The sequence below is a fragment of the Akebia trifoliata genome, chromosome 16 (genome assembly GCF_017979445.1).
Source record: "Akebia trifoliata isolate Shusen 1 chromosome 16, ASM1797944v1, whole genome shotgun sequence".
NCBI lineage: Eukaryota > Viridiplantae > Streptophyta > Magnoliopsida > Ranunculales > Lardizabalaceae > Akebia > Akebia trifoliata.
In genome coordinates, this window is record NC_141390.1 from 27,194,586 (window position 1) to 27,266,674 (window position 72,089).

At 35.0% G+C, this 72,089-nt stretch overlaps 5 protein-coding genes, 1 long non-coding RNA gene and 1 other non-coding gene across 8 annotated transcripts; 5 read left to right on the forward strand and 2 right to left on the reverse strand.

The window, feature by feature from the left end:
- Positions 1–2,556: 2,556 nt before the first annotated feature.
- LOC147383164 (U2 spliceosomal RNA) lies at positions 2,557–2,753 on the forward strand. The gene has a single exon (XR_015174101.1). It is a non-coding gene; the product is annotated as a U2 spliceosomal RNA (small nuclear RNA).
- A 3,570-nt stretch (positions 2,754–6,323) lies between these two features.
- LOC147383165 (glyoxal oxidase-related protein) lies at positions 6,324–7,967 on the forward strand. Its single transcript, XM_086427284.1, has one exon. It carries the CDS (start codon positions 6,324–6,326, stop codon positions 7,965–7,967), a length of 1,644 nt encoding a protein of 547 aa, XP_086283410.1.
- Positions 7,968–16,645: 8,678 nt separating this feature from the next.
- LOC147383166 (serine/threonine-protein kinase EDR1-like) lies at positions 16,646–32,009 on the forward strand. 2 transcript variants are annotated; one of them, XM_086427544.1, is made up of 14 exons: positions 16,648–17,229; positions 18,982–19,404; positions 21,097–21,200; positions 22,644–22,822; positions 23,015–23,866; positions 25,958–25,998; positions 28,880–28,948; positions 29,065–29,165; positions 29,693–29,771; positions 29,861–29,959; positions 30,762–30,830; positions 31,045–31,094; positions 31,320–31,496; positions 31,600–32,009. In XM_086427544.1, exons 1-14 carry the CDS (start codon positions 16,786–16,788, stop codon positions 31,733–31,735), a joined length of 2,823 nt encoding a protein of 940 aa, XP_086283670.1. In that variant the 5' UTR covers positions 16,648–16,785; the 3' UTR covers positions 31,736–32,009. The 2 variants fall into 2 exon arrangements, with proteins under 2 accessions (XP_086283669.1, XP_086283670.1); XM_086427543.1 differs by having other exon boundaries at positions 16,646–17,229; positions 22,644–23,866.
- A 4,543-nt stretch (positions 32,010–36,552) lies between these two features.
- On the forward strand, positions 36,553–39,858 carry LOC147383167 (Pentatricopeptide repeat (PPR) superfamily protein). Its single transcript, XM_086428878.1, has 2 exons — positions 36,553–37,230; positions 38,222–39,858. The coding sequence occupies exons 1-2, from the start codon at positions 36,632–36,634 to the stop codon at positions 39,813–39,815; spliced, it is 2,193 nt and encodes a 730-aa protein (XP_086285004.1). The 5' UTR covers positions 36,553–36,631; the 3' UTR covers positions 39,816–39,858.
- A 5,411-nt stretch (positions 39,859–45,269) lies between these two features.
- LOC147383168 (uncharacterized) lies at positions 45,270–48,253 on the forward strand. Its single transcript, XR_015173521.1, has 2 exons — positions 45,270–47,903; positions 48,005–48,253. It is a non-coding gene; the product is annotated as an uncharacterized LOC147383168 (long non-coding RNA).
- A 1,516-nt stretch (positions 48,254–49,769) lies between these two features.
- Positions 49,770–51,368, reverse strand: LOC147383169 (C-8 sterol isomerase). Its single transcript, XM_086428129.1, has 3 exons — positions 50,680–51,368; positions 50,304–50,453; positions 49,770–50,194 (listed from the first exon to the last, which is right to left on the reverse strand). The coding sequence occupies exons 1-3, from the start codon at positions 51,298–51,300 to the stop codon at positions 49,910–49,912; spliced, it is 1,056 nt and encodes a 351-aa protein (XP_086284255.1). The 5' UTR covers positions 51,301–51,368; the 3' UTR covers positions 49,770–49,909.
- Positions 51,369–59,109: 7,741 nt separating this feature from the next.
- Positions 59,110–59,821, reverse strand: LOC147383170 (uncharacterized). The gene has a single exon (XM_086429441.1). It carries the CDS (start codon positions 59,699–59,701, stop codon positions 59,240–59,242), a length of 462 nt encoding a protein of 153 aa, XP_086285567.1. The 5' UTR covers positions 59,702–59,821; the 3' UTR covers positions 59,110–59,239.
- Between the last annotated feature and the right edge of the window lie 12,268 nt (positions 59,822–72,089).

A 72,089-nucleotide genomic window follows, 5' to 3' on the forward strand; every position in this document is an offset into this window, starting at 1 on the left:
GATTATTTTGATTTCGACTCAATCCTACTAACAAAAATCATATCCAAGCCATTTTACTTTCATTAAATTCATATCTGGATCTAATCCAACCGAATTAATTGATTCGATTGAATTGAATAATGTCATCCCGTTCAAGATTATTATAAATAAAATTAGTAAAGTGTGGTCAAATGGTGAAACCTCTCCATTTTGAAGAGGGACTTTGACTACTACACCCAATCATTATTAGTTGATAAAAGATGACTTAAAAAATATAAAAATACAACTCTCTTTCTCTTTTTCTTTCACGTCTGCTTCATTGTCTCGTTCTACCTTCACAGTCTCACCTTCTCCATTCCACGTTACTCTTTTTCTTTCTGCGTGTGTGGGCTCTTCCTTGAATTCTGGGGTCTCTTCTCTCCACTTTACTCTATTTCCTTAGAAATTTTACTTGGGTTTATTGGATCTTGTTTATTGTGAAAAACCCAGAAACTAGATTACAAAGAAGTTTATATTTCTTCTTTATTTCGTTGTATTTGGGTGATAAACGGAGAAACTAGAGTAATGGAAAATACCCATTTGTTGCTTCTATGTATTTTGTGAAGTAGTGAGCTTGTGTTTGTGTCCTTCAAGCGTTGCCCTTGTGTTGCGCTACTGCACAAGTTTGGCGCACTCCTCCAAAGCTACCTACAAAATTTTGTTAAGTTGGGTTATTGTTCAAAGACTAATGATAATCTAACTCGAAAATTTACACTCGATCGACGTGGCAAGTCCACATAATGAAATATTGTTTATAAAAAAAAAAAAAAAAAAAAGTGCACAGAACTGTAGATCTTTTCTTTTTGTGGAATCTATTGCACAAATTATCGATTAAAAGAGATGCACCATATTAGAAACCAACATGTGTGCCATCATAGTATGTCACATGACCCAATTTTGTATAGTATATTTATCATTGTGCATAGTAACATATACACATCTAATGTCTTAGATCGTCATTCTTGGAAACTTCCATGGTATACCACTAACACTTGGCTCGCATGACATTTTGACGTTCTCACTAATAGCATGAGGCATTTTATGCCAAATGGTGTGGAATGCAAAATGCGTTGACTTAGGCTAGTGCGACTACCAAGTTTCCAAAGTCTTTTTTTTTTTTTTTTTTTAAACTTAATTAGTTGAATATCTCATTGATCAGAAACTGTTCATTGAAGGATATATAACAACATGATTAGTATAAAATTATGGATTTGAAACTACAAAGTCTCCATTATGCATTTAGAATTGTTTTGACATACTAAAATATACATTTTTCTAAAAGCTTGCATGTGTCCCTAATTCATTAAATATTGATTAATCAAACCAATCAGCCAGATCTTAAGTTCTTAATTGTCACTATTATAATTATCGTCGTAGTCCTCACTCCTCATCATCTTCGAGGAGATGAGATGAATAGGTACAAACAATAGCTGTGAAAATGGCTATTTTTAATGTGTTTAGAGACTTTTAAAATATGGAGAAGTTGCATTAAGCTTAGGTTGATGCAGAGAACATGGCTGGTTTCCTCAGGGTGGGTCTCTTGACCGGTCTTTTGTAATGCTTTCTTGTCCGATACTTTTTCTTATTATCAAAAGTAGTCCATCGAGGCGGCTCAGTTTTATAAATGAAATTCTCAAGGGGGCATAATCGATATTTCGAACATAAATTAAGGTCAGTTCTATAACCTTTCTTATATAAAAAGGCCTATTCCTTGGATCACCACTACAAAATCTACCCAAAATGGAGGAGATTTTTTCCAAAGAAGTAGTGGTCGAGGGTTCGCCTGAAATCTCTCTACGACCGTTGGATCTTTCAGATTTGGAAGATTTCATGGTGTGGGCAACTGATGATAAGGTGTCACGTTTCTGCACCTGGGACACTTACACATCAACAGAAGATGCAGTGACTTACATCAAAGACACTGTCATCCCTCACCCATGGTTAAGAGCAATTTGCCTTGAAAACAAGCCAATTGGGGCAATTTCGGTAACAAAAAATTCTGGGAACGATAGATGTCGTGGCGAGCTTGGTTATGTTCTAGCATCTAAGTATTGGGGCCGAGGGATTGCGACTCGAGCTGTGAAGATGGTTGTGGAGACTATCTTCACTGAGTGGCCACATTTAGAGAGACTCGAAGCTTTGGTTGATGTCCAAAATATGGGCTCACAAAGGGTGTTGGAGAAGGTTGGGTTCATTAAAGAGGGTGTTCTTAGGAAATATCTTATTCTAAAGGGTAGTACTAGGGATAGGGTTTTGTATAGTATTCTCTCCACTGATCCCAAACTTCATTGAATATGTTTATTGTTTATTATGATTTGAATTAATGAATAATATTATTGTATTTTAAGTTCCATCTTAATTAATATTTGTTTTTAAAAGCCCAAATGGATACAATATTAGATAATCTTTGGTTCGAGTTCCACTAACCACAAATGTGTTGGACCTCTTGGACTATGTGTCTTCTTCATAGTCCCACATCGGTTAATAAGAAAAAGCGGAGAAAGCCTACAAAATAAAGTTTGAGATGCGAGGAAAAGCATACCTTTCTCGGCCTTTTGGTTAAGATCAAGTGTAGTATCTGTTCTTATCAGTTTAATATTTGATACGTGGGCCATTGGCCCAAATGATATTAAATTAATTTTTCTTTGGGGGAGGGTCCACTACAATGGCTTGCTATTAGGGCCTTCAACTGTCCCCCATGCGTTGCACTATTGCATGGGCCTGGCCGACTCCTACCAAAACAAAGAATAAAGGCTTAATTATTAATTTGTTTCAATGACATCAATTTCCTACTCATGTTCTTTGATCGTCTTCGTTAGCCCTTAATTATTAACTTGTAATCTGTATGGGGATCGAGATCACGACAAATCTGTTCTAGTGGGCCATCGGGTCTAATACACCCCAAGATAAGCTAGATGCTATAATGATACATGGACCTGCAATGACCAACAATATTGTGATGGATCTTTTTTGATGAAATCAATTGTTTGATCAGTTTAATCAAGGTTATACATTTCTTAGTCAAGGGAAAGTGCAATTATGAGAGTTTATAATCGAAGAAGATGTGATTTATCATAATAAAATGTATTATGATGCACCAAATCATTATATTAGATTTAGCAAAGATAACACAATTGCACAAAACACAATGATTTACATAGTTCAGCAGTGTATTTATGTTTACAGAACAAAACAAGAACAATTACTATTTTCGCATAAGTTTTGTAGTTTTAGAGATCTCTATTTATAAAATTGAGAGTTACTAAAACATATAAAACTCTCCAAAATAGAACCCCCCCAAAAATAGAAAACCCGTAAGAAAATATTACATAGTTACCTTTTTCATACCCCTTAAAAAATTCAAGTTAGGAGTGCTGCCCCCTCAACTTTGCGTAGCATAACAGAATACAAGGCATTTACACAACAATAATATTAATTAGTAAACTACTATTATTTCTCTATCTAAACTTAAAGATATAATAATTCTCTCAATTACTTAATTTAATTACATTGACCCTCGACTCCCCTCTCTCTCTCTGTATAAACTATAATAAAACCCCTCCCCTGAGGAGAGCAAAAGCTCAGGAGAGAGTTACTATTGCCACACCAACTAAGTGCAATTCTTTGGTGACTTACATAAGAATTTGTGTGGCAATAGTAACTCTCTTAATTAAAGTTACTTTTTATTAGTTAGATTAATTAAAAATTATGCATTTATGGAAGAGTCATGCTAGGGTGACACAAACGGAGACACAAGGGTGACAAAATGATGTGGTGTCAGGCACATTATCGTAGATGTTTTTCTATGAGATACAAGTAAAAATCATCTACGGTTATGTGCGCCACCATATATATATATATATAGGGGGCGGTTCAAGGGCCATATGAGAAAACATATGAAAAAACTTTCGTTTTTCAAAATAAGAGTTAGAGGTTTTGGATTGAGCTGATTTTTTGCAAGGATGGTCACCATGATGAAAAGATCATCCTCACAAAAAATCAGCTCAATCAAAAACTTCTAAATCCATCAAAAGTGATTTACAAATTAGTGATAAAAATTGATAAAAAATCGACGGTCCACATTCTAAATCACTTTTAATGGGATTAGAAGTTTTAGATTGGGCTGGTTTTTTTTTTTTTTTGGATGATCTTCCCATCATAGAGATCATCCTCACAAAAAATCAGCTCAATTCAAAATTTCTAACCCATATTTTAAAATTTTATTAAAAACGAAAGTTTTTACATATGTTTTCTCATATGGCCCTTGAACCTGACCTATATATATATATGGGTCCCTTTCAGCAACAAACATTTTGACAAACATTTTGGCAAAACATTTTTTAAAACATGGGTTAGAGGTTTTGGAATGGGCTGATTTTTGGTGAGGATGATCTCTATGGTGAGGAGATCATCCTCATCAAAAATCAGCCCATTCCAAAACTTCTAGCCCCATGTTTACAAGTTGGGAAATCGTGGACCGTCCATTTTTTGTAAGCCATTTTTGATGGGTAAGAGGTTTTGGAATGGGCTGATTTTTGGTGACGATGATCTCCTCACCGTAGAGATCATCCTCACCAAAAATCAGCCCATTCCAAAACCTCTAACCCATATTTTGAAAAATGTTTTGCCAAAACGTTTGTCAAAATGTTTGTTGCTGAACATTTCCCTATATAGCCCCATGTTTACAAGTTGGGAAATCGTGGACCGTCCATTTTTTGTAAGCCATTTTTGATGGGTAAGAGGTTTTGGAATGGGCTGATTTTTGGTGACGATGATCTCCTCACCGTAGAGTAGAGATCATCCTCACCAAAAATCAGCCCATTCCAAAACCTCTAACCCATATTTTGAAAAATGTTTTGCCAAAACGTTTGTCAAAATGTTTGTTGCTGAACATTTCCCTATATATATATATATATATATATATATATATATATATATATATATATAGGGAAATGTTCAGCACCCTAAGTTTTACCACACACTTTAACAAACGTTTTTTGTCCTACATGGGTTAGAAGTTTTGGAATGGACTGATTTTTGGTGAGGATGATCTCTATGATTAGAAGATCATCCTCCCCAAAAATCAGCCCATTCCGAAATGTTTAGCCCCATGTTTACACGTTGAAAAATCGTGGACCGTCCATTTTTTGTAAATCAATTTTGATGGGGTTAGAAGTTTTGGAATGAGCTGATTTTTGGTGAGGATGATCTCCTCACCATAGAGATCATCCTCACCAAAAATCAGCTCATTCCGAAACTTCTAACCCATGTAAGACAAAACGCGTTTGTTAAAGTGTGTGGTAAAACTTAGGGTGCCGAACGGGACCCATATATATATAGGGAAATGTTCAGCAACAAACATTTTGACAAACGTTTTGGCAAAACATTTTTCAAAATATGGGTTAGAGGTTTTGGAATGGGCTGATTTTTGGTGAGGATGATCTCTACGGTGAGGAGATCATCATCACCAAAAATCAGCCCATTCCAAAACTTCTAATCCCATCAAAAATGATTTACAAAAAATGGACGGTCCACGATTTTTCAACTTGTAAACTGGGGCTAGAAGTTTTGGAATGGGCTGATTTTTGGTGAGGATGATCTCCTCACCGTAGAGATCATCCTCACAAAAAATCAGCCCATTCCAAGACCTCTAACCCATGTTTTGAAAAATGTTTTGCCAAAATGTTTGTCAAAATGTTTGTTGCTGAATGGGACCCTATATATATATATATATATATATATATATATATATTCCTTTTTTTTTTCATTTTTGTTTCTCCGTTTGTGTCATTCCATCTTTTTTCCTTTATGAGTCATACCTATTTTTTACATTTTTTGTCTGTCTCCCTTATTTTACTCTTCGGCTTGGCTTCTTCGTTGTTGTTCTTGTCCTCTATTTGACTTTTCTTCCATCAAAGACTACTTGAAGGTTTATGGTCTTTCACGAAGAGAGGAAAAAATTAAGAGAGGAGAGAGAGAGAGAGAGATTAAGATGACAGGCATTTTCATCTTGTAATTAAGTCTTGACCAGTTGACAACATATATAAATTGGAAGATCAACGATGCAGAAGCCAACTTAACAACTTAAATTGGTAGCTCAAAATGTACTAGATCAAGTTTACTTCAAACTAACAAACCAAGATTGTGATATTATATCCTGGATGTAATTTCGGTTAAAAAGGTTATTTTAATGCAAATTTATGAATCATATTATCCATCAACCTCGTCCCTTCAACTCTCAGACTAATTATAAATACTTTCTTAATAGAAAAATAAATAAATAAACAACCTAAAACCCTACATCAATGTCGCTCAAGAAAGTGACCCACTTCATCATCATCATCATCTTCTTCTTCTTCTTCATCATCATTGCCTTTACCTTAGTGAGATGTCAAATTCAGCCGGGAGGCAAATGGCGCGTCTTGCACGCGAGCATCGGAATATCTGCCATGCACATGCAGCTCCTCCATAATAACAAGGTTGTCATGTTTGATCGAACTGACTTTGGCCCATCGAACCTATCACTTCCATTGGGCCGATGCCGCATCGACTCCTCTGACACCGCCCTTACAACCGATTGCACCGCACACTCTTTACTATACGATATCGCCACTAACACCATACGACCCTTAATGGTTCAAACGGATACATGGTGCTCCTCCGGCTCGGTGCTCCCCAATGGTACCCTCGTGCAGACCGGTGGGTACAATGATGGTGATCTCACTATACGAATGTTCGCTCCATGTGATAACAATGAATGCGATTGGATCGAATACCCCAAGTATCTATATGTACGTCGATGGTATGCCACTAATCAGATACTACCCGATGGACGTATAATCATCGTTGGTGGCCGAAGACAATTTAGTTACGAATTTTATCCTAGAAGAAATTCGGATACTTATAGACTCAATTTCTTGAGAGAAACTAGAGACACTAATGAGAACAATTTATATCCATTCTTACATCTTCTACCCGATGGGAACTTATTCATCTTCGCGAATACTAGATCGATATCACTTGATTACATACATAATCGTGTGGTTCGAGAGTTCCCATCGATACCTGGCAATGATCCTCGAAACTATCCAAGTTCGGGTTCATCAGTTTTGCTCCCCATTCAGCTTCAATCATCAACCATCGAAGCTGAGATCTTCATCTGTGGTGGTGCACCACAAGGTAGTTTCTCACGTGCCAAGCAAGGTGAATTCGTACGTGCGAGTTCCACATGTGGGAGATTAAAAGTAACGGATCCTGACCCGAAATGGGAAATGGAAGAGATGCCCATGAACCGGGTGATGGGTGACATGCTGACTTTGCCAACCGGTGACATTATTATAATTAATGGTGCAGGGAGTGGTACGGCCGGTTGGGAATTGGGGAGAGAACCGGTAACTAGACCGGTGGTTTACCGAACCAATGAACCCATGAACCGGAGATTCTTGGTGATGAACCCTTCATTAACACCAAGATTGTACCACTCATCAGCGGTATTGATACCTGATGGGCGCATTTTAGTAGGAGGGAGTAACCCTCACATTACTTATAACTTCAGTGGCGTATTGTACCCCACAGACCTTAGCTTAGAAGCCTTTTCTCCACCTTATTTAGCAAAAGAAAACAAAAAGATTCAGCCGAGGATTGTGTCAGCTACCGATATTTTAATGTATCGGAGTGATTTATATGTTACATTCAGTGTGTCAGAATATCGGGAAGAGAGTGAAGTTTCTGTTACGATACTTGCACCATCGTTTACTACCCACTCTCAAGGGATGAATCAGAGAATGGTAGTGTTAAGGGTGATGGAAATTACACGTCTCTCGCAGTGGACGTATCGGGTTAGAGCGATTGGGCCACCAACGGCTGAGATTGCGCCAAGTGGGTACTATCTTTTGTTTGTCGTGCATGCGGGTGTACCAAGTTCTGGTGTGTGGGTGAAGATACAGTGAGGTTAGGGTTTCTGAAACTCAGTCCTAGTTAAGGAGTTGATGTAATTTTTATGGGATTATATACGGAGTATTTAGTCATGAAGCTTGCATGGTTAATTTAGAATAGAATGACCTTCAAAGTTTATATTAGAGTTATATTATGGTAGAAATTGTAATAAAGGATAAGGATGCATGATATGTCCCAATCCCAAGTCAGATAAGAATGTAAATGGGATTATCAATGGATCAGATCAAACTCAAAAATTTGATCCATTCCGATGTGGTAACTAATGATAAAGACCCAATCCTGTAAGGAACCGATCCGATAACTAATTGGACTGGTTTTGGATCAAAACTATATACTAATATTATATGTATATAGTTTATTGTACAACGGACGGAACCAAGATTTTCTTGTAGTGGGTGTTATTTCTGTGATGTAAGATTAGAGAAAAAAATAATAATAATGTGATAAAAAGTAATAAAATAAATTATAAATATCATAAAATATTATCTTAATGATGAAATGAGTGAGACTTGTATTAGACACAATAGTTGACAGATTTCGCTTTTTGGACGTCTGTCTCCCAGAATACAATGCTCTACATGTACACGGCAGCACTGCTAATATACACATAAAATTGAGGTTGTGCTGTGAATTGCACTCTCAAGGACACACAAAAAATCTCTTGAAAATAGAAGGGCACTATGCAAGTAATAATTCGAAAATTGAATGAATGCAAAAGATGGAACACATGCGAATTTATAGACTTAGAAGTGTCTCCCTGGACAGTCACCGAGACTATTGAAAAGAGTTGCGACTTTTTGATCAAACGCACATGTCTGTAGAGTTGAGACACCATTTATGCCTCTTATAATAGTCATGAGTTGACTCTATTTGAGTCTCTTAGAAGAGTCATAAGGTTGTGTAACTCATTGAATTAAAATATGAAGATTTGCATCCCCCCCTTGCGCGCTCATCGCATGAGCACACATGCATTAAGATTTTTCAGGCCAATGGGTCTAAATCCCTTTTAAAACCTATGGGCTCTCACGAGCGTGTGGACTTGACCCATATCTTTTTCACACTTACTACATTATGTGAGAGCTTTTATATAAGAGTTATACTTTTTAGTTGTTTCTATTCGATGTGGAACTAAAATTTTACATCACAACTTACAAACAAATCACTTAATTTTTACTTTTACTTTTTTACTTTAACTTAAACTTTTGCTTTTACTTCTACTTCCATTTCCATTCAAACATTAGGATAAATCCCACATTAACTAATAATTGGGGCAAATTATTTATGGATAAAAACTAAAGAAAAAGGATATTTAGATAATTTCCAATTAGTTTATGAGAGAAAACTCAATCAAGTGGTAATGTGTTCTTCAAAAAATTGAGGGGGTGAGGGATTGGTGACGAATGGAACATGCAATTGCCATCACTGGCTCCTTGCTAGCTCTACCCATGTATGGTATGCTTCACATATATTTCTATTGAATCAAATCGGATTGGATTCGGAACAATGCACATCATATGGGATTGGGTCCAAAGTCTCCACACTTGAAAATGACAAATCTGATTGGTTTAGTTTTGATCAAGGTCTAATAGATTGCTTGTATTATCGGTACCAATTTGGTAGCAATCCAATTTGAACGGGATCCATTGACTACCCTATATGTAGCACATTATTTTTCATGAAAAAAGTAAGAGACATGATAAATCAATGCAGTAAATAGTGCGCGGTCAGTATGTGGCTAATGTGGTAAGGGCATAGAACCAAAGATCTTTTTCTTTGGGGATACACAAGGAAAAAGATCTACGTTCCATGCCTTTACCACGTCAGTCAAGTAATGACTGCGTACTATTTACCATGTCGATTTATCATTAGTAAAAAATAAATAGTTGGAACCTAAAAATGAATTAACAGTGATATTTGATCTGTCCCTGTTAAGATTGATTGAATAATATGTACTATCATATGCGAATCTTGCGCTTATTATGCTCGTTGTGTCCTTCCAATCATTGCAAGGTGTCTCACACAAGTACTTCTTCCTCGTAAAAGGGTACGAAAAGAAAATTAAGGAAAGGAAAGGAAAACAAGTACGGGGTCCGATAAGGAAAAAAGAAGAACAGTCTCCCCACTTTATTTCATAATTTGGGTGTCGGAAATTTTTTTGGTGCGGCAATATCAATTTTTTAAAGTAGAGGCTTATTGACAGATTTGTTTTTGTTTTTCGCTTACAGACCTTTTGCTCATAAAATTTGGGATCCACCAATGACATGAGCCCACATTTATTGACCGGCATTCTGAATTTTCAAAATTACTCCGTTAGACTTGACATGGCACGTGCTAGAGAGTCTGTGAGCACTATGACGAGAAATTCTATGAGCAAAAAATCACTATTTTTATAGGGAGCAGATCCTCTTAGCTCAGTTTTCCTATAGTCGTTTTATAAACAATTGAAGCTATGCCACATCATCAAAGCAGTTGCATCAATCATTTAAATGTGGGGATTTCTTAGGGATCATAGAAGGTTTTTCTAGGATTCGCACCAGAAACAAAAGCAAAAACTGAATGTTTTAGGTTTGAAAAGTTTTACTTAAGGATATCTTAGATGGATGATTCATGATTTAAGTTTTTTGTATTTAGGTCTTTGGGGTTATAGGTTTTGTTATGTAATAAATAGATGTTTAGCCACCTATGGTTTAACATCTTCTATAATTTTTAATTTTTAGTACGTCTCACTCTAGACTTATTTTTTAAGTGAAGATTGTATTTGTGAGTGAAAATAACCTTCTTATTAGTCGTTCTCGTCAAATTTATAAGGAGAGCTCGAAGATGTTTACAGAAGTCAGGACTGTGGATGGCTTGATTGCAAGACTGGAGTTGGCCATCGACAATGAGAAAATGAGTTTTTTTTTCTTCCAAGGAAATTTGTATTTTCTCCGAATCTAATTGTATCTTTGAGTATTAATTCCTAATGGACCACTTGTGAGGGCGCACTCTTACTTACCTAGTTCATGTGATGTGCGGGTGTTGCATGTATCCTGGAACTAGTCCTTAGATAAAACCATGGTCTATGAAGTGGGCAAAACCCAAATACAGGCCCAGTCTGATGTTGGAACAGGGATACTTAATTATTAAAAAGAAAAACATGGTATGAGATTAAAAAAGCTTCAGCTTGACTATGTTATTTAGGTAGAAGTTATACTAACGCTAATGATTTTCTGACTTGAAAATTTTCACTTAAACTGTACTCGATTGAAGTGGCAAGGGCACAGAACCATTGATTGTTTTCCTAGTGTGACCCAAATAAAAAGATCTATAGTTTTATGCCCTTAACACGTCAGTCGCATATAGACCGAGTGAAATTTTTCGAGTAAAAAAATCACGACTCTTATACTAAGCTTCGGGACACATCATGTGAAGGAAAAACTTTAACTAGGTAACTAGTTATTGTCCATTTTCTCTCCATGTGATGACGTGCCCGAAAGCCTTATATTAACGTTAGGAGTCTTACCATATTAGTCAAGACTCAAGATCAGTCCTAATCAACCAAAATCTTATATAAATTGTGTGGTCCTAAATGAAACCAAAATCTAATTTAAATTGTGTGGTCCTAAATGATTAATTTCCTTGAGTGCGAAATATTATTCCACGTGGCATATTTGGTGGAGCGTCATTATATTTCAAAGACAAAGGGTATGATAGTATTGTTTTCCATATATAGCAAAAATTCATTAATATAAAAGATAATTTGCTAATCTCATTTTCATAAAATATTTGATATATATACTTCAAAAGAAAAAATGTATTGTAGGATTGTCGCACATTTAGGTTTAATAATCCTATGATACTCTAAAAGTCTCCTTTTTAGACATATAAACAAACAAACAAAAATATAATTTGATTGTTGAAGATGGATAAGGCATATAAAAAAAAAACGATCAAAATTAATGGTTCATAATCAATCTCATGAAAACATATAAGTTCTACTAATTATAAATCATGATTAAGTTGGGATTTTGTGGATAAATGCACCGAAGAATGATCTCCAAAGGATTATTAAAGAGTCCAAATAAGTGTGTAGAGATTTTGTAGAAAGTAAATCGAACTCTTTGCCTAGAGAATATAGAAAATGTATAATGCAACTCAGGACATATTACTCTCCCCACATTTACAAATATTCATTCAGAGTCCGACTTTGAAACGGGCAAGTCACTTCAAAATTTGAAGGAACCCTCCTTGCTGCAGGACAAGTGGCGTTTTGAATTTTAAAGCGGCCTGCCCGCTTCAAATTTTTTTTTTTTTTCATTCATCCATGAGTTTGAATGATCTCTTAACCAAAAATTATTTAACTATATTCTCCGGCAATTTTCTCTCTACCTAACTAATAAAATAATTTTTTCCGCTCTTTAAGTGGGTCCTCTATAGTGTTTTTTCATGTAGTTCCTCGTAGTAGTTTAGGATAATTGAGATATCACCACGTCAACAAACACTTAATCCACACCGCTTAAGTTTAAGAATCTAGTGACCATTCGTTTTCAAAACCTTTGATATTGGTGGTTTTAGAAAAGGTTTTTTGTGGATTTTTTTTTTTTTTTCTATTTTCAAATCTGATTTTGCACAGAAAATTAGAGGATTTAGATGTTATTTATTTTCAAAGTGACTCAATCAAGACTATAAAAAATCACGAAAGAATTACAGGAAAATAGTACCATAGAGGATTTGCTCCCTTCAACTTAACCATCTTTTCTCGAATTAATTTTTTCTCTACCTAACCTTACCAATAAGGTGATATATATTTTTTTAATATGCATGACATCATGCCATTAATCCATCAAATTAACATTATTTATTATTAAGAACAAATCTCAATTCTTTATCGGTTATGCAGTCGTGATTCATGACATCGATTGCTTATTCCTTAGTGTTAATTTAATGGGGAACGCCAGTTCTATATTTCTTAGGCCTTGCTAGGATCTTGGCCCCCTAATTCACAGTACACGTCACCCATGTACATTTTATTATTTTAATAACTTCATATACTCGAATGAATCTTGATAATCCGACTACCCCACGTGCCATACTCAATCGACTACCTAATGTGACAAGTTTGAGAATCATAGACCTGTAATCCTCGAGATACACTTTTTATGGGGAAGTGCAGCCGTGTATCCTGATGAGTGTAGACCTATGGTTTTGAAACTTGTCACATTAGGGTAGGTGATTGAGTTTGCCACGTGAGGTAGTTACATTATCACGGTTCTACCCATATTTCTCTTGTAGATATCTTTATAGAGTGTTGATATTCTAATTAGAAAATTTTCACTCGGTCAATACTCAATTGATTTCAAATGTATATTTGTGTATCTCGAGGAAACAGATCTATGGTTTCTTGTACGTAACACGTCAACCGAGTATTAACCGAGTGAAGACATTCTAGTTAGAAAATCATTATTCTTGTTTATATAAAGAGTTGATATTTGAACTAGAAAGTCTTCACTCAATCAATACTTGATTGACGTGTTATGGACATAGAACAATAATCTGTTTTCTTGAGATACACAAATGCACATCTTTTATGGGAGTTTGCAGTTATGTACCTCAAGAAAATAAATCTATGGTTCTCTATCCATAACACGTTACCCAAGTGAAGACTTTCTAGTTAGAAAATCATTATTCTTATATAAAATTTGAGATACTTCATTTCATTTATTAATTGATGGCATGGTCCACTTGACCTTGAGTTGACCTAAGAAATAATAAAATATTCATATATCATAAGGAGTCGTGCTGGAGTAACATTGAAATGTCTCACTTGTATCTTGATGAAAAACATCTATGGTTCTGACACACATCCACGTAAGAAATATCCCCTACGATGTACATTTTAATGTTACTTCAGCATTATCCTATTATAAACACAACATACAACTGATGAAATTTTCTGCAATTCTTAATAGGGAAATGTTCAACACCCTAAGCTTTACCTTACACTTTAACAAACATGTTTTGTCCTACATGGGTTAGAAGTTTTGGAATGGGCTGATTTTTTGTGAGGATGATCTCTATGATTAGAAGATCATCATCACCAAAAATCAGTCCATTCTGAAATTTTTAGCCCCATGTTTACAAGTTGAAAAATTGTGGACCGTCCATATTTAGTAAACCATTTTTGATGAGAGATCATCCTCACAAAAAATCAGCCAATTCCAAAACTTCTAACCCATGTAGGATAAAACACGTTTGTTAAAGTGTAGGGTAAAGCTTAGGGTGGGGAACGGGACCCTTCTTTATAATATGAATTCTGATTTGGCTTAACGGCAAGCCCAACCTTGATAAGATCCTCAATGAATTCATTGGGACCACCCTCTAAGGTCAGGTCAATCTTGATAAGATCCTCAAGAAGGGTAGGTTAAGTGTACAATTCCTTGGGACCACCCTTTAGGGTCCGATTGACCTTGACTGAACAAATAATAAATTCCTTATGACTACACTCTGGGGTCTGGTTGACCTTGACTCAACCAATTGCATGTAAGACTTTTCGAGGGGCAGTGTGTCTGTTCATGGGATTAGACTCACACGAAGGGTGGGGATACCCGAGAAAAAAAAAAATTCTAATAATACTTATCTTGATGGTAACCCCCAACCTCTCTATTTTATATTTAAAAATTGAAGATCTTATGTTATTTCTTGAGCCAAGGCATCACAATCCAATTTAAATTATAGAGAGAGAAAATGAACATGTAATATATAATATATTTTTTTTCTTTCAAGCGAGAGGATTTTAGAATAATATAAGTGTTTTGATTAAAAATTATTAAAAGCGAAGCAAACCAATCATAAATATGAAATTGAGTTGACGACCATTTCAATAAATATCATACAAAAAATATAAATATACAAACTTACGTTTGATTAGTGGGATCAACAAAGCCAAGGCCTGGACCAAGGCATCGTCCCTCCCTCGGGCACATGCAATAATTTTAATAAGTATGATTTAGCAAAACATGTGCTAAAAATTGATAGTGTAATTATTTATTTTAATTTCAAAATTGATAATTTTAATATTCGGAATTAAAAAATACATTTATTAAAGTGGAATTTATATTTTAATTCTTAAAATGATAAATTTTTTAGAATTAAAACAAATAGTCTACTATTCTTGAATATTTTCAATTTTTACCAACTTTTTGGGATTTGTGTTAAAAGCTGAGGGATAAAAAGGTAATTCTGAATATTTTTTAAAATTAGAGAGTGCTACCGACATGTTGACATTACTTGGTTTTCAAAACGTAACGTGTTTACGTATCCATTTTACACGTAAGCATAAAACAGTTCGATGCATTAAGTGGAAGAATCTTGTCTACGTAAGTCATCTCTCGTAGAAACATACCTTTCAAAAGAGTCATATCTCGAGAAGATTATTCGACAATCTCAACCATAGGATTTGATTTTTGATATTTAAATCACATGAGACAATCTCAACCCTTGATTTATTGTGGTGATGATAGGGCCCACCACAAAATTGCTTCCACGTCATTTAGACATCTACCTAATTTGGTTTTAAAACTCGACGTAGACCGTGACGACTCGGGCGATTTGGAAATACTCTCTCCATTTTTGTCCAATATTAGAGATAACTCCCTGTATTTTGAAGTTAATGATATGCTCCCACGACCTAGGTTTTGAAATAGAGATTTATGTAAAATGACTTAAATACCCTTATCATCAATATCTATGAAGAACTCCATGATTTTCTTTTGAAAGTCAGTCATATTCTTTGTTTAAATACCCTTAACGTAAAATAAACTCCATGATTTTCTTTTAAATACCCTTGTTGTTGATATTCTCCTTAAGATTAAATCAAAATATCTTCCAATCAACAATTTTATCTCCACTTATTTAAAACTTTGAAAATCACATTTTTATATTATATTTTAATATAAAAATTTGTAATTTTATTTATATTATGTTAAGTAATAATATATATATTTTGCTGATTTTTTCCGACCATTTCGCTCTCACCAAACTTCCTCAAATTCCAACTTTGTCACCATGGAATAAAGGGATTTTTGATAGAAAAATTAATGATTTCTACAAATTAAAACATTAAAGACAATGAATTGAAAATGAGATCGAATAAGTTAAAAATGATTTAATTTATAAATTAATAGTTCGAAGATGACGAATTTTTTGAATTGAAAAATGAAAGGGTAAACACAATATTGAAGGCAAAGTCTAACATTTTAAAAATAGTTGAGCGTATGATAACTTAAAGATAATTGATTTTGGAGAAAAAAAATGTATTTTTCTTTTTGAATATGTGTTTAGTAGCACTTTTGAAGTCTGAATGAAGATGGTCCACCTTTAAAATTCAGAAGCTTTTATTTCTGTTTGTTTAATTTTAGATTTTAGACTTCAGACTTTATAATCGAGATTTGGAAGTTTTGAACCATCGATGAGGGACGTTGGGTGAAACTTATGAAGTCTGATTTCTAGTTTCAAGGTAAGGGTATTTTAATCATTTTACATTAGTCCCGATAACGTAACCTAGGCCGGGGGCATATCAACAGTTTGAAAAAAATATAGGGGTATCTCTAATATTAACTAAAACAATGAGGGGGTATGTCTTAAATCATCCAAATCTATACAAATGTTAGAAATTTCTACAAAAACAGATGTCCATGTTCCCTCTTCTCGGAACCTTCTGACTCACACTCAGTATGTCTGTATGTATCTCTACAACCAACGAAGAAAGAAAACAGAAGAGAACACTCGAACAACTGAAGTAAAGAGAAAGGAAGAAAAACCTTCAACAACACCATGAAACACATTTTCAAGAAACTCCACTTCGGAAGCAGCCATGATCCTAATCGATTCAACCAAGTCCCTCCTTCACCCTCTCAATCTCCATCTCCTTCACCCTCTTGTGGGTCAGATCTCCGTACAGTTTCCGTCCAATCTCCGGTTAGTTCTCTCTCTTCTCCGGCCATCTCACCCTCCTCTGTTTCCTCTACTTCTGGAGTCACCAATACCGCCACCACCACCACGACTAGCTCTGCTGTCAGTGGTGCTGATCGACACGATTACTTCTCCTCTGAGGAGGAATTTCAGGTTCAATTAGCCTTAGCTATCAGTGTTTCGAATTCTGAGTTTCGAGATAAATATCAGAATCGTTCGGAGAGTTTACTGAACTTGGAACCGTATCGGTTTGATTCAAGTAGAGAGAGAGATGAATTGGCGGAGTCGTTGTCGCGGCAGTACTGGGTGAGTTCTGTTGAATTAGGGTTTTGATTGGGCGACATTATTGATCTTTGAGTTTTGCATGTCTTTAATTGTGGTTCTTGTTTGTGAATTTGGGGGTTTTGCTGGTTATTTTTGTTTTTTTTTTTTTTTTTGGGTTATTTGGTTTTGAAATGGGGAATTTAGGGATCTTGGGTAGTGGAGACCAGGGAAAAAGTTCAAAATTTTCATAATTCATTGTTGCAATTTGCAAATATAGTTGCAAACTCATCAAGAATTCGTTTTTATCTTTGAAAATAAGCTGATGTTGGGTAGAAATATCAAGTTCAGGTTGGGATTCAAATTGATTACTGAAATAAAAGTTTGCAATCGAATTCCATCGCACATGGATTTGGAATTTGAATGGTAAAATTGTGGCCAATTCTTCTGCATTCATTGCAGAAGAGATGGGGATTGTAGTGCATGGACTACTAGTCTATTAATTCTTGAAAAGAAATTGTATAAATCACTCTCAAGACCTTCGATTTTGGTGTTTCCTGTTGCCGTTGCAAATGTTCCAGGTGAAATTTAGTTTTTTAGCCGAGGTAGGAAGCCTTCGATACACGACTAACGTGCAACTCTAGGTTATGACCAACAAGAATTGTTGTTCTTTTTCTACTGTTATTTCTGGTCTGTGTGGTTCATTTCAATTTAGAGCTCACTTGGTGCAATGTGGGAACCAAATTCCTGTGCTTTGTGTTCAATGTGGCAACCAATTTCCACCTTGAACTGACTTCTGTTGATCCTATCTTGCACCTGCCCCAAGATATATTGACTTCTGTAGTAAATCCATGCTTACAATAACAGTAACCCCCCCTTTTTTTTAAATATATATCGATTTCCATCCATCACACTCACACTCCCCAAAGTTTACATATATTGCCACTTTCTATGGTTTTTCTATATTTCTGTCACGAGATGCCCCATTGCAGTATTTGTAAATGATGGTAATATTACAAACATTTTATCCCTCGAATGTTTTAGCACCTTTCAGGGTGTTGACTTCTCTCTCAGTTTCCTGTTGATAAGGATTGGAATTAATATTTGCGAGAGTGGTGGCTTCATTTTTTTCCTCATGATTTATGAATAGTGAATGCATCTTATTGGACTTGTGTAGAATTTCTTCCTAGCATTTAAGAAGTTCTTTCTTGATATGTTCGTTTTGTCAATCTCTTCGAAAGTACTGATGCTTTCATTTTAAATTTTTTTGCTTTCTTTGTCTTTGTTCCTAGCATGGTTTAAAACATCGGAATGCATTTGCTGATGTGTATCTGTATCGGCTGAGACTGATACAAATCATTGACCCCGAAACATTCAATGTTTCGGGAATGTATCGGATATTATCAGATGGTATCGGTTTGTATCGAATGTATAACATTCAATCAATACGATATTTTAAACCTTGGCTGCTAGTTCCACTTTATTGGCTTTTAGATTGGGCAGTGGAAAGGAAAATCAGTTTTTTGCCAAACTAACACCACTGTGTTTTGCAAATGGTGCAAAGTATAGGGCACAAAGTGGGTACTGTCCAAGAACATGGGAATCCAAATGCTGTTACTACACATTTTGAACAATCCCCGTTGAATTCAGAGATCTATCAAACAGACCCTTTTCCTATGAATTTATGCTAGTTTGCTACCATTTGCGTTTATTTTCATCAATGGGAAAATTATTGTTACGATTTGTGATAAATTCTCTCATGAATGATTTTTCTTAATGGGATCGCTGATTTTTCAGGATTATAATGTTCTTGATTATGAGGAGAAAGTGGTCGATGGTTTCTATGACATATACGGGCTCTCCATGGATCCTGCAAACCAAGGAAAAATACCATCACGTGCAGATCTCCAAACAAACCTTGGGGATCCTAGCTTTGAAGTTATTGTTGTCAATCGAGCAATTGATCCTGCCCTTGAAGAGTTGGAGCAAGTCGCATACTGTATCAGATTAGACTGCCCTGCATCTGTGCTTGATCTTTTGGTGCAGAGGCTTGCCGACTTGGTTACAGAACATATGGGTGGGCCAGTAAGGGATGCTAACATCATGATGGCGAGGTGGATGGAAAGAACTACAGAGTTACGAACTTCTCTTCATCAAAGTATATTGCCTATTGGGTCTTTAAAGATTGGTCTATCACGTCATCGTGCTCTTCTTTTCAAGGTGAGTATTTTACCTTGTCATCTATGAGTGTAGTCCACCACAACTTCATATCTAGACACTGTTATCATATAGTACCTAGACAGTACACACTCAAGGTTCAATTTCATAGCATATGAGCTACAATGACTCAGAGGATTGAAAACCATATCCTTCTCAATCCACGGGGTTTTAACTGCATTGACATACTCATCAAGCAATGTTTTCTTATTTGTTCCTTATGTCAATGTGCTTCAAACAGAGGATTATGGGATCGATTGTACTGGAATCTGTGGGCTCCAGCTTAATAACATGGTTTATATTTTCCCTTCATTGTTATACGTAGCTCGTACATCATTTTGCGCATATGGATAAAGAGGAATCCTATATGTATATTGATTTAGTATAATTTTATTGAAGAAGGTGGTTGAGAAGACCTGTCTAATTATGAAGCAAAAAATCCTTAAAATAAACAAATAAAAAAAATCCCCTTTTGAACTTGTCGAAAAGCTTACACCAAAAAAATCAGACACGTAATATATGAATGTTCACTTATTGAAAAGATTCACCATTCTTTTCAAAGATTCTTTTGTTCCTTTGCTTCTAGATACCCAACATACAACAAAAGAAGTTAGTGCCCACAGAATTCTCTTCCTTTACGAGAAGGACTTAATCAGTCAGCTTCGGAGTAGTACGAGAGTAGACTTAGGGAGGACCCAATGCGTATGAAACAATGAGAGGAAATTAGACCAATTATCTCTAAGAAAGGAACAATGAATCAGTAGATGGTCTCTACTAATTTGCCCTCGGATTTATAAACAAAACAAAAGTCGAGCATTGTAAATCCCCATTTGGTCAAATGATCAGTGGTTAGGATTCTATCCAAAGTGGCTAACGAAACAGAAAAGCCATATTTGATGGAAATTTAGGACTCCCAAATAGAAACAATGGAAAAACTCAGTGGTGGCTTGCATTAAGGAAGAATAGAACGACTTAATCAAGAAAGACCTCTCTCAGCTACTTGTTTATTCCCTTCAATCATCTTCTGACAACTCAGTTGGAACACTAGAAAATTAGCTGGTAATGTTGGTAATATCCTGAATTTCCCAATCATTCAAATCTCTCCTGATGGCTGCTACATAGAATACCATTTTGGGTGGTGGGATACTTTCTATAGACAAGGTATCTTATATAATGAATTTCTCTCTCTCTTTCTCAGTTTTTCTTTTATATCACCGTCGTCTATGCTATATTCAAAATATTGGGGTCAACAACATGAATTCTTCTTCTCTCCTCTTTACAGCCTTCAGTTTTCACCAAACCACTGATTATCAGTGGTGACATTTTTGTACGTGCCCAAACCATCCTAATTGGTTTTCCCTTATTTTATTTCCTGTTGGTGCCATTCCTAGATTTCTTGAATGTTCTCATTTTGGATTATTGTTTCTAGTCTTACTTATAGAACTTAGTTCCTCATCTCTACTACATGTATTCTATAATGTTCTTTCTTGACTGCCCAACATTGATGTTCTTTTTTCTATCTAAGATTCTTCTTTAACTTGTTGACTAAATATTTCCTCTACTTGTTCTGGAAAGTTTTAGGTTATTATTTATCATCTGGATAAGATTTTTTGATCTTTTGACCATATTCAACTCATTTAAAAATTTGGCTGCAGTAAAAGTACTTATTCTTTATTTTCCTTATCCTAAATGCAGGTATTAGCGGACAAAGTCGGAATACCTTGTAGACTGATTAGAGGAAGTCATTACACTGGAAATGATGATGATGCAGTCAACATAATAAAGTTGGAGAATGGAAGGTTTTGAGTTGCAATTATTTTGGGTTTCTTTCGTTCTTATTTTAAGAAGAGGGGTGGTCTATGTCTACACTGATTATAGATATGTACATGTTTTGTTATCTACAAACTAAATTTCCGCGTTCATGCTGAGTTTAGTTAGTCGTTATTGGCATTCGTAAATCTTCTCAGTGGAAAGCAAAACCATTTTTCCCCCCTCAATTCATTATCAAAAGAAACAAAAGATATCATGAATTAGTATATAGCCTTAGAATTGAATATTTAAATGAAACATATTCTTGGGTCTACTTCCTTTCATGGGGTAAATTGCATGTGTTAGATTACATAATGGAATGCAAACCTTGATTTCTCCATCTCCTTTTGAGTTCCTTGTTGGATTACAACTGTTAGTATTTTTAAGGCAAATGAGTCATATGCCTCAAGGCATAGCTCAGGATGAGGCTCACTAAAAACGCCTTGAGGATAAGGGTGAGGGTGAAATGTAAAAACAACTGAGGTGTATGCCTCTGACCAGGAGGCACTCTAAAGTCGTATGCCTCACATTATTTTTTCTACTTTTATTTATTTTTATTCTTTTCTTTCTTCTATTTTTCTGTCTCTTTATTGGTGCTGGCATGCAATATAATCGGAGCACTTAGAGATGCATTCAAATAAAAATAATAATATATGCAAATTAATTGCTAAATTGCTGTGGTTCATGTATACATTTTTGTTGTATTTAGTGTTATGCAAAGAAAGTTTCTAAAAATATAATCAGTTGTATTTTTGTAAGAAATATAAAAAGGTGTTAATTTCAGAAACTTTCAATTGTTCTAATATAATTTTTTTCTTTTTTGCTGAAATATAAAATAGAATATTTCATATTATTAATTCGGGGGAGTAAAACTTGGAATTTGATAATGTTAATTTGAAACTTGATATTTGGAAAGATGTAGTGGCTACCCAAATATTTTTATTTTCGATATAATTATATATATGCACGTATGCTATATTACTTATTTAAAAATATCATGCATGTGAGGCTTATGCCTTATGCCTCTAGGCGTAGGCGCCTTGCCTCGTGTCTCAGTATCTAAACTGATTGTTGCTAATGATTTTCTTTGAAATTCATTGACTATTAGCTGAGAAAAAAACCCTAAATTAATAGAAAGAAAATGGGTCAAAATAATTTGCAGTGCGAAAGTAATTTATCTTCATTACAACAAGAGTATTATTTCATACCCCAGTATTGTTTCCCATCATTGCATTGAAAAATCCTTCTAAAAATTACGAGTCTTCATTTGAATGGTATTGCTAGTGAGTTTTTTTCCTGTTTAAGCAAAGATTCAAAGAATTATTGCCCCCATTCTCCACACTAAATGTATAATCTTTAGCTCTTATTTCAAATGTTACTGGTAGTAATGCTTCTCTTTCTTTGTGGAGCTGATTTTTGTTTTCTGCCTTCAGGGAGTTTTTGGTTGATCTCATGGCAGCCCCTGGGACGCTTATACCAGCCGATGTTCTGAGTATAAAGGATACTCCCATCCTGTCTTATGACCCAGGATTCAGTGATACTTTTCAAACAGCTAATAATATGGGCGATGAACTCTCGAGACCGGAGCCACCACATGGTGAATATCATGCTGGTAATGGAAAATTTATAGTTGAGAATAATGTACTGTCAGATAGAAATTCAAAATTTGTAAAGACAGAATTGGTGCCTGGTTGCTCAAGTGCAAGTAGTGGATCACTATTTGTGAGCATAGGCAACCGCTCTAATGGGAATACAAAGGGTGTGGTTCTTACTAACAAGTCACATCATATTTCATCTTTGGCAGTTGGAACATCTTCCCAGTACAAAGGGAAGAATGGGGGCCCTGTAGTTGGTGTTGGTGTGACGGAGAATCTTAATGCAATGCCACACTCACAAGATAGCATGGAGGACTCCAAAAATCTTTTTGCTGATCTTAACCCATTTCAGATTATAGGATCTAGCAAAACTTCCATCCAAAACAAACCCACAGACAATAAAGTTTGTGATTTTCAGAGGCAGAGAGAGAACCTTTCTTCGGGTCCTGGAAGATCCCCTTCGCCGCTGATGTGGAAGAATCGTTCAATTTGCAATGAGGTCCCTAAGACAAAGCGATATGAATTTGTGGAGGGACTTCTCCCTAGGAACAACCAAGAAGCTAATCATTATAATGCGTCATCACTTTCTCTCTCTAGCTCGGCCACTTCGGAAAAGGTTTATCCTGTAGTTCCTAATGTCAATGTGACAAGTAACGGTAATAGGCGTGCCTCTGGTGGCGGTGCTTCAGTGTTGACATTGAGCAAAGACCAGTACAATCAGCTGCTTTCTGATGAAAATGGTAATCAAACAGTTAGGCCACGCACATTGATTCAATCTCCAGTCACAAATCATCAGCAAGAATATTGTGGAGATCGGGAGGTTTTAGAAAATGACATAGATGGTGATACAAAGGAACATCGAAATAATGATATGGGTAAGCATGACTGTCAAAAGTTCACTCATGACAGATATGTGGGCACTAAGGTGTCGTCAAAGCATCTAAAAAGTTCAAGCTCACTTCTTGATTCTGGTCCAAGTAGGCTTGATCCAATGTTAGAAGATGTGGCCGAATGGGAAATCCTATGGGAAGACCTTGTTATTGGTGAAAGGATTGGAATAGGTAATACTTTTCAACTTAGGCTAAAATTTAGTATTACTTTGATATTCTCTTCTGGATTCTTTCTTTGACTATTGTGAGCAGTGTACTTCTTGGTTTAAATAAGTTTTATTTATTGGTTTTTTTTTTCAATGAAAGAATGTTTGGTTGCTTTCAATTGATTTTATTATCGATTGGGTGATCTGTTTCATATCCTCATTGTAATTAATTTGTTTTTTTTTTTTTTGATAACCAAATTTTTTATTGAGAAGAGGAGAAGGAGCCCTCCAAGTGATCAAGCAAAAACAAATACAAAGAAAATATAAAAGTGCTAAAAACAACAAAACAACCCCAAACCGGACTCACCCACTACAAATGCTCTCCCTAAACTCATGAAATTGCTTACACTAGTAAAACAACAAACCCACTATGTTAAAAATGATTTCCTAGATAGAATGCTCCTTCCCTTCAAAGATTCGCCTATTCCTTTCTTTCCACAAACCCCAAGAGTGGGTTGTTTACTCTATCTTGAGCAGTGGTTTAAAGGCAAAAAGAATATTTGGGGTGTTTTAGCCTGATGCAGCCATGGCATGAGCATCTAGACTGTAGGAATTCTAACTGTATAAACGTTGAAGACAGATGTAATTAAAATAATCGTTAAAAATATAACGTTTGAAAAATAAGAAAAATTATAACTCAATGGAAAGACAATCTAGAAATTGGAAACAGTTCAAAATAAAATGGATCATGCATGAAAACTACTTGAAACGTTTATAAGCATATGAAATTACCAAGGAACACAATGATCCAAAGTATAATAACCAAATTAAGTGCCAAACAAATAAGTTTGAACCCCCCCAATGTCATACTCTTCCAATTGAACCTTCTTGCTCTTTCATTTGAGGCCCAATAACAATTTTAAATCCATAAGATCACTAACTTTGACTAAGTACTTGGTCCTCATCCCATTATCATCATCCCTGCATTCAATACTTGCATCATTGTCTGCATCTGTTCCCACATCATCGTATCTTATGTTAAGCATTAGCTCGTCAAGTTGCAGATTTGAGTTTGGTAATGTGCCAGTCGACTCATCTTAAGAATCAGGAACAAGGAAATGATAGGCTTGTTCTCCCAGTTTTTTTTTTTTTTGGTGGGGTGGGGTGGGGTGGGGTGGGGGGGGGGGGGGGGGTGGGGGGGGGGGGGGGGGTTGGAGGCGGTGTTAAACAACCCAACACTACATAATACTAGTTTCCTATGCACCAAGGATTTTGATATAATGCCTTTGAGAAGTCCACATGCCATTACATCCATACACATCTATTATAATATAATAAGTTGCCTATATTTAGTTCTTTTTTTTTTTCCAAAATTTAAAATAAGGAAAGAAATATATGAAAAGTAAAAGAAAATATTACTATGCACCATCATAATAGAAATAATAAAGTGCAGATATACAATATGAAACCATGGTACCGATTAAAAATAATATCAAACCATGGTTTTGCATAAAAACTTATTAAATTATTGTGTGGCGGTTGGAGTACATGAACCCCACCCCTTTCTCATTTTTCAATAGAAAATCATTCAACTAAATGGTGACACCATCTTACGCCTTAGGATTGTGTCTTGGGGTGTGCATCTGTGTTGATATGTGTCCATCATGATAAAAATCCTAAAAGTGTCGGGTTGTAATTATGTGTTCTAAAATTAAGAGTTAGAACAGGAGAGAAATTTCATACAGAAACTATGAGCAGCAGTGAGGCTAAAGATGCATGCTTTTCTAAATGTGGCTTAAGTGTCTAGAATATTTATAGGCCTCAAGGCATCTTCTTAGTGTCTCACCTCTTGGGGAAAAAAAGTTTTTAAAAACTCTGCTCGTGAGTATAAATTTCTTATTCCTCCTTTCCCCCCTTACTAGGCATTTTTCATTTTTTTTATTTAAAAAAAGTAATTTTCTCTTCAGTCAAAATTGAAGTACTGGAACTCATTTTGACGACAGTGGTTTAATTTATGTAATTTTGGTTGGGGTTGTGGGTTGTTGCTTTCAGTCTTAATTGAAATATGCCTCTCCTTGGGAAATCGATTGAATCTCGTTCTTGTTTTTGTGAATAGGCTCATATGGAGAGGTGTACCATGCTGATTGGAATGGCACGGTATGTTTTTTCTTCCAATTATTATATTTGGTGCAAGTTCTGAAATGGTTTATTATTTCTTTTGCCATGGAGAAAAAAAACTACATAACAGGAGAGATGAATGGAGAACCTGAAACACGACTTTTTGGGAGAACTTTTCTTGCTGATGTACTTTTTTTGCATTGTATGGGAGTGACCTTTTACGATAAATAGATTTTCCATTTATTTGAGACTTCTTTTGAAGCTTTACATTTGACTAGATATTGCCCTACTCAAATCAGATAATGAAAGAAGATTAAGGTTGCATTTCTTAAGCATCTAACTGTGCAGTGCTTTTTCTTCATTGTTTTTCCTCATTTTTTCTTTTGATGATCAACAAGATTGTATTAGTGAAACAGTGAATCCTGGCAAATAGGAAATAGTGTTTTTAATAGTATAGAATTTTCTATTCACACCATACTTTCTTAAGAAACGTGCAATTACAGTATGAATACTGTTCTTTCTCTTTTTTGCTTAACATTTCTCCCTACTAATATTCCATTTTGCATTTACATGGGGAAGTTGTCAATTCTTTATAATTTTTGTTTTGATTAGCCTTAATAATATAGTGCCAATTTGTAGGTAAGTTTATTGATCTCCTTAAATTCTTAGTAAATTCTCTACTTATCTAAAATAAATAAATAAATAATAATAATAAAAAATAGTGCCAATTCATATAGTGATGGTCCGTTATAAATTAGTTCTTTTTTTTGGTTTTGACGATCTAAACACATTACTATCTTTGCTGTAAATCATGATGATTTGAACCTAGCAAACGTGAATTTGTCTGTTTCCCATGTCCTCCATGAAGGAAATGGCATGGCAGGTGCTTTAGCCAAACATGCTTCCCATTGAAGTTGTTTGCATTTTATCTTGGAAGCTTTTTGTTTGTTTTTTGTTTTTTTATTAAAACTTTGGATGTCAGAAAGGACTTTGTTGGTGTTCTGATTGGTCTTCCATGGATCCAAATGTATCTTGGGGGGTATGCCCCCATTAACTTGTATTCTACATTATTTTATAAAAAAAAATTGTTTCTTGATTAGCCGAAAAAAAAGATTCAAGCTTAAATTTTACCGGGATGTTTCAAAATGCATTTCTTATCTGTTCCAGATACTGCATGTTTATAAATATCTTATTTGTGCTGTGTGGGGGGTATAAGATTTTTTTGATTTTGTATTATGGATGCATGAGAGGTTGGGTACAGTACCGAATTGTTGGAGTTCAGATACAGAAGAGCATGCAGAAAATCTGAAAAATATTTTGGGGCATTAGGTACAATACAAAAATGTGGATCACATCTGATGTCTGGTAGACCTTTTGTATTGTTTTTATCCTAAGCCTTATAAAATTTCAAAGAGGCGTTCATTTGTGACTTTTAGGAAAGGGTTAATATTAGAATTGCTAATAGCTTGGCTTTTTCATTGAGAACTGACGGATCATGACATAGAGGATGTTCATTTGTGCCTTTTCCTTTAATCTTGAGGATGTCCTTTATGTCTTCAACAAGTAGGAAAATGCTTTAATCTTGATAAAAGAGGAAGATTTCCTCATTTTGATTTTGGGGCCTTTTTCTGGTTCACTTTTTTGTTAAGCATTTAGATGGATAGTTACTCTTAATTAGGTACTCCCAGTTGACCACAACTTTGCATCTTAAATAATGTATCATGTTCAGAAAAGCTGAGAAAAGCATCACCTATTTATATGTTCATCACTGTGTGGCCAAGGGTTTGTAATTTGTTGGTGGGGAGCCACCCTGATACAAGAAACCTGAAGCAAACATCCAAAAAGCAAAGAAAAAGAAAAAATGTCTACAAGCAACACCTCACAATTCACCTAACAAGTCCCAAATAAACATGAAATCTTCGAAGTAAGCTCCTTTAAACTCTTCGAAAACCCTACTCCAGTAAAACAACGATGCCAGTCTCTATCCCCACCTCTTGTAACCTAGGGAAGTTACCAAGGCTTGGGAAGAGTAATCAGATTTCCAGTGGGATTAAGTGTATGGATCTTTGGTACATCCTACTTTCACCATCTATTGGGGATTTTGGAAACAGATAAATTCAAGAACATTAGAAGACAACCGAAGGAAGATTACTTACTCCATTGTGAAGACCATAGTGCAATGGGCATGCATTTTCCGTAAATTTGTGCCATTGTTAGTTTGACGTCTTTAATAGCTGTTGGGGACCACCATGAATGGTGTGGAGGAAAAAAGATCCCTTCCTATGAAAGGGGTTTTGAGATTATGTTACATTTCTTATCCTAGCATATCAGAAGTAATCTTGACATGGGTTTTTTGTCACAAAGAAGGAATACCAAATGGCTTTACCGTCCACTTCACAATATTAGAAATGTAGAATGGAATGTACAATAGGGTACGGACTCCGGTTATATGATACATCAACAATAGGAGTTTTAGCTACCTTAGTTGCATGTATTGGGAAGTTGTCACTATGTGAGATTGACACTTATTTTTTTTGCTTATGGCATTTCAATTTCCTTTAATTTCTGTTGCACACTAGCTCTGTTTCTATTGGCATTATTTTAGTCCCTTTGCCATTTCAAAGCTTAAAGTAATGATGCTTTAAAAAAATTTGGGCATGGAAATTGAATCTGGTTTCTTCCATTTAAGTTTTACATGGAATAAAGGTCAGCAAAATATGTCTTTCAGTCCTTCTACTCCCAATAAAATCATGAATTGTTCTAGCAATTCTCTCTCTCTCTCTCTTTTGTTTCTTCTTTCTTTTAATTTGTTTTGCATGAAATTATCCTATAAGGCGCACCTACCAAAAATTTTCTTTCTGAACCAATTGAAAAAGTAAATTATTCTGATTGCTGTTTGGTGGTTTTTGTTGAGCTATAGGAGGTAGCGGTGAAGAAATTCCTAGACCAGGATTTCTCAGGGGATGCATTGGATGAGTTCAGAAGTGAAGTAAGTGACAAGTAATCCTTGCACATATAATTTTTAATGGATGACTACCTTTTATTGTTGATGAATGTAATTTTTTCCCCTGATAAACAATAATTCACAAAGTTGTGAAATGTCAGGTTCGAATAATGCGCAGGTTGCGTCATCCGAATGTTGTTCTTTTCATGGGTGCAGTAACACGCCCTCCTAACCTCTCTATTGTCACAGAGTTTCTTCCAAGGTATAATGATTGCTAATTTGCATCCCCTAATTAGTGTCTTGTCTCCTGTAAAAAAGTATTGTTACGTCTCTCTAAAACTTAACGGCATTCATATTAGAAAAGTTCTTTCATTTTTCCATACATTTTTACAACCTGAGGAAGATCATATTGAAAATGATTTCTACTTATCAAAAAAAAAATATATTGAAAATGATTTCTGAATGTTTAGATGTCATTATTGATTTAGTCGGTAAAATTTCTTAGGATATGAAACCTTGAAGCAAATATAGTCTCCTAATCAACACATTCTAAGTTTTAGTTGAAATTTAAGGGAAGTTCTATATCCTTTTGGGTTTTTTGGCTATAATAGTAGAAGAAGTTTGACATCGCTTGTATTTTTTCAGTTCATCTACTTTCTCTTTTGGATGTGAGAGGGCAAAGTACATTTGGATATTCTAGGGACAATTTCAAAACCAGTTGGCCTTGGATTCTTGAGCAATATGATATAACTTGGGTAAACGTCATTTACATTTGATTTTGGTTTCCAGGGGAAGTTTATATCGGATTCTCCATCGTCCTAATTGTCAAATTGATGAAAGGCAAAGGATAAAAATGGCTCTTGACGTGGTATGGAATAATCAATCATTTACTTATTTCCTTCACCCAGTAATTTACATTTATATCAATATTCTAAGATATTTGTTGTTTTCATGCAGGCAAAGGGTATGAATTGTTTGCATACCAGCATTCCGACTGTTGTTCACCGTGATCTGAAATCACCAAATTTGTTGGTTGATAAGAATTGGAATGTCAAGGTTTATAAATCTTATATTTCTCTGAATTCTTTAGTTTATGAATTTCTTGTAGGATCTTTCACTAGCTTAGGGAAGGGAATTTTCTTCTATTCCCTGGTCTGGAAAAATCTAAAATACAAGATATGGTTACACATATTTGCTGAAAATGAATTTGTGGATGTGCGTCCTCCAGCACAAAAAATAAGTAACTGTGACTTGGTAATTTTCTTGAAATTTAAACACTCCTATCTATTTTGGATTCAGAGGATAGTTGGCCTGAAAAATTACTCTTGGAGTACTGTATGAAGTTTGACTTTCAAATTCATTGACTTGGTTGATGGAGATTTTTAAATCATTTTCTTCTAGTTGTCAATACTGTATAGAAATTAAAAATATCTTGGTACTCATCCTTGATCGATTACTCATCTTCTAAACTATGTTAGGAGATGTGTAATGTTGTAAATTGCTAGATTTCCGTGCCTTAATATTATTACTAGATATCCGATAGAAATACTGATTTTTCCATTAATACTTATTCTATCATAAACAGTTCATACATTTGCTAATTTGCAGATGAGTTTGTAGTTACAGTTTCTATTTCTTTTTCTGCCTTTTATTGTTGATTTGAGTTATTCTTTGAAAAAGTAAAATTACTGGTTGCCTGCAGATTTGATAAGTTGAGATGATATTGCCATCTATTGAGATGATATTCATCTTGTAGCTTTTGACTGTACACGACTTAATGGTTTTTTGGCTATCTGGTCTGCTATTCCTATACTGTATTTTGTGCAGCGTGTACTAATTCTAAATCTAAACTATTCAGGTCTGTGATTTTGGGTTGTCACGCTTGAAGCATAATACATTTTTGTCATCCAAATCTACTGCTGGAACGGTAAGAACTGCCAAACTCACAAAGATCCTTTTTTTTTTTTGGGTGGGTTTACGCCGTGTGGTATTATCAGAGACCTGGGTAAACCCTGCCTCACCCTATAATCCTATAAAAAAATTCTTTATAAAAAATGAACAGAGTAGAGGATTTTAGACAATCTTAGTTCTCAACTCCAAGTACATTTCTTTTCCTGATTAATTTTCCTTTAATGTTTCAGCCGGAATGGATGGCACCAGAAGTTTTGCGAAATGAACAATCCAATGAGAAGTGAGTTATATGATCTTAACCCTTATCCCTCTCTCTTGTGCCACTGGCTTTGCTACATTCTCTTTTCTTCAACAATTGTTATATGTAGAATCTCTGCTTGATTGCTTTCATGCCTCCTAGTTATTTCAACTAGGTTTTTTTTTTTGGTTTCTCTTTGACAGAGTTATGGATTTTGAGTCACAACTAGATCTGGGATTTTGAACTTTTATCTTGATTCATGAACAGGTGTGATGTTTATAGCTTTGGAGTCATTCTTTGGGAGCTTGCAACATTGAGAATGCCTTGGACTGGAATGAACCCAATGCAAGTGGTGGGTGCAGTAGGATTTCAGAATCGCCGGCTCGACATCCCAAAAGAAGTTGATCCCTTGGTCGCCAGAATAATTTGGGAATGTTGGCAGACGTAAGTTGAAAATCCAAAATGCACTTCCACACTGCTTTAACTAAATTGACCTTTTCAATTGTAATTTCCATTGTAACGTTCTTTGGGTCCAATTCTTTTCCAGAGATCCAAACCTGCGGCCATCTTTTGCGCAACTCACAACTGCTCTCAAGCCCTTGCAGCAACTCATCCTCCCTTCTCATCCAGAGCAGCAAAGCTTGCATCCGCCGCAACAGATCTCAGTAAACTATACACCTTGAAAAGAGTCAGCTTCCCAACTGTGAATAAAGGAGATGTGCTGCTGCTTTTTGTAGGGGTGTGAGGGTTTATGGAATTTCTCGGCTGGCCAGGTAAATTAATTGTTAAGTGTTGCGTAAGTGGTGATTTTATCAAGGGGTTGGCCTTCCATTCTAGTCCTCAGAAATAAAACTGTGGGCTATATGTATGCTTTGTAAAGTCAAGGTCCAATGTTGTAACATGTCGGTACATAATTCTGATTGCAATACAGAAGAAAGCGGATAATGCTTTTGTTCAGTTTGATCGCTTTCCATTTATATGTTTCTTCATCGCTCATTCTTGTTTTACTTGTGCTTTTGAACGTTTGGAACTTGTATACCATTAAAGATACTTCGGTGTGGTGTATTCGTCTTCGATAACACCCACAAAAAACCTTGTTAGTGGAAATTCTGGTGGTATCTGGGAGTTGGATTCCTTGTCTATTCCTAAATACCTGAAAACACAATAAGGAAGGTGTGAGATTATTCCAATACTATGGCTCTTTTGTAATAAGAAGAAAGCTCAGAAAAATATAAGGAAACAATTGAATTGTTATTTTTAACAAAAGAAAAAGTAAATTTTCAAATATTAGAAAAATCAATTTAAAACGTTGGACTCAGTTCACCTTTGTTGTATCCTTCTTTAAGGTTAAGGGAGGTAAAAGCAGAAAATAATAAAGTTAAGGGTTATTATTAAAATATTTTGAGATTAAGGGAGGGTAAAAGAGAAAAAATAATAAAATTAGAGAAATATAATTAAGAAAATGTTAGATGAGAAAAGGCAATTAAATGGGTTAAAGGAGTAAAAGATGAAAAATATTAAAGATAGAGGGATGTTAAAAAGAGGGTAAAAGAGAAAAGATAAGAAAATTAGAGAGATTATTTTAAAAATAGAGAGGGAGGAGAGGAAAGAAAATAGATTTGAAGGGGTAAAAAGGACAGTCAATAAAATATGTATGATGGACCCACAAAATTGTAATTTGATAAGAAATTTATCCTTGACAATTCTATTTTATATAAATATTTAAAATACCCTAAGGGTATGTTTGATTGCATGGAAAATCACTTTCCATGGAATTTGAAATTCATGAAAAATTAGTTGTGGAAAATAGGTACCATTGTTTGATTTCACTTGGATAAAATCATGGAAATATATGAGAAAAAAGAAGAAGAGGAGAAGGAGGAAGAAGATGAGAGGAGGGGAAGAGGAAGAAGAAGATGACAAGGAATAGGGAGGGGGGAGGATGTTGTGACGGTGGCGACGAAGGTGGTGGCGGCGACGGTGGTGGCGACGACGACGGAGGTAAGTGAGGAAGATGGGGGGAGAACGTGGTGGTAGTGGTGGCGGAGGAGGTGAGGGATGGAGAAGAAGGAGAAGAAGAAAAAGAAGAAGAGAGAGAGAGAGAGAAGGTGGTCGGAGACGGAGTCGGCGACGACGGCGATGACGACTACGGCAATGTTAGTGTAATGGTGGTGGTGGTGGTAGTGGTGGTGATAGGGAAGAATTGATGATGGAAAATATGGGTGGATTTCATTTTCCCACCCATATGGGTGGGAAAGTGAAATCCATGATTTAATGGACTTTTTGAATGAGGTGGAAAATGAATTTCCATTTCCATGTGCACTCAAACACTTGAAAAATGTTATTTTCCATGGAAATTGATTTTCCACCCTATTTTCCATGTGCAATCAAACATACCCTAAGATTTATACTGCAATACTTAAACACCCTTAGATATCTTATTGATGGAAGAATCATTTAAGGTAGACCAAACTTTAAAAGTAAGGAAAATGTTGATCAATGGGTTTTTTGGACACTACGAGTCAAAACAATGTCAAAGGAATTCAGTTTAGAGCGATTCTGAAAATAAAGTTAATAAATAATTTTTTAAGGACACCTCCATCGACTACACCTCCTTCTTTAATGGTGAATCAAGGGTCATAAACTAGTCACTGGAAACTTAAATCTCATTAGAAAAAGTTCCATTTCATCAAAAATATGAAAAATCTCAATCCACATACCAACTTATCAGCAGTAAACTATTGAAATCTCTTAAATATATATATTTTTTTAAATTTATTTTTTATTTAGATTATAATTCTCATCCCTAATTCTAATGGATATAATGCAATGTTAGAATCCTTTATGGTTAAATACAATTAATGCAATGTTAGAGTGTTTGATGATTACAAATACAATGCATTGAATTGTGATGGATGCAATCTAATTTTTTATTTTTATTTTTATTTTAAAGAAATAGGTGCAAACACTAATCGAATGCAATGTAATGGTGCATATTTGCTCCATTTGTTTAATATGAGTTTAAGCAATCAAATATTATACAATACAATGCTGACATCGCGTTATCTAAATGGCTTTATGCGTGTTGATAGGGCACATCCAACATAATGAGCCTTTTCAAGGCTAAACCTATGTTGATAGGAACTTGTCGACATGCATAGAGCCTTGTTGATAGATGCCATCTAATATGGATAGTTTTTGTAGATGCACGAAATTGCTCTACACTTTCCTTCTCTCTAAGCTCGGGCGGACCTGCAAATCAGCCCACTCCGACGATCAAGTTAGACAAATTGATCAGAGTAGTTTTTTAAGAGAAGAAGAGTTCGAACCTCTTTTACCCATAGTTTTCTTCCTTATATAGGCGTTTATCTGGTTCGGTTTCTGTGCCATCCTTTAAAGTGACCTTGGGCAGTTGGCTCACTCCCTGACATGTCAGCTACAGGAGTTGTTGCAACTGCCCTGCCACCTCTGTGATGACGTGAGCTGTGAATGCTGTCAGTCCACTGTCGCATATGTCAGATCCGTACAACCGACCTATGCTGCCTCCAACCGACCTATTCTGCCTCTACCCGTACCATTTTACCTACCGGTGGCTAAGGTCCGAGCTCAATCATTTACTTGCACCCGAGAAGCTCAATCTGTCGGGCTTACTTTCCGTCAATCCGAGATTTGGAGATACTTCTGAGCTCAAACTCATACCACGTGTCCTATTCCAGAATTTCCCCCACAATACCCCCTCTCGAGGATTCGGGCAAATTGCTCGGGTGCTCAAGAATATTAATAAGAAATTAGTGAGCTAACACGTGGCAACCTCCCATTGGATCTCAGCCAAGATTAATGATTTCTTTATGGCGAATCGTATCTTAGCCTTTTCGTTTTTCGAGGACGGCGGTCGGTTGGGCTGTTATCGTAGTGCGCGTCCTGTCTGTTGGTTTGAACGGCGCAATTATTGCACAGAGTACACGTGGCGCCAGGGGAATGGCTCGATTCGCGTGTAAAGGGGCGAACGGTCATATTGGGTTTCTCAACGTTTAATGCCTCATTATTGACCTGAGAAATCCTGTCCGTTGATCCTAAATGCATATCTCGAGGCCCTTCTCGTCTATAAATGTCCCCCTCATCTCCTATTTTCATTTTCACTCTTGCTCTCCTTGCTGTTACGCTGCTCATTTGCTCTCCCGCGTGTCTTCCCTGCCCTTCTTCGTGCACCTGCTCCTGCCTTCACCGCGCCGCTGCACGACCGGTGACCAGAAGCATCCAGCCTTTGCGCAAGGGAAGAAGTCAGAGAGGAATAACAAAGGTACAGCGGCCAGGACCCCTTCCCCTCTCCTCCTAACTTCCTTCACCCCCCCCCTTTTTCCCTCCTTATGTTCACTATCTCATTATTTTATTTTTCCAACCCCCTGCGCATTTCCTCTCTCATCTCCGTGAGTAAATTGTACATTGCAAGCATTGGGTCTTGCGCGTTTGGAGGCGAGTCTGCTGGCAGCGGGTTTGATGGCTCTCCACGGTTTTCGCCTCTAGCCCTTCCCATCTTGGTCGTTTTTCTCCCTGTAAGTTTCCCACGGACGGCGCCAAATTGTAGATGCACGAAATTGCTCTACACTTTCCTTCTCTCTAAGCTCGGGCGGACCTGCAAATCAGCCCACTCCGACGATCAAGTTAGACAAATTGATCAGAGTAGTTTTTTAAGAGAAGAAGTTTCGAACCTCTTTTACCCATAGTTTTCTTCCTTATATAGGCGTTTATCTGGTTCGGTTTCTGTGCCATCCTTTGAAGTGACCTTGGGCAGTTGGCTCACTCCCTGGCATGTCAGCTGCAGGAGTTGTTGCAACTGCCCTGCCACCTCTGTGATGACGTGAGCTGTGAATGCTGTCAGTCCACTGTCGCATATGTCAGATCCGTACAACCGACCTATGCTGCCTCCAACCGACCTATTCTGCCTCTACCCGTACCATTTTACCTACCGGTGGCTAAGGTCCGAGCTCAATCATTTACTTGCACCCGAGAAGCTCAATCTGTCGGGCTTACTTTCCGTCAATCCGAGATTTGGAGATACTTCCGAGCTCAAACTCATACCACGTGTCCTATTCCAGAATTTCCCCCACAGTTTTCATGGCAAAATTTATATTGATAAGAGTTTGTTGACGTGCATAAATTCATGTCGGGTGCCATCTAACACAATCACTAAAGTTAATGGAGTTATCGATTTCAAATGGAGTAGTCAGAGTCATTGGAATCCTGGGAAAGGAGTGGACAACAAATTAGAATTTTAAAAAGAGTCGTGATAATATGATGCTCTCCTCTGACATAAGCCCTCATTATAGAATCGTAGATCTTTTGCCTCGGGATGCATAAGGTAAAGATGTATGATTGTGTATATCCCGAGGTAAATGATATATGATTCTGTGACGGGGCGTGTGCTAGAGAGAGCGTCAAATAAATCATTACTCTCTCCCCAAGAGAGTGTCAATAAAAGTTTTCATAATCAAATAAGACAATAACAATAATAAAATTGGACTAAATTGCCCTTTTGTAAGATAAATTGACAAGTTCATAGTGTTAGAAATTTAGAATGTATGGCGACCATCAATCAAACCCTCTTAGCCTTCCCTTCCCGCCAAATCCAAAAACCCATCACCAATCCCCATCACCACCTCTTCTCCGCTCTCTCCTCCTCCACCACTCTCACCCAACTGAAACAAATCCACGCTCAAATTCTTCGAACCAGCGTCGACCGCTCATCATCATCATCTCTCCTTCTCAAACTCGTTATCTCCTCTTTCGCTCTCTCCTCCAACCTTGACTACTCTCTCTCACTCTTCAGTCAAATCTCCTCCCATGAAACCCATATCTGTAATCGAGTTCTCAGAGAAATATCGAGAAGTATTGAACCAGGGAAGACCCTTTTGTTGTATCAAAAGATGAGGATAGAAGGAATTAAGTTTGATAGGTTTAGTTTTCCAACGCTATTGAAGGCTTCAGCTAGGGTTTCAGCGTTGAAAGAAGGAATGGAGATTCATGGGCTTGCCTCGAAGATGGGTTTTGATTCGGATCCGTTTATCCAAACGGGTCTGGTTAGAGTGTATGCTTTCTGTGGGCGTATTTTAGAGGCGCGCCTACTGTTTGATAAAATGCTGCACCGAGATTTGGTCACCTGGACAGTTATGATCGACAGGTATGTTATAACTGCTTATTTGTTTTTTAATTGATCCAGTACTCCAGGAAGTTTGGTAGCTAATGAGCTCTCTGCCTCCTTGCACCCCATCTGACACATTGCACAAAATCAGCCTTATTGGCAACTTCTAGCCATTGGATTCTAGCATTTTTTTTCCAATCCCATTATGAACAAACTGCTGAAATCCAATACCTGGAGATCACTCATTGGGCTAATTTTTTGTTTAGATCCCCCAAAGTGTGGGAAAATATCTTGGGTTACTGCTCAAAAGATTGTAACATGTGGCACAAGAAGGAAATCGGGAGTTAGATAGCTATCGACTATCCGGAGTACGTGATCTTTATTTTTCCTAACTTGAGAATTAAGATCATCAGGATAAGTAGAGCTGAAAGATGGATGATGTCTAAAATGTCACACTACACATGTGGTGCACATGCAAAGTGGCCCCCATTAAATCTATTCTACACGGGTCCACCAACTCCATGATCTGGACCCTTCGTTCATTAGTGTGATCTGATCCAGACCCTTCTTTTATTTTTCTAGGGAAGCGAGGTATTCGTTGTCAGGCAGAGGTGAAGGTGGGGGTATAAACAAGTTTTAAACCTATGTCGTGGGATCAACACTCCACACGCCTTACCAACTGAGCTAAGTTGGCACCTTCAATCAAGACCCCTTTTTTTTTGTTTGGCTAAGTGAGACCCTTCATTCAGTGCTAGAGGACCCTAACTTCATATGGTTAGAATTGGTGTCGATCGGGGGAGTTCGTTGCCCATGAGTAGGGAATGAATGTGTTTCTCCCTTTTAGAGGGTGTTTGGTTACCATGATACTGTTGGGTGCCCCGTGTAAGGGAAAGCCATTTTTTTCCTCTTTTTAATTTTTTCTTAGTTGGATTGCATGATGAGCTTAGCATTTCATGCTTCACTAACATGATGAAGGAGTTGTTAAAATGTAAATAGTCGAATTTTCACCACTTATAATTTCTTTAATCAGTTACTATCATAGTGGCCTTTACGATGATGTCTTGATGCTGTTTGAAGAGATGAAGAGTTCAGGTGTGGAGCCAGATGAGATGGTTCTTGCTACCATTCTTTCCTCCTGTGGCCGTTCCGGAAATCTGAATTTTGGAAAAGCGATCCACAACTACATTTCTGAAAGGAATATTGCGATGGACACTCATTTGAAGACTGCCCTTATCACCATGTATTCAAATTGTGGGTCAATGGATTTGGCCCAAAATTTATTTGACAAGATGACGCCAAAGAACATGGTTGCCTCAACTGCACTAGTATTGGGGTATTCGAAACTCCAAAACGTAGAAGCTGCTCGCTCAATTTTCGATCAAATAGTTGAAAAGGACTTGGTTTCTTGGAGCGTGATGATTTCTGGTTATGCCGAGAGTGAGTGGCCCCAAGAAGCTCTTAAGTTGTTCAACGACATGCAACTCTCGGGTATAAAACCCGATGGAGTCACTATGTTAAGTGTTATCTCGGCTTGCGCACAACTTGGGGCACTATATCAAGCTAAATGGATCCATATGTATGTTGATAAGAATGGATTTGGAGATGTTTTATCTGTAAACAATGCCCTTATTGACATGTATGCTAAATGTGGGAGTTTAGCAAATGCAAGGAGAGTCTTTGATATGATATGTCAGAGGAATGTGATATCTTGGACAAGCATGATCATTGCGCACGCAATGCATGGGGATGCTGATAATGCATTGATGCTCTTTGACCTGATGAAAAACAATGGAATAGAGCCTAATGGTGTGACCTTTGTGGGCGTCCTTTATGCATGTAGCCATGCAGGATTAGTTGACAAGGGCCGTGAGATATTTGCATCGATGACAAACGAATACGATATTAAACCCAAGCATGAGCATTATGGTTGCATGGTAGACCTCCTTGGTCGTGCCAACCTTCTCAGGGAAGCCCTTGAGCTTATAGAATCAATGCCGTTCGCTCCTAATGTTGTTGTTTGGGGATCCTTATTGTCTGCTTGCAGGGTTTATGGTGAGGTGGAATTGGGAGAATTTGCAGCAAAACAACTTCTAGAGCTCGACCCAGAGCACGATGGGGCCCATGTTCTCCTATCAAACATTTATGCGAAGGCTAGGAGATGGGAAAATGTTGGAGAGGTAAGGAAGTTAATGAAAAACAGAGGGATTGCCAAGGAAAGAGGTTGTAGTAGGATTGAATTGAATGGTGTGATCCATGAATTTTTGATGTTTGATAAGAAACATAAGCAAGCAAATGATATCTATGAGAAATTAGATGAGGTTGTTAGTAAGTTAAGGTTACTGGGTTATGCTCCAAACACTTGTAGTGTGTTAGTTGACATAGAAGAAGAAGAGAAGAAAGAGGTGGTTCTATGGCATAGTGAGAAGTTGGCACTTTGTTTTGGGTTGATGAATGTGGGAAAAGAGTCACGAATTCATATAATTAAGAATCTTAGGGTTTGTGAGGATTGTCACACTTTTATTAAGTTGGTTTCGAAGGTATTTGAGAGAGAGATAGTTGTGAGAGATAGGACTAGGTTCCACCATTACAAAGATGGTGTTTGTTCTTGTAAAGATTTCTGGTGACATTGTATTCTTTTCCAAAGTAGCAACACTCATGCGTGTCAAAGAGTGTCTTCCCCCCCTTTTCTTACTAAAACCTTATTAACCATCATAGTAACAAAGTTTGGATTTGGTAATTTTTCGGTGGGGCTTTAATTCGGAAAATTTTCATGGAAAAGTTGGCAAAATTTTCGGAAATTATACAAAATATTTTATTGGATTTCTTACCAAAACTTATCATCTTCAATCTCTCAATAAATCTTGTGAATCTTGATGTTTATGTTGGAAAAACTTAAATTTTTGGAGGTCAATGGTAAAAATGTCGTCATATTCCATGATGGATTAAGGGGTTGTCGATTAATTCTTCAATTCACCAAAGTAATCTATTAACCCCTAATTTTGAGAATTTTATGATTTTTTATCTTTTTTAAATTGGAAAATTTTGTGACTACACCAACCATTTGCAATGAAAGCGGGTCACTGCTTGCCCCAATTAATCGAATTAAAAAGGAATGTGTTAAGACGACGATTCTAAAAGAATGAGAGTTGTGATAGTAAATGAGTGGTACAAACACACTATAACCAAGAGAAGATACAATTTCAAACAATGGAGGATCAAAAAATTATTCATTTGATGAATAATTTAGACTTGCAATGGTGAAGGAGACAATGGTGATTTTATTTTATCTTCGTTTGTAACAAATTGAACTCAGTTGGCATAAATGTAATAAATCATACTTTTATTTTATTTTTATTTTCTCTTTAAAAGGTAAAGTCGAATCCACTTTGAGTGTCGTCTACGGCGAGGCATACATTTGCCATGTTTTTTCAAAAAGAAAATATTTTGTATCATTACTAGGATGCATGAGGTGTTACATTTTTAGGGGAAAATCGATGTTTGATTGAATTTTTATTATGAAGTTACCAATTAGAGGAAAATTATCAAATTCTTAACTAATTTTATGAATAAGAATTTTTTTTTTGATAAGTATAAACTTTTATTAATGAAACAAAGAGAAGGAGGCTGAGGTAGCCCCCAACAAAACAACAAGCGAAACAACAAAAGATCAAAAGAAATTAACTACACAGGTGTAAGCTAATCACAAATGTTCTCCCAATTAAATAAGAAATCACGGTAGCACACATCCTCAAAATCTTTGCTCATCTTGGACCACAAAAACAGAAGCCCAATAATCTCTAAAATCACTGTGTGGGGCGAGCTCTCCTTACTATGGAAAACCCTGTTGTTGCGCTCTTTCCAAAGACCCCAAGCAATAGCTGAAGGAAGGATAGCCCAAAGATGCCTCTTTCTAGAAGAGAATATATTGAAACTCCACCCCTCCAAAAGATTAAAAAAAGATAAAGGAACGACCCAATCCACCTGGAAACGGGATAAAAAGAACATCCAAATGACCCTAGAGAAGGAACAATGAATAAGAATATGATTAACCGACTCCCCATCTCTCGAACAAAGAAAACAAAAATTCGGAGTGACCCACCCCCGTCTGATCAAGCTATCCAAAGTGAGAATTCTACCCAAACAGGCAAGCCAAACAAAGAAAGACACCTTAGAAGGAATAAAAGCGGACCAAATTATAGATGGGGAAAAAGAAATCTCGCTAGGCGGAAGCAAACATTTATAGAAGGATTTGACAGAAAACTTCTTATCCTTAGCCTTGAACCATTCTCTCCTGTCCTGCTCATTCTCTCTGAGTCGAATCAAATAAAGGAGACCTAAAAGAGATGTAACCTCCGTCAATTCCCAATCATTGAAGTTTCTCCTAAATCCCAGGTCCCAAGAATCTGTGTTCCCGTCCCGAATCAAACACTGCCTAACCGGATTATTTTTTTTCAACGAGCAAGAGTACAAGGATGGAAATTGAGTAGACAAAGGTGAAGTACCACACCACCAATCCTCCCAAAATCTCACATTGTCCCCCGAGCCAACCTTAAATCTAATCTCCCTATCAAACTCATGAACACCCTTCATAATACCTTTCCACACACTACACCCATAGGTTCCTCTGGCCTCGTCACTATACCAATCATAAGTCTTTTCTCCATATTTAGCCTGAACCACTCTCCTCCACAAGTTGTCTCTTTCTTCACCAAATCTCCAAAGTCACTTGCCTAGGAGAGCTTTATTCGTTACCCTGATCCCTCTAATCCCCAAACCCCCATTCTTCTTTGGAGTGCAAACCATCTTCCATTTCACCAAATGATATTTTTTACCACCATTCTTATCATTCCACAAAAAGTTCTTCATAAGTCTCTCAATCTTCACTTCCACCGCCTTGGGCAACGTGAACAGGGATAAGAAGTAAATTGGGATACTTGTTAAAGTACTTTTGATCAAAGTCACCTTACCCCCTTTGGAGAGATATTTAGCCTTCCACGAACTCAACTTCTTTTCCATTTTCTCTATCACTCCTTCCCAAATGTTCTTACTCCGATACGGTGCGCCTAACGGTAAGCCTAAATAGGATGAAGGGAGCGAATCACTACTGCACCCTAGCTTGAAGGTTAGACACCTCTCCAACCCCAAACACCTTGCTTTTCTGAAAGTTGACATGTAATCCAGAAATTGCTTCAAAACAACATAATAAAACCCTAAGAGTTCTAACTTGTTCTCTAGAAGGATCTAGGAACACTATGGTGTCATCAGCAAATTGCAAATGCGAAATCAAAGGACCCTCAATGTTCACTCTAAAACCCGATAACCTCCCTATCTCAACCCCCCTTATGAATAAGAATAGAAAGAAGAAGAAATAAAATAATAATAAGTGAAAAAAAAAAAAAAAAACAATACCTCATTGTAAAGTTTGACAATTTTTTTTTGAATAAATAATCGATACTTTTTTTTTGAAAATTGACAAATTATTGATTTAATCGATTAATTGATCTCTAATTTTTATTCAATTAATTCTGACAATTTTTTTCTTTTAAATTTGTTGAATTTTATTGTTGTTGGACACATTTTCATCGCGTAGAGAATCAGGTGATCATCTACGGTGTTGTTTGTTAAACTGAAAAAAATAAGTGCTGAATAGCATTAAGCGCTGAAACTTATAAGCGCTGAATTTAAGTGCTAAAAAAGTTGTTTGTTTAGATGCTGAATCATGTTTGTTACACATTGCTGAAACTGATAAATTGTCTTTGTTACCCTTACAATTATATTATACATTGTTTGCATGTTTTAAATGCTTATTTATTATCAAACACAATAAAATATATTATTTCTTATAAAATTAAAATACAATTTATTTTAAATAATAAATAATACTTAAATCTTCAATTTATAAATAATAATTTCTATTTATAAAAGCCCACAAATTTCAAATTAAAAATAATAATGTCATACAAGTCACCAAAATTTGAAATCAACTTTAAAAAGAACTTAATTTTTTATGAATAATTTTCGATGGAAATGAAGGATGTGTAATTATAAAAGCACCCTATGAATTAATAAGGGCAACCCACACTATAGCCATTTTTTGTTTTGTTTTATATGGATTAAAATTTTTGGAATGACCAAATTTTTAGTGAGGATAATTTATATGGTCTAGAGATCATCCTCACCAAAAATTAGTTTATTTTGAAACTTCTAACTCGTTAAAAATAGTTTTCAAAAAAAAAAAAAAATGGACAATTTACGATTCTTGAACTTGTTTTGATAGGGTTAAAAGTTTCAAGATGTGCTGATTTTTTGTGAGAATGATCTCCTCATTGTAAAGATCATCCTCACCAAAAATCAACTCATTCCAAAATTTTTAACCCATATAAGACAAAATAATTTAGCTATGGTGTGGGTTTATTAATTTGTGGGGTGTCTATATACTTATCCATGGGATATAAGAGGTAATATCCTTTTAAGAATAAGGGCATAGTTGTCCATGCTAAAAAAAACAAAGGGCATACTTGTCCGTATTGAAAAAGCGAAGTGCTTACCGCTTCAGCACTTTTTTTCAGCATCAAAATAGTGCTGAATTTTTTCACTTATTTTCAGCAATAAGCATGAGTAAACAAACGCGCTATTTTGACAAAAGTGCTGAATTTAATTTTTTTCAGCAATAAGCACTGAAAAATAACGCAAACAAACACCACCTACATCTCTTACAGGGACACATGTCATGCACATCATGTTAAAGTTAAGATTCTTCAAAATTGAGTGCACATTTTATTATTTGTCAAAAAAAATTTAAATTATTATAATAATAATAAAAAATTATTTTAAATATATTAATTTCAATTTTCATTAATAATATTCACCTTCTCCCGACTTTTTCAAACCATGAAGCAAAAAAATATTTGTATAAATAAAACAATAAGAACAACTCCATCAGTTACGTTTTACTTGCAATCCAGTTACCTGATTACCGACACGTGTCAGTCTTTAAACAGTTGTTCGTTGCTCACCTACAAATGGTCCAAGTGTCCCACCAACCTTTATTTTTATCTTTCTTTTATCTGGATGCGTAGAACCAACTCAATTGCATGACTTTTATCTTAATTTAAATTACCAAACTACCCCTTAGCTGTTCCAACGAAGCTTTTCAAGCTGCGCCTAACGCAAACCAAAATATTTGACCTGACAAGAATGCCCTTCTAAAATTTTTGTTTGACTCCATGTATGCTGTCAATTTGTGGGTTAGGATGGTTAAGCTTTTATCTGGCCCACACTATTATATCTTTTAAACCAATTCTAGGCTCAACCTCAAACCTATTGAAATATGGACTTTTCTTTTAAGAATAATGTTGAAGTACCACCGTGAGGGACATCGGTGTGCATATAATCATATATGCTTTCATCGAGATCTCACTCATATCTCAATGAAAAGTTTTTATAATTTTAGCACACATTCACATCAGTCGGTGTCTCCCACAATGTTATTCCAACATGACTCTTTTTTTAATTAAAATAAAAATCTAATCCATCTTAATTGAAATAATGAATTAGAGATGAAGAATAAATTTATTTATAATCTATTTTATTTATTACAAATTCATTCATCTATCTGTATGTAATAAGTATATATACAATATAATAATAGATCGAGTCAAATTTAACATTGTTACGTCTTAATTTGACTTAATTTAATGGATTAAGTAAATTTTGAACTTGATCCTTTCTTCATGCACTCTAGATCAAAATCCTAAACCTTATTTTTTACTAATTAAATAAAAAATTGTATGCATCCCGAGATTAATCCTCAGACAAAATCATGGTCTATGAGTTGGGCAAAGCCCAAATACAGGCTAGGTCTACTATCTCCAGGGATACCTAAGTTATTAGAAAAAAAAAAAAAAATTCATAAATGTGAGAGTGAGACTTTTAATATTCTACATTATAGTGGTGGTAAGTAAAATAAAATAAACATTATAAAAACGTTTCACACGAAGATCCTGCACAAATAATTAAAAATTATTATAATATAGATTTCAAAAAAAATTAAAAATTAATAATATATGTATTTTGAGGTTCATAATATAAATTAGATCAAAGATGGTATCCTTGTAATATTATTACACAAAGGGTATTATGGGCATACAGTGGAGTATCTCGATTAGATGAGCTTGTGACCTAGGACATTTTTAATAATTTCTACAAAACGGAGGGACAGCTCTTGTAATTATACAGAAAACATGCAGTTCTTACTTCTTACTGCATTTAAATTCGACTGTGAGTTATTTCAGATCCGTGATTCTTGTATAAGTTCGAGACCAGAGATTTCGTGGTCTTCTGTGAGGGAAGAAGAAAGCTTGAACTCAAAGGAGATAAATTGCTTCATCACACACATTTAACATTGGAGAAATTCTTCGATCTATCTTCCAATCGATTCTCCTCTCTTTCCGGAACATTTTGATATCTTTTTCGCTTATTATTACCGTAATTTCAGTAAAAAATGAAGCTTTTATTTGTCTCTGCTTTTTCATTTGGGATTTCGAGTTCCTCTTCACGTTTTCACGTTTCTCAAGCATTTCTCCCCTTCTTTCGATGAGGTTTTCTTACGATTTCATGCGTTTTGATCTCGATTCAAATTGTTAGTGTGTGGTGTGGCGATTTTGATGAGTGTTTTTGTTCTGAATTTGTGTTCTAAAGCATTAATTCCTTAGTTGTATCGAATATGTAGAATCTGAGGAAATCTTCTGCGATTCGAACTCAAAAGACTTGATTTTTCGCGACTTTGCATCAAATCCTAAGGTTTGAATTTCTTGGGTCGGATTAACAGTAATTTTGTTGAAGATTCAGCCTGGATCTATGTTTTAAGACAAAGGGTTTCTCGCTTTTCAGTGATTTTAAAAAGCTAAATCCTCTGAAACTTCCGATACTTTCAAATGGAGACGCTTGTTGTCGTGGCTCAGCATCGGAACCAATATTACAACAAAGGCAAATCCCAAATCCCTCATAGATTTGGTTCTTCTCCTTTGAAAGGCTTCAGAGAGATCAATTGCAGATCTTTTCAATCCGAAGCAGGTATTCTTCCAACACCCTTCAAGTCCTGTAATAGTTCTTCAGTAACTGAAAAGGAATATTTTTCCCCCAAAACACCAGAATCTGTTGATTCTAACTTTGAAGACTATAAACCCTTTGAAAAATATGGAAAAAGCAACCCAATTCCCATAATTTCCGAAGCTCACAACAAAGACAGATCTTTTAATGACGACCTTTCATTCTCTGAGCTCTGGGCAGGGCCAGCTTATTCCCACTCACCTCCCCCAAGTTCGTTACCAATCCCTAAGTTTTCTCTTCGACAGAATCGAAGTATTTCATTTGAATTGCCTGTTCTGGCATCAGGAATTGCAATGCACCACGTTACTAAGTCTGCCCCGTCTTCCCCCACTCGAGAACCACTTCTGTCACAAAACAATTTCCGTCTCAGTGTCGCCTCTGCAACGAAGGATTTGCGGCGGATTCTCCATTTAGATATATGTGATGAATGAGCATGAGGGGAGGTTTCAACTCCTGTAATTGTAAATAGATCTTCTGTGCAACTTGGGTTAATGGTAACTTGTACATATTGAGTGAATAACTTGGTCAGTAGCGTTGACGGTCTTTACAAGCTGGTTTCGTAGCAATAATGGCTTAGATTATTTGGATTCAGGTTTTCATTTATAGGTTTCTCTTTAATAGAAGGATAGATAACTGGGAATTTCTTACATGGGTGGCTGCCACTCTCATGTGGTCATGGAACAGAGGAGGAAGTAATACTTGACAATTCAGTATCTGAGATGTTTACTTATTGGCATTTGTTGGTTAAATGGATGCTTCTTTGATTATGTGTTCAAGGGTAACTACCTTTCATCGATCAGCGGAGCGGATTATTTGTCTAAGAGAACTTCCTAACTGTTTCATTGGGAATTTCTGACATGGGAAGTCATAATTGACAATTCAGTGTTTAAGATTGTCACTCATCTGCGTTTGACATTGGTCGGTTTAATGGATTCTCCTTTACCTACGAGTTTAAGGGTGACTTACCTTTCATTTATCAGCGGGAGTCGTGATTACTGGTCTAAGAAAATCTCCTTTATGTTTTATTGTCCTTGTCATGTTAAAGATGGTAAGGGTCTTCAGTTTGATGTACCATGTAGATTCTGTAGAACAATTGTGTCATTGCTTTTAATTAGGTTATAGGTTCTGTAGAGTCTTTTATATCTCATTAGCTTCTCAACCCCCTTTAGGTCTCCCACTGTGTATCCCTTCTTTCTGCTGTAGCCATCATTCTTGAATTTACTCCTTAGTTGATACACTTGCGCGTCCTTCTTCTTGGTCTCTTCCTTCTACTTAGTCCTTGAGTTAGCCTCATAGATGGTTCACCTCTCTCTCGCTGCTAATTTCTGACTCCTTCCTGGATGCCCACGAGGCATACCATTCCTCTCTCCCTTTTTCAGGTTTTTAAGAGGGAAAAGTTGGGAGGGGATCTGAAAGGATGACTGTCTGCATCTCAACTACTTCTTCTTCAAGTATTTAGGATAAGCCTGTGTTGTGTTGTCTGTTTGTATGCCCTGAGTTGTATCTTCGTTAGTAGATGGGTCCACTTGTCTCTTTGGTTCGTCTGTCTTTGGCTTATTTGTCCTTGAAGATCATGAATGTGCTACACTATTTATTACAAGGTACCTCCAATACTTCTAGTCATTTTCAAATTATTTAATTGTTGTTGATTCTGTTTGATATATACCATATAACTGTTGTAATTTATTTGTGCTTATCATAGGTGAAACATTGCTGATTCATGGAGCCATCAGAATGCTGAGCTTGTGAAGGCTGTTTCTCAACTACAATGTATGTTTGTTGTTTTAGTGTTTTAGTTAAAGTAATCATGTAAGGGAACCACAAGGAGTTTCTTTGTGTAAGAAATTTCTAGTTCTCTGGCGTTTGCAGTCTGTATTAGAATTCTCTTTTGAGCTAATCTTTTAATGGTCGTGTTTAAATTTTTTCTGAATTATAAGATGTTTCTTTAGTATTTTTCTCTTATTGGGAAATATTTATAGTGTTACTACTCCATGGTTGGTGATTTTAGTGTGTATTAAGGCTCTTTGGGGTAAATGTCATCTGATTATGGTAACCGTATCCACATACGGATGCTTACATGCATTACGATAAGGAAACTATTATTTCTGGGGAACATATTTATATTTGTACTGCATGGTCATTGAAGAGGCCCCATTTCAATGGTTATGTATTATTAATTAATAAATTATTATTATTTCTCGCGAAAGGTTCCATCATTAAATATAGTATGCCCGGTCCAAATCAGCATTTTTTTTTTGTTTTACTCCCTGCAACTCTTCCTCAGCCAGGTTTGGGCTGAGTAGCAGAGTAAGTACATAGCAAAAATGCGGTACTCGTCATTAATATGTTTGCTAGGGTCATGTAACCATGTGCTGTCGTTTGGATAGATTCAATGGTGCAAAATCCACACCAGTGATTAGTTGTTGTTTTTGAATGGCCTTTATAGCTATTTGCAAATGGTGGTTCATGAATTGCTTGCTACATGGAAGGGTTTTTGAATCACTCTATTGTTTTCGAAAATATGGCAAACAAATCAGTGAATGTTTTTTTTCCTTCTCATTAATCTTGGGGTTTTCCTACATATTTTGTGGTGAGTTTCCTAATACTGCCTGCACTGGTTTACTTCCTTCGGCCCTTTCTCCTCTTTTTGATCATGATTATAAGATAATTCTGTTTTCCAAAACCTTTCAACAAGAGATCGTGCTTTTTCATCACATTTCCCATGCTTTTGTGATGGGGTGCAAATACCTAAACTGATTTTGTAGGATGGTGGTAGCTGTCTGATTTAACGATTTCCGGTTGTGGTAATTTGTGTAGGCACTTATGGCAGCTGTCCCACTGGAGATATCCTTTCTCCAAAACCTTTCAAAGCAATTCTACTTTTTCAAATATCTCAATATGAATTTGTTTCAAGCACATGCCGTGGTTCTCTCCCTCTTCTATTGATAAACATGTTACTAATTGTCCATCCAGTACTCAAGACATTTCTCCAATTTAGCTCAAGTCAGCCTTGCTCTATACTTAGGAGTTACTTGACTCAGGCACTCGCACTTGGAAGCTTTAGGATCATTCCCAAGCTTGAGTCAGTTTGCCTAAGTGAGTTCGGTAACTCTCAAGGCACATTGATATGAGACAAACGCACAGATGAATTGAGTGACATATGGGCACTAAATAAACTAAAATGCTGCGAAATGGTCTTAATTATGTATTTTTCAAAACAAACAAAATGGTGCTCATCTTGTCAAGGTAATGCATGTTCTCAAACTTTTCCAGACATGGAAATGTGCAGGATCTTCAGAGAGCTGTAAACAACCTGTGCAGTTTGAGGTGGTCCATCATGCACTCAGCTAGGGTTTGCGTGGCCATGGAATCCATATGCTTAAAAAGGGTAAATGAATGTCTTCTCATTTCATTTGATCAACATATATATTTCCACAAATCATGAACAAAATGAATGCTACATTCCAAATTATAATAAAATGATTCCGTAAAGCCCAGGACTCAAACATGAATCTAACAAAAAGAAAAGGTGAGGTGAAATATCTCACAAGACATGAGATTTTGAATCCTCTCTCAAGGGGGGATTTTTTTTTGCATTAAAAACAAATTAAGTTGGGCATGTGAATCTGTCTTCTACATGATCACTGTACTTGTGGTCAGAAACAGGCAACAACAAGAATAGCTCCTTCATCTCTCCAACAACTCTTGAGGTCCTAAATTTCAAGAACTCCAGTACTGCTGAAAAAATTCTCGGGTTTTCTAACAGTGTGTTCCGTCTATATTCAAGAACCCAAGTATTTCGATCTAGTTGTACTGCCGATGCCCTCAATTTTCCGAGTAGCCACGAACTATTAACCTTCCGAATTGAAAACCCCGCCTTCCCATTCGGCCACTAATTGAAAGTACATAAAAAGGGAAGAAAAAACTGAAACTTATTAATCAGGAGTCCTTGTGAAGCTATCCTCTATGATTTAAAATAGTTTTATACAAAATTAAGTTACCTCTGTGACTCTGCCGGATAAGATGGTAAGTGATCGAGAAGAAAATCCAGTAGCAAGCAACCCAGAAGTTTGCAGAGGCCATCCCCATATGCTCACCTCCTCAGCCCAAGATTTGTAAAATGTACAATGTGAGCTTAAGAGCAATCCATCCTGCAATGAAATTTTCATTAAAATTGGCAAAACGATTCCAAAATTTTAACCCTAAATTTCTGAGTAAGTCTGACACTCTTACAATGAATCTATAAACATAAAGGAAATTTATTTAATTACTGAGATCTCTTCCTTGGAAGGTGAAATGGGAACTTCATCTTAGATCAAAAATATATTAAATGAATTCCAATTGAAGAGAAAAAAACTAAAAGACCAATAAAAGTACCTGATTTAATTCCCAGGAAGAATCAACAGAGCTGCAATTTGAAATCTCCCCATTAACAACCTCCCCAAGATTCTTCTGCAATAATCCCAATTTTTCATTCAAATCATTCCCAACCCAAGATTCCTCTCCAATCTTTCTCACTATATCAACCGATAACATGGGCTGAAAAAGCCTGGAAATTACATAAGATAAACCGGAATCCACAGCAAAAGTCATGCTCAAAACCACAAGAACACTCCAAATATCAAACCCAATAACCCAAGATTTCTTCCTTTTCTTAATTGTCTTCTCCAATATATTCGATTTCGCTGTAGATTTAAGAGGTGGAGACGCTGGAATTCTGCGGTTACCCTTTGTGGGCGTTGACATAATTGACTCATTGAAAGAAATAGGGGTTCTTTCTACTGTCGATTTTGACACCGATAGCTTTGTTAATGAGCTCTGTTGAATGCTCATTGGCATCAGATCAAGGGTAGCGTTGATGCTAGCCAAACAGATCTCACAGTGGCAGTTGGCATCTTTACGACATCCGGGGAAGTAACAGCTATCCTGGGTCTCCGATCTATCATCTCTGGTGGTGCTGGATTTTGCAGAAGATGATGTTAAAACGACGGTCTTCATGCTTCTTGCTTCTTCTACTCGTTCTTGATTCCAAGTTTTGTGCTTTTTGTTTCGCAGGGATCTTTATTTGAACAGAAAGAAGAGATTTTGAAATTCAAATGTCTAACGGTCACAAAGAATAGAAGAAACGGTAAAGTCAGGGTTACGTTTTGGAGGTAAAATACCCATCATACCCATCAATTTTCAAAGTATTACATTGTTGCGCATCTTCGGAATTATATTCCACAACTACCCTTTCACTTTCGGGAGTTTTACTTGATGGAAATTATTAAAGGAATTTTATTAGGGGCATGTTTGGTAAAGAAGTATAGCTCGCCCATTCTAATTTCTAACCTAAATAATTGAATGAAAATGAAAGAAAAACACTTTCCTTACTGACTTATCAAGATTTTAAGTCTTGCTAAGGGTCGTTGAGCTCCAATGGATTATCACATCGTCAATCTAATGACACAGCCCTCAAGATTTCAAGGAGAAACTTAGATAAAAGAAAAAAAAATGGGCTTTATCCAATGTTTTGAAAATGGACAGCTACCAAACTTCCATCCAACTCCCAAATAAATTAAAATTCTACTGTGAAAATAATCTTTTTTTAATATATGTTTTTCAAAATCCTTAGTAAGATTTGAAGTTTTACTAAATTAGTAAGATTAACCTTATTTAAAATTAAACTATTACATTTTGGGTATGGCTTTGTCACTCTGACATAGTGTTAGATGCCAAAGCCTTATCCCAAGAATTTGGGATCGACTGAACAAATCTTATTTCTTCATTCAACTTTATCTACAAACATGTCTTCTATTGTCAGTGACCTAGTGTTCATATTTTCTTTTATTATCTTCATTCACATTTTTTAAGTTCTTGTCCTTTTAGAATTTTCAACTTAAATATTTATTCTAATTGAGGTTGTAATCAGTCTTCATTGATTTGGTCCAAACAATCTCAGTTTACTTATATCTTAATTTATCATCTATTGGAGAAGCAATCCCAACATTTTCACGTTCCATTAGTTTCTAATTTTTTTTTTTCTTAATCTTCAACCACCCCCCTCAAAATGTTTATCTCTGTTACACTCAATTTATTAACATGATGTTTCTTGATCGTTTATGGAAAGAGTAATTGTGTAATTATAATCTTATAAATTTTTTCTTTTAATTTGATCGGTATGCATCTGTCATGGGCTGAGTGGGGCAACTTTAGACCAGAAATATAGAATGACACCCCCATCAAATGCAAACTTACCACAAAAAAATAAAGGAAGAAATAAGTGATTCTCTTATCAGAAGAACTTTATAGATAGATGTTCCTATAAGATGTTTTTTCCTTAAAAAAGTTCTCTTAGAATAGTAGATTACCATGCCATGTCTGACGTCTCCATTAACACAGAGGCAAATGATGTTTTAAAACATCTCAAGAACTCCATGATTGCTTATTTGTCAAAAAAAAAAAAAGATAAAAAATCTTTTGCATTAGATGTCTGTACATTATTGGAATTTAAGGCAAGCAAGGATGCCACACGTGTCATCACCTTAACCAAGTTAAAAAATTTCAAATAATTCAGAAAATTGAGATTATATTAAATAATCGTAATAATCTGACTACCCCAACGTGGCACACTCAATCAACTCTCTCTTGACGTGACAAGTTTGGGAATCGTAGATCTGATTGGCATGATTGGATCTTTAAATCTTCGCAATAAAGCTTTTTGGTGACCATTCTTCGCCTTCGGTTTGTCGTTGGCAAGGGGGAAATGCTCTTCACCCTATCGCTTTATTCACCATTGTTCTCTCTTTTTCTCCGCTCTGCCGAGCCCTCTTGGCATCCTATCCTTTAATGCTTCGGATGCGATCAGTTCTTGTAAATCTGTGCTTTGTATCCTTCCATCTCTCTCCTATGGGGTCCAATCCAATGGAGTTAGTTGTCTCTCTGATAAAGCTTAGTCTCGATTTTCTCGGGACACACATTTTTATGGGAAGTGCAGTTTTGCATCCCGAGATGTATATATTTATGGTTCCCGAACTTATCACGTTAGGAGAGTCGATTGAATGTGCCATGTGGGGTAGTCAGATTATCATGATTCTATATTAAATTAGGGAGAATGCACTTACCAATTTCCATGCACACGTTGCTTAACTAGCGGCAATACTTACCCTTTTATGATTTGTAGATTTAAAAAAAAAATATATGAATTATAGGAAAAATGCAATATATCAATGTTATATTTAAATAAAAATGAGTTAGACTATACTTCATATTTTTACTCCCACTTATGCGATCTATATGATTAATGTGGTATTTTTTATCAGACTCCTTAAGATTGGTGTTCTTGACAATTAAGAGTACTCCTTCGACAGGACAGCTTTTCTCCAATCTAATACTTCACCTGGAATCTGGTGTGATGCCTACCAAATACCTTCCAACAATCAAGTAATGTAGGAATACAAAAGGGAAAGAGTGGCAGAGTAACCATCCAATTTTTCTTATTATGGTATTAGTTAGAATATTAACCATTCCTTTGAACCTTCTTTTAGCTCCTCTTTTATGGAAAATAAAAGGGGATATATGGAATACCCAAGATCCAATACGATGTCTACTCCTATAATAAAGGTAAGGTGTCTACATGGCACATTTTTGTTGGAGTTTGTAAAAAAATTTGAATTTTATTGAGAATTCTTGAATGAATATTATATGAACCCTATTAGGGTATTTATAGAGATTACATCAACCAAGATATAAGAAACTAACCTAATATAGATATATTAATTGTCTATAATTCCTAATTTAGAATACGTTAATAGATATTACTTAATATTTTATTCACAATCACCACCTCAACTTTCATTTTATTATGAGATACATTGACAATGATACAATGTATCTCATGCATCATAATATGAATATCTCTTATATCCTCTTGCAATTGCATGATCTTTTGAAAAAATAGTATGCAATTGATTTCTTTGAATGAATGCTCTCGATCTCATCAATTGATATGCTATTAGGTCATCCAAAATCTAATCGTACTTCTTGATGGTCACCATCTGTTTTTAAAGTCTGTCGCTGTCACATCTTGCTTTTTTATTTTTTTAGTTTCTCGAATTCGGTGGCTTACGAGACCAAATCTAGCATGATCTCTCCCAAGAGCATATAAAGAAGGATTATGTGATTTAAATAAAATAACTCTCGTTAGAGAGATTTTATATAAGAAAAAAAAATGAGATCGTAAGAGATGAATGTTTCGATATAGAAAATTCGTAGAGATATAGAAGGAGGTGTGGTTTTTATTGAAGAAAATAGAATAATAGTAAAGGGGAAATTAAAGAATTTATGTTCGACGATGACATCCCGATGGCGGTGACGCCATCACAGAAGAACGGCTTACCAAAATCGATGTGTTCAGAGAAACTTGAGCTCTGATACCATAAAGAAAACTAAGGGTATGTTTAATTGCATGGAAAGTGACTTTCCGTGGAATTTGAAATCCATGGAAAAATTGTGATGGAAAATAGGTAGGGTTGGAAAATCAAATTCTATTGTTTGATTTTACCTGATTAAAATCATGGGAAAATTAAGTGAGAAAAAAAAAAGAAGGAGAAGAGGAGGAGGAAGAAATATGAGAGAAGGGGGAGAGGAAGAAGATAAGTGGCAGTAGTGGTGGCGGTGGCGATGGTGGCGATAGCGACGGTGGTGGTGGCGATGGCAGTGGTGGTGACGGTGGCGGTGGCAATGACGACGGAGGTAAGTGAGGAAAAAGATGAGGGGAGAACATGGTGGTGGTGGTGGCGGTGGCGGTGGCGGAGGTGAGGGATGGAGAAAGAGAAGAAGAAGAGAGAGAGAGAGGAAAGGTGGTCGGAGATGGTGATGACGGTGACGGCGATGGTGAAGGCAACGACGACGACGGTGATGGTGACGATGACGATGTTAGTGTAATGGTGGTGGTGGTGGTGAAGAAGAAGAAGATATGAGTGTGAAAAAATTAGAGATGGAAAATATGGGTGGATTTTACTTTCCCACCCATATGGGTGGGAAAGTGAAATCCATGTTTTGGTGGACTGTTTTATTAAGGTGGAAAATGAATTTCCATTTCCATGTGCAATCAAACACTTGAAAAATATCATTTTCCATGGAATTTGATTTTCCACACTATTTTCCATGTGCAATCAAACATGCCCTAAATTTATTGAAAATTCTTAGATAAATATTACAAAAATCCCAATAGGGTATTTATAAATATTACATTAACCAAGATATGAGAAACTAACCTAATATAGATATACTAATTATCTATAATTCCTAATTTAGAATAGCTTAATTGATATTACTAAATATTTTATTCTAAATCACCACCTCAACCTTCATTTTATTATGAGATACATTGACAATGATACAATGTATCTCATGCATCGTAATGTGATGCATCTCTTACAATGTGAAAACTAATTTATTGAGTTTTCTTGGATGAATATTACATAAATCCTGACAGGATATTAATAATAATTACATCAACCAAGTTAAGGAAACTAGCCTAACATAAATATTCTAATTTATTAAAACTTTCTAATGTAGAATATCCTAATTGATATTGCTACATATATTATTCTCCAACATACCCTTCCTTTTGAGATGAGATACATTGATATAATACAATGTATCTTACGTTTCATAATGTGTTGCATATGGTTCTCTAACATCTTCCCACAATTGCATAGTCTTTTGAAGAAGAAATATGCAATTGGCTTCTCTGAATAATTTCTCTTGATCTCATTAAGTGGCATGTTATTAGATTGCCAAAAATCCAATTAATTCTATTTTTTGGTGGCCATCACTTGTCTCTGAAGTCCATCACCGTCGCATCTCATTCTTTTTTGAATCTGTCGGTGCCGGTGACTTACGAGATTAGGTCCGTCATAATCTTTCTCAAAAGAAAAGAAATTAGGATTATATGATTTAAATGAAAGAACTCTTGTTGGAGAGTTTTTTTTTTTTTTTTTTTTTTAAGAAAAACTATGAGATCGTAAGAGATGAATATATAGATATGGGAGATTTGTAAAGAAATAGAAGGAGATGTGGTTTTATTGAAGAAAACTATAATAATAATAAAGTAAAAAAAAATGGATTTAGGTCCAGCGATGACGGTGGCATCATCGTTGAAAAACGGTGCACCAAGATTCAATGTGCTCAATGGAGCTTAAGCTCTGATACCATGTAGAAATCTGAGTTTATTGAGAATTCTTAGATGAATATTACACGAACCTTATTAGGGTATTTATAGAGATTACATCAACCAAGATATAAGAAACTAACCTAATATAGATATACTAATTATCTATAATTCCTAATTTAAAATATCTTGATAGATATTACTAAATATTTTATTCTCAATCATCACCTCAACCTTCCTTTTATTATGAGATACATTGACAATGATGCAATGTATCTCATGCATCATAATATGATGCATCTCTTACATTTTGAAACACCTAGCTAGGGCTCCTAACCAAACCGTGCATTCAGCCTGATGTGTTTGAACTCCAACAAAATGTAACATGTAGACACCTAACATTGTTATAGGAATGGGACACCATTCTGGATTATGACTCTCTATGTGGAAAGATAAGGGAATACTAACTTGGCATGTGAAACACCTGCATTCGTTCATGTCTAACAGTCCTTGTTATGGCCCCATCAAGTCTTACACTCGGATATTTGTCATCAACCAATGAAAAAATTGATTGTCATCAACAATGATGTATAATTGAAGTTATCCTTTAAAGTTGGTTCAAGTGAATCCACCATTAGTGGTTGGGATCATAAATTGGCTAGGAAGAGCAAGACATGCTTTAGCAGACACCTCGGTCCAAGAAGAGTCATCTTGATTAAGATCTCCAGAAGCTGATGTAGACCGAGGAGTTTTCCACTTGAGCCAACTAAGTCCAATAAAAAAAAAGATCTATTTCGAAATTGATCGAGATTTTTACAAGTTGAATCTTGAAAAGACCTTGCAAAATTGTGTGAGTGAAGTGAGGTGATGGGATGGAATGGGATGATGAGAGATCCTTCAAACAACCTCCGAAAAGAAAGTGAGTCAAGGTGAAGGCATGACACATTAACTTTCACATGACCTCGGCTAAGAAAGTAATGGGTTTAAGTAAATCTTCGCATGGCTTAGGCTAATAAATTAAGTTAGACGTGGAGAAGTGAGTATAAGTAAACCTTCACATGACCTAGGCTAAGAATGTTAGTTGAGATGAAATGTCGATACTTAAATGTGCAAATAACATTGGCTAAAAATATGGGCTAAGCTAAAAATTAAACAATCATCTTGTTGGCAAACCTCTGCTTCAAGAGTAGGATGGAATTGGGTTTTTCGATAATTTTACATGGATTTCGATGAGATACGAAGCAATATAAGATTTTACTCCATGGACAGAAACAACTGTATATTGAGCCAATCTCAACAAAAGATCATCGCCACCAAAAATCAATACATTCTTACATTACTACTTAAATTGGAAAAATATCTTAATTTAAAGGTTTAAAAGAATAGTCCAGACTTTTCAAATTAAAATAAAATTTTAGTGAAGTAAGAATGGATCTAAATTTAGCGAGGATTGTTTAAGGCATGGACAATTTATTGTATGGTTGAAGAATAAAAAAACTTGATAAAAAAAAACAAATACAAAAAAAGTATTCCATATGTGTGAAAATACAAAGAAACTCAAATATCAACTTTTTAAATTAAATACAATGTTTACAAGTATGAAAATATGTGTAAATTTATGGAAATTTTGAATTGGTTTATTATCTAAAATGGGTTTTAATCACATTAGCCCTCTCTTTTGTAGTGTTCCATATTGAATTCTAACTCATCAGTCCTTTTTGTTCTCAAAGTGCCTCACTGCTCTTTTTTGGGTTGCTGTCTATAGAAGGGAGAGTGTGAGACGTAAAGGCCTATAAACAAATTAGCTTCTCAACTCAGCAAGTCAACTTTAGTTTAACAAAAAAAAAATAATAACTTTTGGATTTCTGCCCTCCTGAATGATGACCATCTCTATGATTCATGATCATCATTCAAACTTGGATATTAAGTAAAATCTTGTTGTAGTGGAGAAAATCATGGTTTACATAATAATAATTGAAGCTTAATCTATAATATTTGTTGAGTCCTCTCTCTAGTGGAGTGGTATTTTAATATACAAAAGTAGAGATTTGTTCCTGCTTTTCTATGTTTTTGAAATCAAGTGAACCAAAACAGAGATTATGAGTTTAACAGAAAACACCCCAAAGTTCAAAACTACTAATTTTACTAAAAAACTGAAACCCTTTTTTAGAGAGACCCAAATTTCTCTTTTCTTATTTTCTCAGATAAACTGAAACAATTGAAAATACATGAACAGACTTCATATTTTCTCGAAAATAGAATTACAAAACCCCATTTGAGAAAATTCTGTTTTGCAATTTCACATTAATCAAAAACTACATATATCCTATTTTTTTTCCCCATTATTGAGGATCATAAAATTTCTCCCCCATGGGTAGCAAGGAACAAATATCTAATTGAAAGGCAAAATAAAACATAAAAAATTAAAAGTAGGTTTATTCATAAATGTCTTTATTTAAAAAGGGAAATATGGCTTCTCTTAAATGGAAAAAAAAAATGGGATTCATGTATTTTGAATCTGAAGGGCAAAACTTTCTTCTTTAGTATTAATGAACTAATTTCCATAGATTATAATCTAAATTTCTTGAAAATTATGTGTTTCTTCCCAATAGAGGATAGAAGATCATACCCATCTTAAGAAAAAAAATAAATAAATAAACTTTCTTGGAAGATGATTCAATTGAAATAAAATCTTCTGTACAACATAAGAGAAGAGAATCAGAAATGAACAAAAGGAGAATTATTCAAACCAAGAAGAGTTCTCCTTCTCTCCCTTTACTACTAAATCTGGAACGACGACTCGTCTCCTACTTGTGACGTGCTCGCTGATCTCGTATACTTCTTTGAAGAAGATGTCTTCGATTGTGACGATGACAAGTCTCCGGACCTCCTCCTTAACATCTGTCTCATCCCATCGGTGACTCTGACTGCTGGGTTCGACTTGAATTTCCGACAAAACAACATGTGAGCCTTCACAGCATCATCAACCCCAAATGGTTTCTTCTCTCTAATTTCCTCATCTCGAACTGCCTCGGAACATAATCCACAAAGCCATTTCCCATCAAATTTCGCCTTCACCTCGCTTATGTAATCCTGGGTGCACTCTTCTTTCAGTCCACAACACTCGCACTTAGCCATTTCGATCTCCATATCTCTTTTCTTTACTTGTAGAAGGATTGAATCGAATGAAGTGGTTGGAGAATTATTGAGAATTGAGGCTGTTTGGCTTGTTTTCAATAGCATTGAAAGGAGTTGAATCTCTTCATTTGATTTGTGTTCTTTGGTATTTGATGCTTTTGTTGTTGTTTCTATAAGAAGTGAAATTATTTGTTGTCTCTAGGCTTTTATGGTGTGGAGAAAGTGGGGAAGGGAAATTCCTATGTAATGTTCTATTGTTTTGTCACTAAAATTGGGGTACTTTTTGACAGTTATTTTCGGTTGACATGGTTAAATTGAATGGCTTCACTTATTGTGTAGGCCTTCTTTGTGTATGTGGTGTGTGGTGTGTCTATTAATTTCAATATGCACAACTGGACAAGAAATTAATAACATGAGCAATGCTACTCCTTGTTTGGGCCCTTTTATTAGAAGCACTTTTGCACAATTGACTTTTGTTAATAATGTTAAAGTTAGGGGTGTTAATTGGTATGCATTTAACCGATTCCCTTTTTATTGGAACTGACTAGAACTGGGTCTGAAATGGAATCAAGCTGATAAGAATCGGAACTGTTAAGTTCTATCCAATGGGTACTTGAAGGTACCCGGAAATGACTTATTTTGTCATTTCTTTTCATGCTAGATGATTTAAGGAATTCTCTTATATCAAAATTAATGCATTTTATGTAAAATTCTTCAAATTTTCATATAAATTATCGATTGGAACTTAAAATGAGCTACATCTTCTAAACATTTATTATTTTTAATTAAGATACATTTTTATTTTTTTTTAAATCATTAATTTGTATCTTTAATATAACAAATTATAACTAAGTCAATAAATTTGTAGTTAATATGTTAATTTTTTTTAAAGGAAAAAAGTTTTATAATGATTTGAAATATTTTTTTTCTCATTCAGTTCTTGAGAATTGGAACAAATGGATACCCATGTTTATTGGTAGTTCTGATTCAAATTATTTTGAAACTAGACCCCGAAACCGACCAAAAGCTGAACTGAAATAACTATAGTGGTTATAGTTCTAAGTTCCTTAGGAACCAACCCATTGACACCCCTAGTTGAAGTGTGTATGTATTTATTTGGGTTTTTCATTTTTTTATTTTTATGAAAAATGAGTTTCTTTTGAATATTTTGGGGAGTACATTAAAAATTTTAAATTTGAAACAAATACAAAACAAGATATACAAGAAGTCAAAATTACTGTAATATACTCATTTTTAGAACACTTAGCACAAAGGGGACGTCCCTATTTGGTAATTGATAAAGCCTCATGTACTTTATTATTTATTTTTTTAAGTCATGCTGGATGACCTCAAGATTGTACCTCATATCTCTCTTTCACTCGTATCTCAATGAAAAACATCTATGGCTCCTACATACTTCCACATCTAGAAAGTGAGATATGAGGTACAATCTTGAGGTCACATGGGCATTATTCCCTTTTTAATTTGCATTTATAGTATACTCTTAGAACTTGTATTTATTTGAAATTGAATCAAGGTATTAAACTATTTAAAAAAAAAGTGTGGCATGTACTGTTTTTATTAAAAAAAACAAGGAGGGGAGGGGAAGATATCACCTATATGCTAAAAATTTTAAAAATGCGTTACAATTGCCCATTTTCCACGTAAAAGCAATGTTCACCACATATAATAAATTGAAAAGTCGTGCTAGAGTGACCTCAAGATTGGATCTCATATTGCACATCTTGACATGAAAGTGGATATGACCTATAGATACTTTTTGAGTAATGCTGAAGTAATCTCAAGCTGAAACCTTACATCGCACTTCTTGATGTAAAAGAATATGAGAATCATAGATGTTTTTCATCAAAATACAAGTGGAAAAGCATCTATGACTCCTATTCACTTTCACGTCAAGAAATACTATATGAGGTTCCAACCAGTGATCACTTCAGGATGACTCATATCTCAAGGAAAAACATCTATGATTCTCATACACTTTCAAATGTGTGCGATGTGAGGTCATCAATTAGGTGTAGGTTCTCTCTCTAATGAGTGATGAGTCATGAGGTGTTTCCTCTCATTTTGTCCTACTTAAATGATAAGGCTCTTGTATTACATCCTTGGGACCACATTGCAGACAGACATTTAGCCTACCATGTGAGGTTCCTCCTTGTACTAGACCATCCCAATGTTGGTCATGCCATGCCATGTCTGACGTCTCCATTGCTCAACCCAACACGTGGATTCTTCTTCCAAAGCGTTTGTGGACTCAACAGCTTTGCTCCGAAAACATATGATGTGGCAGTTATTGGTCTTCTAAGCTTATCCATTCATCATCACATGGAATCAAGTCATAGTGAGTCTTGTTACAATGACTATAGTACCTTTTTTTTTTTTTTTTTTTCAAAATTAAATTTTAGTTTTTTTAGTATAAAAAAAAAAAGAAAAAAAAAAACATGGTGTATGTTTGTTATTAACTCTTTTGATAATGAAAGTGATATCCGTAGTAATCAGGTTCGCATTCTGCAATTATTTAGTGGGGCCTTGGGGATTAGTAAGGTTAATTCAGATAAAACCAAGAAAGTTTTGAAAAAGAAAAAAAATTTGGATTTTTTTGGAGATTGGTTTATTCAATCAGATGGTCACTTACGCTATTTTATTTTTTTAATTATTTTTTAATTTTTATGATGATGGGATTGAGATTTAAACCTTTGAAAAGAGAAAAGAAAAGATGTCAACCATCATTTATTGATATGCTAATAATTTTCTAACTCAAAAATTTTCACTCAGTGGCAAGGGCACTGTTGATCTTTTTCCTTGTTTATTCCGAAAAAAAAATATCTATGCTTTTGTGTCATTGCCACGTCAATCATGTATAGACCAAGTTAATATTTTTAGGTCAGAAGATCATGACTCTTATTGATAAGAGGTAAAAGAGGAAAATATAGTAAAATTGAAGGGCTATTATTAAGAAAAGAGAAATGAGGAGAGAAAAGACAATAAAATTGAAATGGTGAAAAGAAAAAGTAATAAAGTGAGTAAGATGGACTTGACAAAACTCTATAATCATAAGAGAGTAGATACTAGTAAGGGTGCAACTTGGTCTGGTTCAAACCGAGAACCAAACCAAACCGATAGCTTTGGAGTGGTTTGGTTCGATTTAGAATAAGTTGCGGTTCGGTTTCAAGTCACGAAAATGGAGAACTGATCAATTTGGTTCACTTCTCGGATCAAGCTTGTGTAGAACTGAACCCTTATACAATAAATAAATATATGTATATAATAATTATTACGAATTATTTTAGATGTTAGGACATAGATTAATGATCTTTCCTGGATAAACTAATTACTTTATAGGATAGATTAGTGATTTATTGTATGGAATTTTATTTTTCCTATATGTTTATTTTTTCATTAAAAAATGTTGTAATTTATAGAATATTGACAACCCATAAAATTGAACTGAACCGAACCAAACTGACTTTAGTTTGGTTCGGATTTGTTCAATTCCAATGGAATTTGGTTTAGTTCCAATTCTTATGTAGTGGAACCGACCTATGTTGGTTCGATTTCAATTTGACCTCATACCAATCCAAGTTGCACTCCTAGATACTAGGAGATGGCATGTGCAAAACACATGTTTTGTAACTAAAAATATTATCTAAGGGGAAGATACAATAAAAAGAAAGGATATTTTTATAATTTTAAAAATTAACTAAGACGATAATAGGCTACGGGATTGTATTATTATTATTATTTTTGACAAAAAATATGAGAGTTGTCACTAGCACACCAACTTTTACTTCGTACACCCCAATTTCTTAAATTATTTATCACACCCTAATTAAAGAATAAAATACACTTTGCAAACATTACAAAGGTTTAGTTCAAATTATAACCTCAACATTACAAAATATTGTAACACTCGTTTAAACAATTTCAATAGTTATGTACGCTAATGATTAGGCACATATAAAATCCTAAACACAAAAAATGGAAATAAAAAAATAAAAAAATAAAAAAATAAAAAAAAATAAAAAAAAAAGGCCTTTTATTGGCACCCCAAATTTTTATTTATTTTTAATTTGGGTGTAATAAGTAAAAGTTGGGGTGCAACATCCCTTGTAAAATGCAAGATTAGGTTTACCCCATTGACCATTAATTAAAGTTGCATTTTCTCGATGATTTAATGGTGAAATTTTTTTTTTTTTTCAAAATGCTCTTCAAATACTTAAATTACTATACAAAATTTGAAAAAAAATAAAAATTTCACTGTTAAATCATGAAGAAAAAACAACATTGATTTTTTTTTTTCTGCTTTGGCAAGTCGCATGTACGACCACCATGTTATATGCAAGCATTTAAGCATAGCATTGTCGAAGAGCATATAGAGATTCGATGTCAGGACGTGGGGAGCACACCCAATCCCTCCTTACCATCTCAACTAGCCCCCAGTGAGTAAAAACAACATTGACTTACGGTTAAAGGGGTAGACCTAATATCACCAATTTTATAGGGGCATTTCTTAAATACCCAAAAAATAAGTCTAATGATAGAGAGCTACAATTGGCACCCCAACTTTTATTTATTATTTAAATTATTTATCATCCCTATGAAAGATTAAAATACACTATTCAAACATTAGAAAGGTTTGACTCAAATTATTATCTCAATATTACAGAACATTACAACACTCCTTCAAATGATTTCAATAGCTGTTTGCAAGTATGATTAGACTCATATAAAATAAAATAAAATAAAAAATCTAGCTAGGGGTGTCAATGGGTAACAATTTAACCGAAATCAAAATCGAAAACTATTATTCCGATTCTCTTTTTATTGAAATCGATTAGAGTCAAGTCTAAAATGGAACCGAAACCATTAAGTCCTATCCTATGGATACCAACGGATACTTGAAACCGATTTATTTTGTCATTTTCTTTTTATACTATTATATTCAAAAAATAATAATTTTATAATTCTCCAATCAAGTATGTTTATCTAATAAGAATATTTAAATACTTAACATAACTAATGGATCCCCGAAACAAGTTCCAACCTTACAGTATTTCTGAAAGCAACAAACAAACCTACCTCGAGTTTGACTTTATAAGCTTTAAAACTAATCTCTTAGTCCTTTATAATATTTAAATGAAATTCCAATCCTAACTTCGATTCATACAATACTCTCAGATATCAGTTAAAAATGAAAAGAAGTGGCGTCAAGTTAAATTTTTTTGGGACAATATTTTTTCTTTGTTGTCTCTTTGAGAGAGTGAGAGAGAGAGAGAGAGAGAGAGAGAGATTTTCATTGTGTGAATTCATGTTTTGTTTTATTAGTTTCTTTTTGTATCACCCCCCTTATCCATGGTTTTAGCTTTTTATCCTTTGTTCAGAGTCTTCAATGATTTATCACATGGGTGTTGTTGGTTCCCCTTTATTAAATGAGCTATATATCTAAAATTTAATGGGTAGTTTAGTTTTTTCAATATGTAATATTGGCCTTCACATGGCTACCCACATGCCTCTCTATCTCTTTCATTTGCACCTACCTTCCTTCCAACTCTGGATTCTTTCCCACTAAACAAACTTCTTATTTTAATCAATTTTTTGACTCTTTCATATGAATGATGGTCATCATAACTTCAATTGGTTTAAGGATGGCATTCAGCTCACAATCTTAGGTTTACAAAAGTTTTATCCTGTGTGACTTAAAAGTTTTGGATTGAGCTGATTTCTTATGAGGATAATCTCTATGGTGAGGAGATCATCCTCACAAAAAATCAGCCGAATCTGAAATTTCTAAGTCCATCAAAAGTGGTTTTAGACTTATGACCTATCAATTATTTATCGAAAATTTGAAAATTCCTTTTGATGGACTTAGAAATTTCAGATTCGATTAATTTTAGGTGAGGATGATCTATAGAGAATATCCTCACAAAAATCATCTCAATCCAAAACTATTAAGTCACATTGGACAACTTTTGTGAACCTTAGATTGTGAGCTGAACGCCCTCTTAAAGAGAGCCAAACATTTTTCAAAATAGAGGTTAGAAGTTTCGGAATTGGCTGATTTTCTTGTGAGGATGATCTCTATGATGAGAAGATCATCCTCACCAAAAATTAGCTTATTCCAAAACTTCTAACCCTACTTTACAAGTTGAAGAATCGTGAATCATTCGATTTTTGTAAATCACTTTTGATGGGATAAGAAGTTTCGAAATGGGCTGATTTTTTGTGAGGATGATCTTCTCATCATAGTGATCATCCTCGTAAAAAATCAGCCTATTCTATAACTTTTAACCCATACATTAAAAAAATATTTGGCACAATGCTTTACTCTCTTTAGGGTCTCCGAACACCATCTTAACATATATATGTATATATATACATATACGGGCAGGAGGACCATATATCTCCATGGATCACATATATGTGGAGCATAAAAACTTATTAACTCTAAAAAAAATAAGATTTTTTCATTGTTGGATTTAAATTTTAAATTTGAGAATCAATAGCTCTCCATTTTCAAACTCAAAATCTATCCCAAGATATTATTTTTTTATTTTTATGTTTTCAAGCTCAATGTAGATCACATAACTCTGTTAGTTAGACACATTGCAAAACAACTTTGAGGTTGTGAGTTCAAGTCTAGCTTACCCCTAAGAAAAGGTTTATGGAAAACTTATCGAGAGCTATGCTTTTATTGATTTAATTAGATTTAAATCTCAAATTATATGTATTCAAAACATGTGACACGTCGTGGGTTCAAGTCTAGCTTACCCATAAAAAAAAAAGGGATTTATGGGAGAAGTTATCAAGAGCTTTGGTTACGATTTTATTGATCTAATTAGGTTCAAAATTTGAAATATGTGTATTCAAAATGTGTCACATTTGGTGGGTTCAAATCTAGCTTACCCATAAATAAAAAAATTATTAATTAGATTCAAAATTCGAATTATATGTATTTGAAATGTGGGACACAACGTGAAAACAATAATTTTTTACCTTTACAATTATGAGTCATTGTAGAGATTTAATCAATAAGGACTCATCAGTATATGGGCACTTAGCAATATAAGATGAACAATTTAACAACATTGTCAATGAGCAAACAAATGTGTACAATCAACTTTGCACAAAATATTAACGACAACGAAATAAGGAAAAAAACAATATATGATTTGTTCCATTCCCCAATTCTCCACAATATCTTTGTTACCACGACCGATGACAAGGAAAATATATAAATGGAAGTCCCTACATATGTTTTGAGGAAATCCAAGGGGATCTCATATCTCAAGCAAGTTGCCAAAGCCATTAAAACATGTTCGGTGAAAAAGCCAAAATCAAGAGAAGAAGTCGAGTGTAGCGAAGTGAATAGATCTAAAGGGTGTGTCATATAGTTAGTTGGATTTGGAGTGGGAGTTCATTTTGACTCCTCAAATAACCTCCAGTGTTTGTTTATCGACTAAGATCCGATATGACTAATCTATTACTTTGAAAATATATTTGTCCTGGTCAATTAAACTCAACTGAATCACTTGGATTTTATATATTTTATAATAAAAAAATTATTTTTTGATAATTCAAATATTTATTATCTTAAATAAATATTATTTTGTGATTAAACGTATTCTAATCACTTTATTTTATTTAAAATATATAATTATTTAAATATGAGTCTAAATTATAAATATTGTAAAATGAGTTAAATGCTTTATATATGAGATGACTCGGAAAGTCAACTCAGTTTTTGGGATAAGATTGAATAGTGAGATTTAAGAAAAACACTTTCCTTACTAACTTGGTAAGATTTCAAACCTTACCAAAGGTCATTAAACTAAATGGATTACCACATTGGAAATCCATCCCTACATCCCTCTAGATTTCACGGAAAATCTTAGAAAAAAAAATAAAAATAAAATAATTTTTTTGAACTTGATCCAAGGTTTTGAAAACGGATGGTTATAGAACTCTCAATCATAAAATTAAAATTTAATAGTGAAAAATAAGTTTCTTTGAATTTATTTTTTTTAATGTGCATAGAATTTTGTCCTCTACATCTTTGTTGCTATGGGTGACAATGGGTCGTGTTGGGTCTTGTTCTTATCGTATTGAGGTAAGGGTATTATGAAAATTTACCATACCCAATCCCGATGTATCCATTTATAAATGGGTCACGTTCAGCACCCTAAGCTTTACCCTACACTTTAACAAACGTGTTTTGTCCTACATGGGTTAGAAGTTTTGGAATAGGCTGATTTTTGGTGATAATGATCTCTATGGTGAGGAGGTCATCATCACCAAAAATCAGCCCATTCCAAAACTTCTAACCCCATAAAAAATGGTTTACAAAAAATGGACAGTCCATGATTTTTCAACTTGTAAATATGGGGCTAAAAATTTCGGAATGGACTGATTTTTGGTGAGGATGATCTACTAATCATAGAGATCATCCTCACCAAAAATCAGCCCATTCCAAAACTTCTTACCCATGTAGGACAAAACACGTTTGTTAAAGTGTAGGGTAAAGCTTAGGGTGTTAAACATTTCCCTTTATAAATAAGTATATCTGACTCAACCCTTATATAATCTACTTAAAAAATTCTAATCTTTATTGGAAAAAACAAGTTTCATTTCCACCATAAAAAAATAAAATATCATTACTAAAAATAAAGTCATACAATCATAAACTAAGTTTTATCACAACAAATGAGTAATTTAAAAAATTATTAAATAATTATTGGTATATTTAAAATAATACGTCAATGAGGGAATAATTAAACGCATCAAAATGGGTTAAGCGGATTGACACTCCTAACTTAGACCTTACCCATTTAGTGATCGTTTTAGACAGATTGACACTATGATGACTCAAACCCATTAATTTAGTGTCTTTTTCACAGGTAGTGTTAAGATTGCCACCCCTACTTGTTGCATCGTAATCTTCATGGTATTTTATCGCAATAGAGATTTTTGCATGGAATTGTAAATCCCACCTATATTGGTGAGAGTTCTAACTCCTTTAAATTGTAAATTATATCCATTAATGCATTTCTAACAATTTATTTATAATAAAAAGTCGTGATGAATGCATAGTAAATCATATGTGGTATGTACGCAGTTGACATAACAAGGACACAAAATCATAGATCTTTTTCTCCGAGTTGCACGATGAAAAGAGCAATAGTTCTATGTCCTTACCACATTAGTCGCGTACAGACCTTATATGATTTACCGTGTGCATTCATCATTATTACATAATAATTGGACAATAATAAGAGCACATGATTTTAAACAATCTTTGCCCAAATGAACATACTTAGCCAAACCTATCCTACCCATCTGAATTGTGTGTCCTACCCATCTGAATTGTGTGTGTGTGTTTGTGTTTTGTTTTGGGGTGGACAAGATGTAGAGACAGAAACTATGGACCAGATGCAATGAAAGGGATATGATGGTGGGGGTTATCAAATGCTTTTGTTTGGGTACTTAATTGCTCAAATGTTTTATGGGGTCCACTCTCAATTCTATGGTTGGGCTGGGAGTGAGGGAACTTCTGTGGGCTCCACCACGTGTATTGCACAGTCAGCAAACCACGTTATAAGTCTTCATGAACAAGCAACTTACATCGAGCTGATTGATGACATGATCTTAAGATGGCCCCACACTTCTGATTGGTATGGATACTTTTCTGATTGGATGGCAGATCTCTAGATTGGATAATTCTTCTTTTATCACCGTTTTGGTTATTATAATATTTTTTGCACCTTTGGTTTTTGAGTATTTGTCCTTTATATGAATATTGGTAGAAGGATTGAAGAAGGCTCAAGAAGGAGACTGTTAAAATGTGGGATTAACAAGTAATTTTTTTTAAAAAATTTAATTAATAATTAAATAAGTCATTAAAGAAAAATGGATTTGCTTTTTAAGGACGTAGAGGATAGATAAGTTGTTTTAGGAAAAATGTAAGACATATTTTAAGTTTTTTTCACTAACATTCATCGGTCCAATCGACTCGAACGAGGGTCCTCTTCATGTGACCAATTTGACAAATATTTGATCCAATCATCGGTTCAACTTTTAATGCATCTTCAAAACTCTGTTCCATTAGTTTTCCTCAAAATAGGGCTCTAGTTGTCTCCTTCCTAGCAAAGTAACAAAAAAACTCAAACTTTTTTAAAAATTCTTGTTTAAAATGTGTTTCGTACCTCTAACGATTAAAACAATAATAAAAAAATAAAATAAAAAATATTCTACTGTTTTAAATACAACTTTTACATTTTAAATGCGTTTTTTTTTTAAATGATTTAAACAAGTAATTTTTAAAATTTAAAAAAAAAAAAAAAATCTTTTTGCTCAAAAGATTCATTGATGGTTAGAATTTTTTTTTTTTTTTTTAATATCATAAAACATATAATTATGTGTAGAAACATGTTATCATACATAGATATTAAATTATATTTTCTTGTTCAAAAATTTATTATAAATTTAAAATAAATGTCTGATGTATCATACATTATATTATGAATACTTTTTTTGATATATATTATTTTTTTTTTTTTTTTCCGAAGTTTTTCCTTGCCATTTTAAACGTACTCCAACTTGGTGACTAGGCTTCCCAACACAAAAAACGGCTAGAGATGAGAGTAATATTGTTATTTTATGATATATTTTACACTTTTTTAACATTAAATCATACATCTAATATACATAATATGCATATATTAAATATTACAATGGTCCACTTTGAAAAATGTGAGGCCCTAACCTGACTCCGATTTAATGGGTTGGAAAATTTTGAGTCCAACCATACCTTTGTGGGCTCAAGATTAAGCCTTACACGGGTTAGTGGGCATAATTGACACGCTACTCATGAGCCCACAAAGGGAGGGTCGAATTCAAAACTTTCCAATCCGTTAAATCCAAGCTGGACTAGAGCATAACATGTTTAGGCCTGGCCCATTGATCTACTTTGTACATGTATAGTTATATGTATGATTTTATTTATGCATTTAGAAAGACCCCTAGCACAGTCTCCATTAAGTAAATTTTCCTTAAAAAAAAAAAAGAGGGTGGTAAGGAAATATGTCTATTATTGTTTATAGGTGGTATGATAAACCAAGAGAGCTGCTATTGGCACACCAACTTTTACTTATAATACATCAATTCATATGTAAGCTTATTTTCAAAAGGGGATGGGTGAGTTGTAAGTAAAAGTTGGTGTGGGAATGGAATTTCTCTAAATCAAGGAATATGGGATTTAAAGATAAAAAATTAGTGAAAGAAAAAAGGAGGGATTACTTGCAGATCACCTATACCTAAATGGCTAATTGTTATGGCTCAAAACATATTGGGCCTATCTGAGGTAGTTTGGGTTAGGCTTTGTAACTCATGTAAGTAACCCACTTTGTAGTGCTGTTAAAAGGAGGATTATTATTTTCTTTTGTAGTCTAAATCTAAGTCTTTTTTAAAAGTGTAGAGAAAGAGAGAAATCTCAAGAGAGATGAGATTGAGAAGTTTAGGAAGATTGAAATACAGATAAAGAGGGTGAAGTTGAGTGATAGAAGTAACTCTTTATATTGATTTACCCTTTCTTTATAGTGAAATCAAGCTACCAATGCTCATAACTCCATGTACCTAATCTTCGAGTGAACTACGCAAATTTCTTATCTTGTAGATTGTATGTTTCTACTCTTTTCCGTGTTTCTTCTTTCATTTGTTACTATTGTTGGAGTTTATCCTTCATTGTCATTATTAAACAAGATCTGGAAGATGTAGCATAAGAAGTGTTTGATGAAATACCCTAGAAGTATTTGATCAAATTACTAAATGAGCTTCACTAAAAGTATTCACATACACAAGACTTTGCACTTGAGAAATCTTCATTGCTTTCCATTGGGATGATTGTAATTCAAAAAAAAAGTACATATATCATTTCTACAAAGAAAAAGGGAGAGAGAGAGATGAACATTACCATATGTATATTCGGGTGCATGGTACACATTAGTACTCCAGTGCATTTCTCCCTCTGAGTCAGAATAAATATGTTTTCGAACCCTCTCTTTAAAATTCAAGTTGGATGTTCCCGCGCGAATCTCAGCAATCACTTGTTCTGATTCTACATATTGATCATTTTGAACTAAAAGAAAACTTTTTGGTGGAATATTCACATTATGGAGAATATCCTGACTTTCAACAATTACATATAGGTTGTTGGAGTGCTCCTCAACCATAGAGGAGGGGCATGGGTTAGGAGGCCACCTACAACAGAAGCAAAACGCCCCGATTGCTCATGTTGGTGAGGGACTGAAGCTTTTTCTAGTGAGCAACTAGTTCCTGAAATAGGGTAATGCGATGCTCCAACTCATTGAGGAGATTCAATATGCAAATTTAATCAATAATCAATAAGTAATCCGCCCCAAAAGGGAGAATATACCATCTATTTTGTATCATTTTGGCGGCATGGCTGAGTGGTAAGGGGGGG

Coding starts and splice junctions, on each gene's coding strand:
- LOC147383165 (XM_086427284.1), top strand. CDS start 6,324: ATGTCGCTCAAGAAAGTGACCCACTTCATCATCATCATCATCTTCTTC.
- LOC147383166 (XM_086427543.1), top strand. CDS start 16,786: ATGAAACACATTTTCAAGAAACTCCACTTCGGAAGCAGCCATGATCCT. Junction 29,960..30,761: donor ATAAGAATTGGAATGTCAAG/GTTTATAAATCT, acceptor TAAACTATTCAG/GTCTGTGATTTTGGGTTGTC. Junction 31,497..31,599: donor ATTTGGGAATGTTGGCAGAC/GTAAGTTGAAAA, acceptor ATTCTTTTCCAG/AGATCCAAACCTGCGGCCAT.
- LOC147383167 (XM_086428878.1), top strand. CDS start 36,632: ATGGCGACCATCAATCAAACCCTCTTAGCCTTCCCTTCCCGCCAAATC. Junction 37,231..38,221: donor TGGACAGTTATGATCGACAG/GTATGTTATAAC, acceptor TTCTTTAATCAG/TTACTATCATAGTGGCCTTT.
- LOC147383169 (XM_086428129.1), bottom strand. CDS start 51,300: ATGAAGACCGTCGTTTTAACATCATCTTCTGCAAAATCCAGCACCACC. Junction 50,454..50,679: donor CTTCCTGGGAATTAAATCAG/GTACTTTTATTG, acceptor ATTTCATTGCAG/GATGGATTGCTCTTAAGCTC. Junction 50,195..50,303: donor TATCCGGCAGAGTCACAGAG/GTAACTTAATTT, acceptor ACTTTCAATTAG/TGGCCGAATGGGAAGGCGGG.
- LOC147383170 (XM_086429441.1), bottom strand. CDS start 59,701: ATGCTATTGAAAACAAGCCAAACAGCCTCAATTCTCAATAATTCTCCA.